The sequence below is a fragment of the Triturus cristatus genome, chromosome 7 (assembly GCF_964204655.1).
Source record: "Triturus cristatus chromosome 7, aTriCri1.1, whole genome shotgun sequence".
In the NCBI taxonomy this organism is placed as follows: Eukaryota; Metazoa; Chordata; class Amphibia; order Caudata; family Salamandridae; genus Triturus; species Triturus cristatus.
This window is the reverse complement of record NC_140590.1, coordinates 46,875,985-46,948,073: the sequence shown is the minus strand read 5'-3', so window position 1 is coordinate 46,948,073 and position 72,089 is coordinate 46,875,985. Positions and strand designations below refer to the sequence as shown.

The 72,089-nt window shown below is 44.3% G+C and overlaps 1 protein-coding gene across 1 annotated transcript; it reads right to left on the bottom strand.

Annotated features, from left to right (window-relative positions):
- Nucleotides 1–34,756: 34,756 nt before the first annotated feature.
- LOC146808774 (zinc finger protein 574-like) lies at nt 34,757–70,348 on the bottom strand. The gene is made up of 2 exons (XM_085615586.1): nt 70,247–70,348; nt 34,757–37,904 (listed from the first exon to the last, which is right to left on the bottom strand). The coding sequence occupies exon 2, from the start codon at nt 37,831–37,833 to the stop codon at nt 34,846–34,848; it is 2,988 nt and encodes a 995-aa protein (XP_085471712.1). The 5' UTR covers nt 37,834–37,904; nt 70,247–70,348; the 3' UTR covers nt 34,757–34,845.
- Between the last annotated feature and the right edge of the window lie 1,741 nt (nt 70,349–72,089).

The following is a 72,089-nucleotide window of genomic DNA, read 5'->3' as shown; positions in this document are numbered from 1 at the left end:
GGAGCCCCTGTTTTTGGATCCCTTGGGTATTCTTGTGTCGGCCAATCTATCATGATTTTGCACTCTGTCCATAGATCTGCTGGTACTATTATGTCAAACAGGTTGTTTAGATCTATCCACAATACTTTGGACAATTTTACAAATCTATCCACCTGTCTATACCACTCGACGGGTTTTTCACGTTGTCGAGGGAAGTCATTTGTAAATGACAAAATGTCTTGCCTAGTCCATGGGACATGTACATATCCTCCTCCTGGAATTTCTCTCATAGGGCATTCTGTCACGACCTTCTCTTTTTCTCTAACAGGGAAAGCTGAAAAGGTTTTATCTGAAATATCATCTCGTTTTCGATACCATCTACTTTTCCATTTGTCCACACCTCCCCATTTTCTCAACAAAATAATTATTTCCTTAATCTGACTCTTTCGTCCTGTGTTATTCATATTTTCGATGTCCTTTTCAGTGAAATCTACTCGATATGGTTTCTGTAAGGCTTTTACCTTTTCAATATCTATACCCATTTCATTTGCCACTTCTTCTAATCTTTCATGGAGACTTTTGCTCTCCACGTTATGCTTTTACACAGAAATACCAACTCCTCATCTTGATAGGTTTTTAACTTCTCCATAGGGATAGTTCCTACTATTACCTCTTCCAGTACCATTCATAGTTTGGCCACATCTATTGACTGAGATTCTTTGTCTTTCTTCTGCAAACTTCTCAACCATTCACTTGATTCCTCTGTTGATGGCCCTACTGACTTCTCTACACTTCCTTGTCCAAAATCCTTTTGTGTTTCTAAAATTGACTCCACTGTTATACGCCTTTCTGCACAAATCTGGCCTACAAACGGATTATTTGAAACATTTGGTTCAATCATACTTATTGTCTGTCTCCATGGATTATCATTTTGACTCATTTTTGGTTGTTCAACTTGTTTATTGCTTTTATAAGGGACCGTCAAACAATGTTCGCTATCTTTCTGTTTATCAAAAATAGGCATTACTGGACCTATCATTACGGGAACCGTCACAGCTTCCAGATTTTTGGTCAATTCTCTTATTTTCTCTGTTAATTCTAGGGTTGTCTTTGCTAGTTCTGCTGAATTTTCATCGTTTATGGACTTCTTTTCTACCTCTCTAATGGAATTGTTTTTTCCCAAATCTTGGAACTCTGGTTCCGATTTTATGATTCGTACTGTTTCTTTCATTGGGGCACTTGGGGTTAATATTTCTGGTTCTGGCCGATATGGGGGTGGATTTTTATAGAACATGCCATCAAGAACATCATCCTCTGATTCATTCACTCCATACCCTCTCGATTCCACATTATGTCTCTTTTCTACGCATTTTCTTCCTTCATTCTCTCCTGCAGCTCTTACGGGAAACAAACCTGTGGCATCTTGGGTGTTAGTGTTATGTTTCTCTAGCACCTGATTATCACTTGCCTATGGTGAGGTTGTAGGAATGCTCATTCTGTTGCCTAGGTTAGAGAATGTCATGTGGGTAGAAGATTCTAACTACTGTGGCAGTTGGGAAGACAAACTGTGAGAGTATCAGAGGTGGATGTAGGATTGGATGGGTCCCAATGTATTCCATGAATAAACCTGTTTTCATCTGAAGAACTTCTCTCTCCTAATGATTTACTTCGGCAGTGAGAAGAATCTCACAAAACCCTCAGTCATACTCGCATTCCGCCACCTTCTCATTCGATCATCATGATTCTCATGTCCGTACGACCTACCAAACATGTACCTATACCTTCCGCCACTTCTCTGTCTTTCTCGGTCGTGCATCTCATCTTCCCATTCTGTCAATGCTTCAAATTGTGTCGGTCTAGGTCTTGGTTCTAAATTCATTATTTTCTCTCTTAAATTTCTCAAAACTGCCAAATTAAATGAACCATGTTCTGGAAAGGCCAACACTCCATCTTTTTCAGTATACTTGACCCAATTGTCTAACCAAATACAGGTGTGATATCCATATTTTGCAACCATAAAGGATGCGGGGGTTTTCGGTGGAGGAAGTAACTGTCCTTCCCTAGTTACAATTGGTTTATCCTTTTTAAACGACTTTTTAATTCTACCAAACCAGGACTTTTTCTCCTATTCTGGTGGATCGTAATACATTATCCTGTCTTCCGTGTATCGCTAGTCTCTCCTTACAACTGTACCGTTATTCTGTCCAACCGTAGCGCGACTCACACTAACGCACCAATCCGGAGCGTTTACGTCACCTTTGCAATTCTCCAATCCCAGCGCGACTCACCCTAACGCACCAATCTGGAGCATCTACATCACCCTGTGCTTCTCCACTCCTAGTGCGGCGTACACGAACGCACCAATCCGGAGCGTTCTACGTTTCCGACTGACTGGCTAATCCCAGCGTGGTCGTTCTGATGTCAGCAGCCGCTGCCGCTGCTCCTGTGTACCCCTCCTTTACAAAATCCACTTGGTAAGTTTTGTTTCAAATTTACAATTCTGTTAGTAACAACACAAAAACACCACCATTGTCCGCTTCGCTAACCAAGGAATAGCAATAGACCTTTCTCACAAGAATTCCGTCTTTCCCGAGAGCAGCGCTTACCTCGGCCCTACTACGGAATTGTTACTTCCGTTAAGAAAGTAGCACATCCCTCTACCTTACCCTTCTAACAAGCATTAGCTAACCGTTTCTCCAGAACTAAGACAAATGGTTTGAGACCCAATGCTCCTGAGAAATAAAACTAGAGTTTCACAACCAACCCGAATGCCTTCACATTCACGCACTTTCATACGAGAAAATGTAGTACATTCACACAGAATCCTGTATTTCCCTAGAACAGCGAACAGTCTGTCCTACTACAGAATTATGACATATGTTAACAAAGTAGCACTTCCCTCTACTTTATCCTTCTAGCAAACTCAGAGAACACCTGTTACCTTTCCAGTGATAAGCGTTATCGGAATGCCATTTGGACTCCTGGTGCCTAAGACCAAAATTTCACAGGTGACCTTCGCTATCATACACACTTCTCTCACACAGAAAATATCTCTAATGGCAACACACGACGATGTCACCGAATCGAACCCAGACAATGCGTCGTGCAACTTCAATCGTTACACGTTCCTCCCTGTGTACATAAAGGGCAACAACAATTCTGTCTTTCCCGAGAGCAGCGCTTACGTCTGCTCTACTACGGAACCGTTACAAACTTCCGACTTCCTACTTCCCAGAAGCCGTGCAAACAACATAGAACTCGATGCGACTCAACATAGAGTGGTAATACATAAACCAATTATCAATAAGGAATTTACAAGCAATAATCACCAAACCAAAACAATAACAACCGTCATCTTGCTACCAGAAAAACGGTTGCAGCGTGGAATGTCAAATCCTCCCTTCATCACAGACCAAATATCGCAATAACACATTAACTTAAATACATTCATTGGTGGGGCCCATAACATCAACACTAACACCTCATTGATCTGCTTTTCCCGGGAGGGATACGTTTCCGTACGCTGACATGAAAGGAATATCTTTTCACCTAAGCCCTTATATGGATTGAATACTTTTATTAACTTCAAACCTCGTGATATTCCCCTCATTTGGCGATGAATCAGTTAGTTGGTTTTATAGTTTGGTAATTCAATTCATTTATTTATACTCTTCTCTTAATCTAATTTCTTCAAATAATCGACACAACACATTTGTCTATTAATCAAACCATCGTTTATCTAATTAAATTCATATTTACCTAATCTGGCTATTAGTCGTCCTCTAAGTCAGTCAAGTCGTGGAAAATCTTTAAATTCATCAAAGTCAGGCCGCCATTCAGTCTCTCAAAGATTCAGAATAACAGCTGTCCAGCAGTGTCACCGTCCTCTCCGTCAGCATAACGTCAGGAAATTCGCAGCAAGACAAATCGAATGACAGGCTTTTTTAACTCCCTATTCTACTGTCTTTTATAATGATTTTAATGTCAAAATGTATCAAGAATGAGTTTTAGACAGTCCTGATTGGTGGATTTGGGCTCACTCGGTGAAGTTCTCACATAGTCCATTACATTAAGTCATCGCACTTGCTGGTTCCGGTTTTAAAGACAGTTCTTTGTCTTGAGGTCCTGGCAACTCTCCCAGTATGACCTTGGTGGGTACATCTTTCCTGGGGTCAGGACGAGGCCATTGTTGCTGGCGGTGGCGCAGGCGCACTTCACCCAAAACCTCGTGAAACGGTAGCAGTCACGTCGTGCGTCTCAGTCGGCCATCTTTACGAAGGCCCAAATGGTCAACTTAAGTAAAACAAACTCAAAAACGTAATTAAACATTGAAATGGCTAATAAAATGTTAAACCCTCACTAATTCCCCTATGTGTAAGTAATTATCTAGCATAATAGCAACATTTAAAGCATTTATATTCACCCAGTGATGTCATCTGGTGCAACTTACAATTACGTCACAAAAGCAACATATATCATGCAATATTCTAATTTTCTACCATTAGAATGCGTACATATATTAGTATACAATTAGTTTAGCCATGCAAAATGCAAATCCCACGTGTAATTCTTTTGTTAATATAATGGGTGAGTTATCACTTCAAACAGATTAATAATATTACCATTAATTGGTTATTCAGATTAATATAAACATGCAGAATGGGGGGGATAACAACATTTAGTCAGAACAAAATTCCCCTCTAGTATCCAAATATCAGCAGGGAAATGAGGGAGATAAAAAATCATCAATCCTTGCGCCCATTCAAAGGATAAAGGGACAACGTACCTTCATTTTTATAGCAAACCCTCACAAGATTAAGAAAGCTATATATTTCGCTTAATTCGATTTTCTCTACAAAATACAAACAAATACTTCCTTTTAGCAAATGATCCATTCAGTTGATATATGTTCTTCTAAGTGTTTAACATGATCTCCTATTGCAGAATCTCTCACACTAGCATCTAGACTGCCACCCGCCCTTTTATGCGATCTTTGAGCCGCCATCTTGTATAGGAACTGTTTCTTTCTCCTGTATCTCTACTGCATTAAAAATCAACATTCATGTTTATTTTTAATCTCACCACTTTTTATCTCCATTCCTTTTTCTTATAATCAAAATGTTTTAGCATTTTAATGTCTTACTGATCAAAACAACGAACACCATCTTGGGCCTATACAGGCATTATACAGAATCACCACACTACAGAAAGCAGATTAACCCTTCTTTGATCATCAAACCTTCTTGGACAGAATATATCTACAATACTGATCCATTTTGCTTCACTTCTCGATAACAATTGATCTCGGCCACTGCAAAGTCAATGAATTGTGAATGTTGGAAGCAGGCATGACTTATTCTTATGCTGCCCACCTGGAGGCAACCACTGAGGCGTGACTCATAAAACGGGGTTAACACTGCAGAGGCAGCACTTAGGGCCACAAGTTCGAGTTTGTCGCTGCGGGAGCGAACCACTATGCTGGTGGCCTGCTCCTGCACTGCCAAACCTGTGGTCGGGCCGCCCACCAGATTGCTAGTTTCCTCGTGTCCGATGACCTGTTTTTGGCACTGTCATGGCGGTGTCCCTGAAAATGGGCACCGCAATGGGAATGCCAAAAACAATTCTTGCAAGGCATGGATTGTAAAGTCCATGCCGTGCACGAACTATGGTGCATGCACACAGGGGGGCACATGTTTGCCCCTGTATGCACCCTAGGTCCAAGAGGCACATGGGGGCCCTGCAGGGCTCTCCGCCCCAGTTTTCATGGAGGAGAAACCACCATGAAAACCATGGCGGAAAAGAAACTCGTAATATGCTTGACGGGACCGCGGCAGTCCTGCCAAGATTATTGCTGCCTCTACACCGCCGCGCCACTGTCAGGGAATAGCAGTTCCCTGGTGGCATCTGCGCTGCAATGGCGGTCCGATTGACTTACTCGTAATGGGGCGGTCAGAGCACCGGTGCAGCAGTGGCTGGACCACCACAGCAGTGCCTCCACGAGTCTGGCAGTCCTTAGGCCGCCTGACTCGCAATCAGGGCCTTAATGTTCTAAACAGAGGAGAAAAAGAGCAGCCAGCAGGTGACTTTCAGGTATCTACTAGGTTTAAAAGAGTGCCTAACTGCTGATGGGCCAACAAGTTATGAGTTCAAATAGGTCCAGCCAGGGTCCCATTTTAGAAAGCCTGCAAGAACAGACAGAAGCCCAACCCCACGCTGAAATAACTGGGTGCTTCAAGATTACATGGGAAGACCAGCATTGTTACAGTGAGCCCACCAGCGGTAGCTCCACCTTCTGTTGTACTGCCTGGCATGGGCCAATACACTAAGAAGTTTTGCCAAACTACAGAAGGCTGGCTAACATTTTGGTAAGTTTGGCGGCCATGACATTCGAACAATAGACAACGTTGTGTTACTCTCCTTGATGTGTGCAACGCAAATAAACAAAAATGAAAAAGGTCAATAAACACATTTACAAGTTTGGAGGGCATGTCAGCACAAACCTGGTACACTTACTAGTACCTTGGATCCCATATGGAAGGATGGGGAATATCACTGGGTTCTCTTGGAGGGAACATGGGGCCCGATTCACAGAACAAACTTAAGACAAAATCCTAAACTTAGTACCATTTTGGTATTCACAGAATGCACTTACTACTTCTGGTATTCACAGAATGAACTTACTACTTTTGCGATTCACAGAATAAACTTACTACTTTTGCTATTCACAGAATGGATTTACGACTACTAACTTTACATCCGCACTCGGGCCGGAAATTCCGGCCCGGAGGCGGAGCTTCCGGCCCAGAGGTGGAGATTTTGGCCATGGCTAAATCTCTGCCACTGGCCGGAATCCCCACCTCTGGGCCGGAAGCTTCGCCTCCGGGCCGGAAGCCCCGCCTCCGGGCCGTAGAAGTAGTAAGTGCATTCTGTGAATACCAAAATGGTACTAAGTTTAGGACTTTGTCTTAAGTTTGTTCTGTGAATCGGGCCCTTATAATCTTGTTGCAATTGCTCACGCGACTAAGTGTTGCGAGGCTGTGTCCCAGAGGGGCTCTCATCTACCAGGGTGGCTAGGACTCTCTTTGGCGTCTTCACCCTCGTTGAATTTCCCCGGATCACGATCTCTGACACAAGGACACATGTCATGTCATTTTACATCATGGCTATGTGCACAATACCTCCCATAAACCAGCAGGTTTTTAGCAAGGCTCAATAGACCTGAAAAAGCATGAAGGCTGCTTGAAGTGGAAGTGTGACATGCTGCTATCGCGCCACTTATTAGTCTAACAGATGTCACAAAAATAAATCCCTGGCCCGTTTAAACTACTCGACAGACACAAAATGCATAGTTCCTTCATTTTAATGAGGGTTGAAAAGGAAACAAGAGGTTGCCCACCCATAATGTGGTTGACAATGCCATGGGCCTCCGTGAAAGATGACCAAATGATTGCAAAGTGAAAAACATCCTTCATGCCTGTAAGGGACTGATGAAGGAGTGGTTTGATCAGAAAACTGTCCTTACTGGTTACCAGGAGACTGAGAAGTTCCTGATCCTCAAGCCAATTGCCATAATTTCAAGAAAAGTGAAGTGACATATACACTATCTGGAAATTGAGGTCAGCTATTTAGCGCATGTTGGTGTCACCAGGAACCTGGCATCAATGGTTCCACGTCACTCTGCTGAAACCTTATTTTGGGACAGAGGAATTGGCAGCACTCCTTGCAGCCACGGGCCAGGTTGAGAAGGAGTAGGAGCTGTTCCTGACACTTATTGTAGCCACTGACCAGGCTGAGGGGTGTGGAGAACTTCCTCATGACCTTCCTGACCTGCAGCACAGAACAGAAAAGGATTGGTTGGTAGAGGGGGGTGATGATCACCTCTAATTCAAAACCCAACTAGCAGGCAGAGGGCAACACACTGCTGGGCCACGTTCCCACCTCCTGGACACTTGGCTTAACACCAGTCTATGTGCACAACATTGGCCAGGGGACAGTCTGCTTGTAAAGACTTAAAGGACTGAGCCTACGGTTATAGCTAGGTGCAGGTAGTCAAAATGCTGATCGAGCCGCCCTAGTCCACAGGCCCGTCCTGTGGTGGTACCAAAGCAAGGGTCAATGGACAGGCGCTTCAGGATGAACTACCAGGACCCCAACAACTGATCCAATTCCTGGAGTTGACAAGCACATTGAATAAGTTGGGCACAGCTAAATATCTTTGATTTAACCAGTCGCTACTGGTCATACCCAAAGAGAAGATTGCATTCCCCACACCTGAATGGCTCTGCCAAATTTAAGGTGCTGCCCTTTGCATTAAGGATTACCATCTGGTCGTATTACAGAGACTGGTGTACCATATGTTGAAAGGTCTAAATGCCTTTTGTGTAGCCTATCGAAACAACACTGCAGTTTAATGTAATACTTTTGGAAAGGACGAGTTACACCTCCAAAGTCACTGTGAAAAGCACCTGTGCTGCAGGCTGCGGACAGTCTTCAGCCATCATGGCCTCAACGGTTGCTTCCGACTAGGGCGTTTGAACCGTCTCGGTGATTCCAAGCAAGATTACTACATAGTGAGAACAACTGTGACTGAAATTAGTACTTTGTTATATTGTGTTGCGACTGAAAAGGAGTACTTTGGTATACTGTGTTGCGACTGAAAAGGAGTATTTGTTATACTGTATTGTTTTAGGAACTTTGGACCCTACTTTCTAGGGACTAGGTTTATGGTCCAAATATACTACAAACCTCTTACGTGGCTAATGGAGATGAATATTGAAAACTAAATGTTGTGAGTGGGTCATCTCCCTCTTAGGGCAGGACTTTACAGCATGGAGCAGAAGGCAGAAACATATCAAGGAATGCAACCAGCTCTTCCCTGAGGTTGTCCCAATCAGATGACCGAAGGTCTCCTGACTAGGTATCCCTCAGACAGTAGATCCAGAAGGGGCATGTTGTTAGGATGAAACGTTCCCTGCATGGCTTGGCAAAGGTATGCCGTTCTGCCACGACACATTTCTCTCTCCCACCCCATATGTTTCATATAGTGTACTAAACAGTCATACGAACTCACTGAAGGACGATTTTGGTTCTGATCACCCAAAAAATACATTTTTTTCTGACAACTACCGTTTCAACCGAACTATGCAGTGAGTGTTGGCAACAGACATGTGAATGTAGTCCAAAGATACAGGCTTTTTCACGTGTATCCAATTAGAGGGCACCAGAATTGTGGCCCTGTGACTTCAGTGGTAAACGACAGTAGCCAAACATCATACTGCACGGTAACATCTGACTGCGCCAGAACGCCATGAAAAGGCATCACACAAAGCCACAGGAAAGACCCCAGGTCTGGCTTAGACTAATTTGGCTCCACTAATATGTTCAAAGGATCCACACAGCTGACTAAAGGATGGACCTCTGCTCCTGGAGCCACAGCACCCATTTCAATAGCAGGAGGGACCGCAGCCATTGGTTCACCATGCATCTGACTTAGAAGTTTTCCTGGTAGATCTTGACTCCTCCACTGACGTACCAGAACCACCAATACAGGTTCACCAAAATATTGACACCCATAGTGGGTTATGACACACAGAACTATTAGGGATCCGTTATCTCAGGAACTGGGAGCGGTCCGGAGCAAAGTCAATCTTTGAGGCCATTGCCCAGTGAACCATTGGCTAAATCTGACTTTCTCAGCTGGTGACCAAACTGGACATTTTTCACAGTCGCAAGTGCCAGGAGACGGAGCCCACTGAGCTGCTTTGAGCCAAAAGGACTCTGGAACTGGTGTATGAGACTGGGCAAGCATCTCCTGCTACTGTATGTATACACCAAATTGGACCAAGCAGTAAGTAGCAGAAAAACGTTGAAGCCGAGTCGATAGAAACTCTTGTAACCGTTCTATTGCGCTGCACTTATTACCCCATAACAATGGAATGGGTACATTTGGTAAGCCACCAGAGTTTCAGCACTATGATCTCTGAAATCTATCCTGTTCTGAATGTGTAATACAGATGTAGTAAAAAAAAAAAAAAAAAAAAAAAAAGGCTTACATCTGGCTAGGCATCAACCTTTGTGGGCTATGTAAGAAATGCTCCACATCCCATGTGCTTTCTGTAGCACTTTATGATTATTGTACCAGAGAGCAAAAACCTTTTAATGCCCTAATTTAAACTTCAACTGCTTGACTACAGCTCCGCTGGAGAGTCAACAAAGCTAATGGAGCCTTAGCTCCTATTTCAAGCAATAGCATCCAGGGTTCTCTGTAGGAGTAGACAAGTTGCAGTATCTACCCCTGGTGCTGCCAAGCACTCATCTGTCCCAGTACCTGGAGAACAACACCAGAAGCATCCTGAGTCCTCCATGGCTGAGGAGAAGCAGCAGTATCTACCAGTGGCGCTGCTGTCCCAGGACCTGGAGAACAATACCAGAAGCATCCAGTGTCCTCTGAGGTGAAGAGAACCAGCAGTATCTACGGCTAGTGCTGCCCAGCACGCATGTGTCCCACGACCTGGAGAATGACATCAAAAGCACCCCGTGTCCTCCAAGGTGAGGAGAAGCAGCAGTATCTACCGCCGGTGTTGCCCAGCACTCACCTGTCCCAGGACCTAGAGAACAACACCATGAGTATCCAGAGTCCTCCATGGGCGAGGAGAAGCAGCAGTATCTTCCCCTGGTGCTGCCCAGGACTTATCTGTTCCAGGACTGGAGAACAACACCAGAGGCATCCCGAGTCCTCAGAGGTGAGGAGAAGCAGCAGTATCTACCATGTGTGCTGCTCAGCATTCATCTGCCCCAGGACCTTGAGAACAATGCCAGACGCCAGCAGTCATCCGTAGATGAGGAGAAGCAGCAGTATCAACCACTAGTGCTGCACAGCACTCATCTGCCCCAGGCCTGGAGAACAACACTAGACACAGGCAGCCACCCATACTCCACTACAGATATATCTCTATAGGAAAAAAGGGACATATTTGCGATTCCTTCTACTTTAAGGACAATGGCACCAAAAAGGAAACAAAAAAACAGTAGGGGGGATAACGGAGCAAAACTGGGGAAGGAAAGAGTGCTCTGGGGAGATTATGGTCTCGGAAGAGAGCCAGGAGAGCCAAGCTAGCCCTAAAGAAGGGCTTGGAGCAGGAACCCAAAAGAGAAAAAGTAAGAAAGCAACTAAAAGGAATCTGCAAAAATCCAATGGAAATATGTCGGCCTCTAAATCTATAAAGGACTTTTTAGGAAAACACTATAAACAGTCAGACCTAGTAATAAAGTCAATGGAAGTAGTGCAACATAATGAGACTGACATGGCAGAACTCCCAGAAGGAATATTGGAGGCATCGCTTTCGATAAATCATTTTCTTTTAAATGAGGAGGACCTAATAATAGCACCACGATTGTCTTCATCCCCTAAATTATTCTCGACGCAAGTACAGGAACAAGAGACCTCAGACCAAGTGGAGAATACTAGCCAAGGATCAAGAGCAGATTGGGGGGACGTACTAAATATATCAAGTCTACCATCAAAAGAAAGAAAAATTCAGACTCAACAGGAAATATCAAGTGCGGAAAGAACAGAGGACCCCGAGAGAAATAGCCGACAGGATCTAGACTTCTCCGCTACTCCTTTCTCTTCAATGATGGATTTATTGTTGATGCTACAGAAAACCCTCCAGGGAATACTAGAAGTTACATTGTTATATAATGAGGTCCAGAAAACGCAAAAGTTATATTTAAAAAAGACTGAGGAGGAACTGCAAGGCATTAGAGGTCAAATGCCACATATGATGAGACCAGTAGCAGACCCTCAGCTTACGGTACAGAGTGAATGTGTAGGCTCCTTAGAAAACTCACACAGTGTATATATATCAAAACGCCCTATGCTGATAAAAAGAAGAGAGGAAAATTTGAGATATAGCTTCTGGAATAATAGAGGTCAGTCTAAGAGAAAGATAGAAAAAAAGAGGAAAACTAAGGTAGAAATAAGGAAAGAAATAAATAAAAAGGAGGAAGAGGCTATCGTAAAATCCCCTTTGAAAAAACTGTTACCAGTGAAGATCCCAAGAGTCGAGAGTAAAATAAAGGATTTTAATAGTCAAGGAAAGGAACTGAGTAGTAAAGGCCCAAGTAAGAGGAAACTAAAAACAAAACCTGATGTAGAAATAAATAATAATACATTTCCAGAAGAATCAAAAGCAGGAAATAAAAATCCAGCAAAGAGGTAAAATAGAAGGAAAAAGTAAACAGGGGATTGGTAAGTGGGAAAATATCGAGCAGGTAGGAATTGAATTCCCTAAGATAGAGGCCGAGGGGGGAAGTAACAAATGGCTGTATTTTGAACCCGACCAACTAGAAAGAAAGGGAAAGAAAACAAGGAAGCTTAAACCCTCAAATAGGACTCAAATCTTATTTTCATTCTCTAAATGCCCAAGTTTGAGGGGAATAGGAACAAAAGACTTGAGACAGGTGGGCTTTATGGAAAACAGAAATGGAAAGGAGATCACAAGAGTTCTATTTTATTCCGGTCTGGTAAAATCGGCAATTGGGAAGGCGGCGAGGGAGATAGAGCAGGAGGGTATTCGCCTAATCCCAGAGAGAGAATTAAAGGGAAATGGCTATTTATGTTGTAACTTTTTAGATTGTCATGCAGGCCTTGGAAAACGACAGGTGAGGTTACTGGAGGAAAAAGAAGAATGGGGAAGTAATCTGAAGGTAGTAGTTAACAACTCAGCAATCGAGAATTCCTGGGGTAATTGAAGTCAAAGAAGTAGCTCCGTAGCCATTCCCTGTGGGATAAGATTGATACGGATGAAGAGGGGGGCCTGAGTGAGGTGGAATAGGATGGAGGGGTGTCGCATAGCCTTAATTTTTTTATCTTGGAAAATAAATGGCCTCGGAGATATAACAAAACAAGAATGTATAATTAAGATAGTAAATAATATGGAAATTATTTGCTTACAAGAAACTTGGCTATGCGACGAGACCCCGATATTTGACAGGTTCCTCCAACTCCACCGACTGGAGATGTGTCTATACCTTGAGAGTATTGCTACCTAACTCATAGATTATAAGAACATGGGATGCAACCATTTCCTCACTAGCCTTATTTGGACCGTTTGTGATACCTGCACATACTGTCCTCTGGATTTCATGCAGTCAAACCAGCAAGTTCTAGTAAACAAACCACCATGATCTATAACAAGGATATGTGGGATAGGAGAACTCAGAACATAAATGACTAACAATAGACCGGTGAAGCACACAGTGAACGTTCCTGAGAAATTTGAAAATTGACGTAACATAACACACCATACCACAGAATAACATCACATCCATTGCTGCAGGACACCAAGCTTCACTCACTGCCATTGAAGTTCACTCCAATACATACCTATACCGATAACAGGCTCTTATATGCTTACACATGCATACCTCGCATGTGTCACGTTTATATTCGTGCAGCATTCTGCATTCCATAGGAATGTTTCCGGTGGAATGTTGGATGTTATTCAGTTGTACTTGTAGTCACCTCTTGGTGAGTGCATTTGCTGTGCCGCTGCAATAAACTTCGTCAAAACTATCCTGGATTTGGGCAATCGTCTTTGTTACACAGGCCCTAAAGAAGACTCCATTCTTAGTACTAGTATGTTTAACCTGTCTTCTCTGCATGTTTTTTGATTTCCTGGATTTGGACATTCTTCTTTGTTACAATGGCAACGAGTTGAGGAAACATCCTGTCAAGCCAGCGGCACAGGAACGGTTGTTTTCTGAATCCACGACTGGAGAACATTTGTTGGACCTTTTTGTCTACATAACTGAAGGTACGTCTGAATGGAAATAAGGAACAGAAGCCTTTGGGCCACGTGTATCTTTAAAGGAGGAACATTTTTATTTCATAAAGGTTGCTAATTCGGAAAACGTGGCTGCTATTTGGAAACTCGTGGAGTTCAAAAGTAAACTCAGTGAGTCACCGGAACCCAGCATCTTTGGAGGTCAAAGGGCTCCATTTACAGAACTCAACATCAGTTGTGACAGAGCCTAGAATTCCACATCTTCGGTAAGCAGCCGGAACTTTCTTTCTACCAACAGAGCAATCTCTTCCTTCCTTGCTACGTTGTGGTGACCAATTTGGATTGGTCGGCACTACCGCGTTGGCGCATATTTTAAAGTAAAGCTAGGTTTTGTGAGGGGTATTGAGAGATATGCTTAATGACTTGGTGAGTGATAGCATTATTGAGGCAATAGAATCAGCAGAATGGGTTTCTCCCATCGTTTTGATGCATAAGGCTGACCAAAAATGTAAGTTATATGTTGATTTGAGGATGTTGAATGCAAACTTGATAATTGATTGTCATCCCCTACCTAATATCAACAAGGTTGTATCGATGTTAGAAGATGCAAAGATCTTTTCGACTTTGGACCTTAGAACTGCTTATCATCAAATCGAGTTAGCTAAGGAGTCCAGACATCTTACAGCATTTATTACTCCTCTAGGGCTATATCTGTTTACTAAAATGCCATTCGGTTTGGCTTCAGCTGCTTCCGTCTTTCAGACAGCGATGTTCCACATTTTCAGGGACATTGATCAGTAACTCAAATGTTTTCAGGACGACATCTTGATATTCTCTAGAAACTAACAGGAACATTTGCATCACCTTATTGAAGTCTGGATTGAAATACCATGGTTTAACACTCAAAGGACACAAGTACAAATTGTTTAAGAACTCTGTGGAGTATCTAGGTCATACTCTATCAGGTTAAGGAGTAGTGCCCAAAAAATCTAATGTCGAAGCTATTGTTAATGCTCCAGCACCCGCTAACAAGGAGCAGTTATTATCACTTGCTGGCATGCTCGAGTACTATAGCAAATTCATTGAAAATGTTGCTACCAAAATGGAGCCATTGAGAGCTTTGTTTAGATACAATGTGGCTTATGAATGGTCAGATAACCAACAGTTGGAATAGTACCATAAAACAGGATATTGTAAAGGCACCCACGTTAAAGCCATTCTGCCTGAAGAAAAAGTGTGTGATTACGGTGAATGCAAGTTTGTATGGGGTCGGGTGTACTATCTCAGACATGAGGTAAAGGTGAGTGTTAAGTTTCATTTGCCTCTGGTACTCTTAATAAAACAGCGTAGATGTGCTGTCATTGAGAGGGAGTTACTTGCGTGCGTGCGTGTGGGCAGTTGAACACTTTAGGAACTATGTTTGGGGCAATAGATTTGTGCGGAGAACTGACTACAAGCCAATAGAGAACATCCTATCGAGGGGGGGTGGGAATTCCACGACGCGTATGGCCAGACTTGATTCCAGACTTCCTGAACACACATACCTTCAGTACTGTACCTAGAAAAAGTAATGTGACTGCTGACTTTTTGTCATGTCTTCCTTGTCAACTAAGTGATGTTAAAAGTGGAGGAGAATTTCATATGATTGCCAGTGTTAAAGACGTCGTATATAGTGAGTTTGAAGGTATTTCTGGAGAATGCTGGAAAGAATGTGAGAGGACGGATGAACTGTGGCAGGAGACGAAGAGGTGTGTTGTAGAAGGTTCGCCAAATAAAGGAGGAGTGAAGTCTGAGATTAAGTCTATGTACAATGTGGCATAGGAACTAAAGACACAAGCCTTACTTCTCAAAGTACACCTAAACAGTTTTTATTATCTTTACCTTGCAGTTTGAACTAGTCTCTATAGTCTAGTGGGCCCTGAAGCACAGACTTACAAGAACTCAAGACTAGCATTACTTGGTGTAATGTATAGATCCTAGTTTACACACATAGGACATTAAGTGAGAGTGACTGAGCGTAAGAGTGAGTGTGAGTGAGAAAGAGGAAAAGGCAGTGCGAGAGAGAGTGAAGGAGTGAGAGAGAGTTTGATTGAGATTAAGAGTGAGTGAGTGAATGTAAGTTTGCATAAGTAACAGTGTGTGTCTGAGTATGTGACACATGTGAGTCTGGAGGTACTTTTTGTCTTAAGAGACACCTATTCCAAATGCTGGTGGATGAGATGCAATTCTTGGCATATAGCACACCCATGGCAAAAACTAGAGATGGCAAACTGGGTGTAATTCTTAGAATAAGGGAAACCCAAAGTAAAATATTAGTGCTGAAATATTGGAAATAATTCTAGGCATAAGGGATACCTGCAGCTAAAGAGTGCACTTGCACATGGGAAGTAATTCTTAGTATAATGGGTACCTGAGGCAAAATGTTGGCGCTGGCACACTAGAGGTAATTTGTGGCATATGCAGCTTACTGATACTGCTTACTAGACATACTTTGTGCCATAAAGGGGCATCCAAGGCAACATGCTGTTAAACTGAAAGTAATTTTTGGTATAAGGGGTACCCCAAGGCAAAATGCTGGCACTGGCAAAGCAAGGATAATTGTTGGCATATGTGAGACATGTGTGGCAAAATGCTGGCACTAACATACTGGAGATATTTTTTATCATTAGGGTGGTCAACCGTGACATATGGGGAGGCAGGCAACCATGAAAAAATGCTTGCCTTAATATATTAATGGTAACATTCAACATATGGATATTAATGGTAACTTTCAACATATGGGTCACTGGTGATATATGGATGAAGACAACTGCAAAAATTTGAAACTGGCATTTTGTGTGTAATTCTTGGCATGACAGGTAGCCCATGACATATGGGACTCATCCAGTGCTGGCAGGTCCTGACATACTAGAGGTAATTTTTGTTAAGTGGGTTACCCATCATAGAGGAATTTAGTCAAATGGAAACCAGCCTATTGTATGTAATTCTATGCATAAGGGGGCACCTGAGGCAAATGTGGGGAATCCATGATAAAATCCTACCATGTGATAATGTGGATAATAATTAGCATAAGTGAGTACTCACTGCAAATTTTGGAACTCATCAATAGCTTTGGGCTTCATTAACTTGAGACACCATGAAAGTACTTCTATATTTCATGAAACCTGTTTCAGAACTCATGGCTTTTGAGGAAATGTATGAGGGTCTTAAAAATAAACCATTTGACCCCATTTTTTTCAAATGTTTCTTGGGAAGAGAAACCTACTTTGAGCACTCTTGGAGAAGTTGGGCCAGCTTGCTTTAATAGCTCGCTGGAATTCAAGGGCATATATTACGCCACGCCATTTTTAAAGATCACCATTGTGATTCCCTATTCCAAGTCCACATTATCTTCAAGGACCCCCTCCCGCACACAGTGCCACATGAGAAGGCAGGGCATTAAGAGGCTGAAAACTGAGAAATGAAAGAAAGAAAAACGGAAGGCAAGCCTTATTGTAAATGATCATAATTGTTCAGTACAAGTCTCCCTCATACAACAGAAACTGCACAGGAAGCAAAGAGAGAGGATGTAGCCTTACGGCTAGAGCGGTCGACCTCGGACTTGGGGAACCGGGTTCGAGTCTCGGCAGCGACACTCAACATCCTGTGATTCTGGGCAAAATCACTTGATCTCCCCGTGCCTAACAAAAATGTATGTGTTCATCTGTAACGAAACTGGTGCTCCTGTAAAGCGCTCTGATACCCGATGCCGAGGGTCAAGTTCTCACTATATAAAACAAAAACAAAAATCTGTTATTTAAATGGGGAAATTGTGGTCCTCCCGTAGGGATCTGTGATACTATTCTCAAGTTGGCAAACAAGGGACACCCAGGTATGTCTGCCATGAAGCAGTAAGTAAGGATTAATTTTTGGAGGTCGGGTATGGACAGGATGATAGATCGGACGGTAAGAGAGTTTGATGTGTGCGCATAAAGTGAAAAAATGTTGAAAGTAAGTGTGCCTCGTTTATAGAATGTTGAGTGACCAGAAATGCCATGGCAAAGACTGGCTTTCGATCTGTCAGGATCATTTAATTTCCTGCCTGTGGATGTAAGCTTTTCTTTGGTATTAGTTGACTATCATTTAAAGTGGCCAGAGGTCAAGTTTGTCTCACAAGATACAACCAGTGCGGTTATTGAGTTCTTAAAGGAAGTTTTCGCTAGAGAGGGTTGTCCTTCTACACTTGTAGCTGATAATGGTGTTCAGTTGACTTCCAGGGAAACGGATGCATTTCTCAAACATTGTGATATTAGGCATGTGACAACTTCTTTACCTGCACCTCATGAAAAGGGCCAAGTGGAAAAATGTAACTGTGTTCTCAAGGGATATGTTGTGGAGGCACATGGTCGTGGTGGATTGGAAAAATGCATTGGGCCCGATTCACAAAAGTAATCTGAGACAAAATCCTAACTTTAGGACTTTTGGTATTCACAAAGGGCATTTAGGAGTAGTAAAGTGAGGATTTTGTCTTAAATTTTGTTCTTAAGACAAAATCCTAACTTAAGTTTAACTTAAGTTTAACTTTGTGAGAAGTTGGCCTGATATATGCTGTCCACTAGTTATAATGGGCACCTTGTATCAGTCCAAACAACCCCTTATGGTGAATTGGTTAAAGACAACCTTTATTGAAAGCTATCCTAGTGGTAGCTATGGAGAACAGCCTTCAGGCTAAGTCTTGAAGGAATGTAAAGCAGCTTGTTTTACCAGTCTATAATCTCTTGAATGACCAAATGAAAGGACAACCACACCAGGTATATATTTAAAATATATGTATTTAAGATAAAACACACCCCTCTAGTCTCTTTAGGAGACTGGAGTTCGAAGTACTTAATTTACAAGTTAGCAATCAACAGTAATAGCACAAATACACGTTTGGGCCCTGGGGCGTACCAAACCATATACCAATAAAGTGGTATAAAAACCATGACTGAATTAGACACAAGGCCTAGAGCCTGTAGAATCGCTGGGACCCCAAGGAACCACCCAAGGTAGTGACACAGGGGACCCATGGGGACCGTGTGCAGTGTGTAAACACAGCCGCGGGTTCCCGTTAGCTTCTATGGGCAATGTCGTGGTTGGAAATTTAAAGATTAGGGACACTTAGAATCGAATCAGGACCAAACCCTTTTGGACTTAAGAAGTTCTAGGGCTAGCACCAACGGGAGCACCGAAGTACTCGAGTTAACTCACCCAGGGAAGCCGGGTGCATAGGTGTCTTTTGGTGACGGGTCGCATCGTCGATTTTAATGGGAGCTGGCGAAGAAGTGCTGCTGCCGTGAAGAGGAGAAGTGTCCGAAGCGATCCAAGCCTGGATCGAGGATGGAAGGAGCCTTAAAGCAGAGGGGACAGAGTCTGGGTCACGATGGACCAAAGCCCACAGATGTCGGATGCTTCAGGTGAGTTGACGGGTGTCTTGACTCTTCAGCCACGAGGTCCAGGAGGTGCCGATGACGACTAGGAGCTGGATTCGAGATGTCCCACGAAGTCTGTCGAGTGCTGCGGTGTTGGCGATCAGATTGGACCCAACAAGCCTTGGCAACTGCAAGTCACTTGGAATCAGAGAAAGGACGTTGGTGCAGAACAGCAAGGTCTGGGGGACTCACCCAGCAAGGGTAAGTCAGGGCACATCTGGAGCAACCAGGAAACCCCAAGCAGAAGAGGAGTTGCCTTCGTGGGGACCTACTAACCAACGGGCTAGCAATCACGAAGGAGCCTCGAGCGGTTGCACTTGAAACTGGCCCACGGGTCACTCGTGGAGTGGAGGCCAGCAATCTTGGGTGCAGGAGGTGCTCAAGGCTGGGGCTACTCGGAGCCCAAAGCACAACTTCGAGGAAGACCAGGAAAATGCTGTTGCTGCAAAAGTGCACGGTGTCCAGGGGTCACGGTTCCACATCACCCACGATAGCCATGGGCCTCAGCTTTGCTGTGGACTCAGGGTAGCCTCGGGGAAGTCTGGAAATCCACCTCTGGTGATCCAAAGACTTCGGCGTCCGGCGGGAGCTTCAGCGATGCAGACCGGTCAGTTGCTTCTTTGGTGCCTGCCAAGCAGGAGAGTCACTCCTTGATCCCAAGGGAGATTTCTTCAGTCTTCTAAGCAAAGTAGAACGTCGAAGGCCCAGGATATATATTGCAGAGTTTCGTCCAAGGTAATCTAAAGTCGCAAGGACTGGGTTCCCATACTTATAAAAAGTTTGGGGGTTGGACATACTCTAGGGACCCACCTATGGGAGGGTTTGGAAAGAGGGGTGGTTACACTCATTTCCTTTGTCCAGTTTTGTGCCAGAGCAGGGGCAGGTAGCCCCTACAACCGGTTTGAACTGGACTATGCACAGGGACACCAAGTGTGTCCCCAGTGCAGGACTTCAAAGCAACAGAGAGTGCTCCCGCCCAGCCCCAATACACATCTACCTGTCTGGGGAGGTGGTTACACCTCCCTGGGACAGGAAACCTATTGTCCAGGCCTACCCTGCCAGAGTTTCGGTCAGCAGCAGGAGGCCAGACCCGTGTCTGTGGCAGAGGCATCCATTTTGGGATGCCAGGGCTTTAGAAAGTCCTACCGGGTTAGACCAGTGTGAACATGTCTCTCCCTCTAGAAGGGTGGAATGCTACCCCTGCCGCCAGAACTGGCAGGGGGGTAGTATTCCAAAGCGTTTGACACTCCAAACACGACATGTTTCCGTGCAGCCATCCCAAAGTTAGCATTTACCGCGAGGTTATAATGCACTTAAGAGTATATGGTCAGGCTGCACCACAAACAGCATCAGAGGAGGTACTCTGAACGCTGCAGAGAGGCTCTGCTCATGCAGGGGCACCCTCTCACATAAAAACCAAGCACTCTGCCCTCAGGATTGTTAAGGCCTGCCATAGGAGTGACTTATAGGTTTATAGGTGTGTGCAATGGTAGTGATATAGGTAGCCTATACCACTGTAGGGGGTTCAAGCACCACCTTACCCAGGCTGCAGTAGCAGAACTGTGGTGTCATTTTGGAGTGCTTCCCGGGGGTGGCATAATACATCCTTCAGCCCCTGGTAGGCCTCTGAGGTACCTATGCCCTAGGTACATAGTATACCATATACTAGGGGCTTATAAGGCACTCCAGAATCCAATTAGAAATGTACCTAATGTACATGGAAACCATTTTAGAGAGGAAGCAGCTAGGCTGGGGTCCTGATTAGCAGGGCCACAGCCAGACTAAGGTCGAAAAACAGTGAAACACCAGCAAAAAGTGGGGGTACCCATGTGAAGCAGATCCTACTCTCCTACAAACTTAAGACCAAAACGTAAGACAAAATCCTAACTTTACTACTCCTAAATGCCCTTTGTGAATACCGAAAGTCGTAAAGTTAAGATTTTGTCTCAGATTACTTTTGTGAATCAGGCCCGCTGAGGGAAAGGTTATGGATGTACCGTATAACTCCGCACACTAGCACAGATAGGACTCCTTTCAAATTATTGAGGAGCAAAAATCCTGCATCCCATTTGTGTCCATGGTGGTTTAAGGAGAGATGGAGTGAAGTTGGACAAGAGTGTGATGTAAAAACTGAAGCAGAAAGAGTTAGGTGGAAGCAGAATAAAACCAAAGAATGATATGATGAAATTGGAAGACTAAACCTCATGGTATTGTTGTTAGTGACTGGGTGAGAGTTCTGAAACTAGACCTTATGAACAAAGGAGTGTCCAAATTTGGGAAGGCCATGAAGGTTCAAAACGTTTTTACAAACTGCGTTATCATGCAAGTTGAAAAAGTATAGAATGCTAGAAAGATTGCCAAATGTACCAAACCAGTGGGTGACAACCAGGGGTGTAATGCAGGGCCCCGCAGTACGGGAGGGTGCCCCTGTCATCACCATCAAAGGGGGGTTCCTCATGTCCCTTGTACGTGTGAAGGCTTCAAAAAGAACAGCTTGTGGAAGCCTGTTTTCCACTGAGCTGAAAGCATAAAAAACCTTGCAGCAATATTGCCGTCTGTACTGTGAGGCCTCTCTGGAGCTGAACAGGGCCATGGACCGGAAGCAGCACTCGAACCTCCCAACAGTTGTAAATCTGGATGCCTCTGCCCTCTTCATTGCTAATTGTGCCTCCTGGGGGACAGCACACAGGTGGAGTCCCTGAAAGCAGCATTGTTGCTGTGCTTTGTTGCCATTTAGGCACTGGATTCTAGAAATCTTTGAAGAGAGTCTACTGGCATGCTGACACATGGCACAGTCCAGTGCCCCGCTCATACGGGCTGTGCAGGGACCTCTGTGAGGCTTTCCCTGGCCTCACGGAGAGGGACAGGTAGAGTCTAATGAAGTTCAGTTCCAGTGAAAGCAGATGCTCCTAGATGACCTGCATATTCAGATTATGACAACTTCTGTAAGTGTTTTCGCTTTCTAATTTAAAAAGACACTTCAATAACAACTTTGCATGATTACTGTATTAAAAGGATAGCCCCTGCTCACATTATGATGCTAACTGCACATAATGTTAGAATAAATATTCTTTAACATATACACCTTAGGTCTTTCCATTAGCCCTGAAACCCACTTAGAACTGTTCACAGTGAAACACGGTCGGACATTCATCTTGAGCATTTGTTTTAAAATTCATAATCCAAAGCACAGATCCAACATTGACTATAAGTATGGAGGGTGCTGCAGTTTAATTATCCAATTTCAAGATTAGCACATGACACCGGGGAATAGTACATGTACACACACACACAGCTGTCAATTGATCCCCCTTGTCTTAAGAATACAGTGCTCGCTTTTTAGCCATCAGAATTAGGCATTGTAGGGGGCGTGGTTTGGACGCCGAGAGAGATGGCGGCTCAGTGATTCTCTCTGCCCGTGCGTGAAACGAATGAGGGCAGAGGAACGGGTCTCACCGCTCCTATCCAGCATCGGATGGCGGAAACAGTGATCGGAAGGTGAGGGGGCCTGAGAGGCGAAGTTTGGAGACTTTTTGCTGCTGGGAAGCGGCTCGGCCGCAGCCTTAAGCGATCCGCCCGATGCCCGTGAGGACTTCGGCAGACTACGGGACCGCGTGACTGGAGGTGTGTCGGCGGCCGGGCGGTTGCCAGAGTGGATCGAGGCCAAGTGCGACGGTTATCGGAACTCAGCCGGTATATGCGCAGGAGCGCATCTGTGGTGAAGCAGAGGAGCTGCGCAGCGCGATGGGCAGTCGTTGATGCATGTCGCATAGACAAAATGGCGGCTACCGCGACATAGAAGGAGAGCCCTGACGCTTCTGCTGCAGAATCTGTGGGGTGCGTGGAGCATATTGAGCTATCTGCATTCCGCGAGGGATGTGTGTCTACTGGATTGTACCTTGATGCTGTGAAACTGTTGAGAGGTGAGGCCGGTTCTACCCCCTTCAGTGATGCCCGTGTAATGATGGTGGTGTTTATGACATCGTGGCAGAGCGTATGGAATGAACGGCTCCCTCCAGGGCGGAACTAAGCCTACAGAGTTGAATCCGATGCTCCGCCGGCGGCGCGCTCTGCTTTATTTATCTGGAGTTCGAGGAGCCTTACATGGGGATGTGGAGCTGTAACTGTCTCAGGCGCTGTCTTGTGGGGGTGATCCTTCTGGACTGCGATCGTGTGGCTCTGAGCCTGCCTGGCTTCCCTGCTACTGTGTGATCTCGCCTGCAATCTTGTGCCTTGCACCATGGTCCCGGTGAGTGGAGGCGCGACCATTCCCTGTTCGTATTCACTGGTCTACATGATGTGATCACGCACCTCTGCGCTTGGTGGGTAACACGAGCGCCATGTTCTGAGATCCTCCAATCACATAGCTAGCGGACGGGAAGGCGCCAGGGGATGAAGCCTTAGTTCCACGCGTGGTGATGTTCTAAGTCAAAGTAGATTTACTTGGCTGCTACCAGTCGGCAGAGGGAACGGCGATCAAGAGGTACTCCATAGGAGTAGGCTGAAGCACTTTGGGACATTTCTGTCTGGCAAAGGTATCTACACGACGGACTACCATGGCTGATAGTAAAGAATCGATGAAAAGCATGAAGAGGCTCAAATCTGATCAATCGAATCCTAGTTCACCCAGTAAGGGAGCGAAAGGTAATCCCGACCCGATGGAACTGATACTTAATAAACTGGATGAAGTTAGGGAGCTAGCTAAGGCAACCAAAGATGAAGTGGCGGCTATCAGGCAGGATAATCGCGAAACCAATGCAAAATTGGTGGAGGCAGAGTCGAGGATCAGCAGGCTTGAGGATCTAGAGGTAAAGTCGTGTGCAGCCATCAACCGCCTATGCATATCATCGGATCAAACTATGCGGAAATTGGCGGAGTTGGAAGACAGGAACAGACGGGGGAACCTACGCATTTTTGGCCTTCCGGAGGGGTCGGAGGATCAGCATGCTAGCTGTGGGGCTTTCCTGGAGTCTTGGTTTACCCAGGCTACTAATCTGTCCTTTCACCATCCACTGGAGTTTGATAGGGCTCATAGAGTGCCAGGCAAGATAAGTAAAAACCAGAAAGGGCCCAGAGTGATTGTGTGCAAGCCATTGCGATATCAACATGTGGATCAGATTCTTGACTTCATGAGGAAAAACAACCATATTTTATGGAAATCGGTCAAGGTATACATCTCACAGGACTACAGTAAAGAGACGGTGGAGGTTAGGAAAGCGTTCTTGGCACTGCGACCAATGCTAAAGAAAAGAGGCTTCCAGTATGGGTTTGCTGGCCCTGCAAAGTACCGTGTGTTGATCCACGGGTCTCCTCATTTCTTCTCCGATCCTTTGAAATTGAAACGCATGCTTGATGGCCCGGACGATCAGGACATGGATACAAGCGCCTCAATGGGGGCAGTAGCGCAGGCCTCAGCCTCAGGTTATAAGTGAACACAGCTCTGTACGAGCTATTGCTACTTGAAGGGGCAGGTTGCCTGGGGCATATTCCCTGCCTCGGGGCTCTCTCTAAAGACAGTTCTATTGGCAGTATGCAGTTGCAGATGCTCAGAGTACTTGGCCACTTGATATGTTTTAGAATTATTACCTTTCGAATAGAGGGGTTTCAGTTTAACGGGCCAAGATTGCTAATGGTCATGTATAATGTTTCACAGGTTTCTTAAGTGGGTTTGTAGCGACTGACGGGGGTGGGCTGTTGTTAAACGGCTGGTCTAGAATGGTTGATGAGGTGCCCGAAGGTTGCGCTGGTGGGGGGGGTGTTGATGCCTAAAGGGTGGTAACAGGCCTTAGTTTAAGGGGGATAGTTCCTCTGTTCCATGGTTCTTATCTCTCAGTAACAGCTATGCACGGGGGGGGTTTCTGACGCATTCTCTTTCCAGTCACCATGTCTAACTCGTTCAGTTGGGGTGGGGAGGGTGGGGGGCTGGGGGTTTTTTGGGTACGGGTATGTGTTCCTTGTTTTTTGCTTTTATTTTTGTTTGTTCCGGCTTGCATGGTCTCCATCTTCTTGCTTCTTGTGGGTGTGGGTGGTGCTGGGCACTACTGCGGCTTTAAGTGCGCTTACACTGTGAAGTATATGCTTGATGTGATGTTGATGCAACCTCCTGATGCTAAATAACTCACTTAGCTTGCCGATGGAAGTATGTAATTTGGTCAGACTGAAGGTACTGTCGTTCAACGTTAAGGGCCTGAACCAGCCTGTGAAGAGACAGAAGATATTAGATTATGTTAAAAGACTGAGGGGTGATATCGTTTTGCTCCAGGAGACGAAGCTTGAAGCAAAGCAGTTTTACCACCTGAGGAATACATTTTATAATGAGGTGGTGGGTGCAGAGGCTGTGAATAAAAAGAATGGTGTCCTGATACTTGTTGCGAGGAAATCTAAGGTGGAGGTTTTATCGTCTGAAGTTAGTGCAGATGGCAGATGGGTCACGGCCAAGATGAGTAAGGATAATACAGAGTTCTATGTTACTAGCGTGTACGCACCCAACACTAGCGACCTGGTCTTTTGGGACAAACTGAATAAACACCTTGAAACTATTCCGGACAATGCGTTGCACATAGTAGCAGGGGATTTCAATCTTCCAATAGATGCAATTTTAGATAGAGATTCACGCTGCATCTTTAAATCAACGAAAGCTCATAAAGCTTTTCTTAGTATGTGTAAGCGTTTCCACTTGGTAGATACATGGAGACTCCAGAATCCCACGGAGAGGGACTATACTTTCTATTCTCCACCACACGACTCATATTCCCGGATTGACTTCCTCCTTATCACACAGAATGGCGTTCCTAGATTAGACTCTACAACCATTGAGCCTCGTGTATTATCGGATCATTCGTGCATTTCATTAACAATTACGAATGTTAAACCATCCTCTCGTCAGACAGCTTGGCGGTTGAATGATGAAATCCTAACTAGTGACAAGCACCGGTCCACAGTCCAGGAGGCGATATCCTCCTACCTTCAGATTAATAAACAAGGGGACACGTCCGATCTCATTAGGTGGGAGGCTCTGAAAAGTACTATAAGGGGAGTGTGTATCAAAATTAGGTCAGAGATGAATAAATCTTATAATGAGAAGTTGGAGGCTTTGGAGATGGACATTAGGAATCTAGAGAGTAAACATCTAAAAGATAGGGATGAGATGTCTCTTGCTGCGTTGGCGAATAAAAAATATGAATATAATAAAATAGTTAGTGAGAGAGCGGGAGTCTGGCTTGACAAGGGCAGGCGATTTAAACTTTGTGAGTCTAATAAGGCAGGTAAGTCCCTCGCCTCATACTTAAAGTTCAAGGTTCAGAAGAACTCTATTAGTGTCATTAAGGATGCATTAGGGCACTCGCACTCAGACCCTGACAAAATAACGGAGGTGTTTAGAGTGTTCTACGAGGACCTCTATGCAAAAAATGAGGCGGTGGAGGAACCTAGAATTAAGGAATACTTAGATGAGTGTGATCTCCCACAGCTTTCGGAGGAGGACCGGGTCAATCTTAATGGTCCAATTAGCTCTTCAGAGATAGAGGCTGCAATTAAACGCTTAAAAGTAGGGAAAGCCCCGGGCCCTGACGGATTCACTGCAAAATTTTATAAAACCTTCCCCTCCCTTTTGGTCGACCCCCTCCTACAGCTCTTTCAAGGTGTTAATAAATCCGGTGAAGTTAGAGGCACTTTGGCTGAGGCCATAATTGCTGTACTTCCTAAAGATGGGAAAGACCCCTCGCTACCGAAAAACTATAGACCGATCTCATTGATTAATATTGATTGCAAACTCCTGGCCATGATACTTTCCGCCCGCCTCCAGGGGGTTCTCCCGAAGCTGATCCATCCATCCCAAGCTGGTTTCCTTAAGAATCGCTTGTCCAGTGACAACACAAGAATTCTGGCGCACGTACTAGAAAAAGCGAAACTTTTAGACACACCGACTGCAGCAATAACACTAGATGCTGAAAAAGCATTCGATAAGGTTGATTGGTCCTTCCTCCGTGCTGTTCTCTGTAAATTCAATTTAGGGGAGTCATTTACTAAACTGGTAATGTCCCTTTACTGCTGCCCTTCGGCGCGTGTTAGGGCTGGTGGATCCTTTTCCTCTCCCTTCTGCTTACAACAAGGCACGAGACAGGGTTGCCCCCTGTCACCCTCACTGTTCCTGTTGGCGATTGAACCGTTCTTATATCATATACGGCATGACCCAAATATAGCGGGTATACCGTTTGGTGATTGCACTGTAAAATTAACGGCTTATGCGGACGATGTGCTGATAATGTCGGAAAGAGCGGATGAAGCGATTCCGGCGCTCATGACTGACATTGAGGAATTTTCCAGAGTCTCTGGATATAAACTCAACAAAGATAAAACGGAGGTCAAACTTTTGAACAGTGTTGGGGACAAGGGGATTATTGGAGAATCTGGGCTTACATGGCAGCCTCGGTGTTTTAAATATCTTGGGCTGGATTTTGATAAGGATCTGATCTCCACGCTGAAAGTAAATGAAGACTTGACCCTGAAAAAGATTTCTACATTACTAGACGGTTGGTCACCAAAATTTCTCTCCTGGTGGGGCAGAGCAGAGACGCTTAAAATGATGTCGACTCCGTTGGTCAACTATCTGGCCAGTATGCTCCCTATGACGTTCTCTAATGCTTTTCTTACTAAGGTGGATCAGGTGTTTGGGAATTTTCTGTGGCAGGGCAAGAAGGCCAGAGTCTCACTGAAGAAATTACAATTAGCAAAAGACAAAGGCGGTCTGGGTCTCCCCTCCTTCAGGTGCTATCAGACAGCGTTTCTGTGCAAACAGGGTGCTCAGTGGCTGTTAAAATCCCCTACATATACACCACTATGGATTAATATTGAAGAGGCACTGGTGGATCACGCGCCTTTGGAGGCCCTCCTTACGATGGACCTGTCACACCTTCCTCATTCTAAATATATCATGCTTAATACTAGAAGGGCCTTACTTAGACTCGACCAAACACATAAAACAAACCTGACATTTGCCAGATCTTCGTTTATGTCCCTGTGGAGGAATGCCCATCTTAAACATAAGGGTAGTAGTATATTCTGGGAGTCATGGTCCAAGAAGGGCATTAATTTGGTGAAGGACTTGTATGATGATGGGGTTCCGCTGCCATTCTCGACCTTACAGCATAGGCATGATCTTACCCCGATGGATTTTTATGATTTCCTAAAACTTAAATCGATTCTGACAGCGAACAGCTTCTCTCCTTATGTCCCTTGGCTAATACAGCATATCCCACGATTAATACATGATGGGCACTTTGTGTCGAAGGTATATAAAATGTTGTTGCCCCTACCCATGAAAAAACACAAAAGAGTGGAAAGTGTATGGGAAGCGGAGCCAAATCTATCAGGCATATCCTTTGACTGGGAGGTGATTCATAAGTTAGCCCTTACACACAAAGTCTCACCCATTTTATTTCAGACGAAAATATATGCTTCTCAACAGGGCCTATTGGACGCCCGACAGGCTTTTCAGATGTAAATTAAGAGATTCCCCTGTGTGCTGGAATTGCCAGTCAGGTACTGGGGATCTTGCGCATATGCTCTTTTCCTGTTCTTCATTAGGGGATTATTGGGGGAGGATATTCGATTGCATTTCTCATGTTTTCAAGATAAAACCTATACAGGAATTTGTTTACGTCATTCTGGGGGCACTGGACCCACAAATAACTACTGACCAAGATCGCCAGCTGATGGATTTAATGTTAACAATGGCATGTAAAGTGATTCTTTGCAAATGGAAAAATGCGTCTGAAGTGAGCTTTAAAATCTGGCAGGAATGGCTATCTTTCCTGAGGGGGTCTAGCAATCCGGCGCTGCAGGCTTCTACCTGGAGCCCTTCAAACAAAAAGCTTTGGAAATCATTGGATGCATCCTCCTTTCACTACGAACCACCTTGAGAGGCATACTGTGGCTGGCCCCTCTGAGTGGGGTTGTTGTAAGGTGAGGCGTGACTGACCCATCGAGTCCCGGGGCGCTGCGCCCACACACGAAGCAATGTAATGGGAATGTACCTGTATTTGTTGATGCGAGCTGGAACGGGGTTTTATTCTTCATTTTATTTGTCTTGTCACTCATTTCTATTTTTTGTATTTGTACGTATGACATGACTATTTGGATCTTTGTACACGGAAGAGTTATTGTATTGTCTCTGTTACCTTAATAAAAATAATTTGAATTTTAAAAAAAGAATTAGGCATTGTAGGGCTTGTAGTGTTTTTTGGTACTTTCTAAGAGTGGGACTGTGGGATTAGAAATCCTTGTTTTCACTTTCCTTTATGGATAGAGTGTGGGTTACAAAAATGTCAAATAACGCTAAAAATCCTCCTCTGGCTGGAGAGGTCATATACATGAACACCACTTTGCATCTGTACACACCAATCCTTCAGTTGCCCATGCTCCACACGTTTCGTTCTGCAGGTGTGCAATAGCGGATATCAATCACCTGTTTTCGTGAGAGAGGCTTCCATGGCCAGAGCTGGGCTGGGATACCTCAATATCTCTAATTTGCTCTTGGTTTACAGCCCCTTGGGTAGGCCTTTACCAATGTGTACAATTGTGCCAGGCTGCTGTCCACGCTGCCTCTGTTATGGGAGGACTTGCACTGATGCTTTGCTTCCCGTGCTACATCTAATATTAAGTGCAGCTGTTGTTTATGCCATCGTGTTTTGAGGGGAAGGATTTTACCTGCTCATGAATCCCATGATGCATCTTCTTTGTGATGGGTGGTTCTCCTGCTCCTTGCTTCCCGTGTTGCATCAATTTTGTGACAGAGGCCTGTCCTCCTCCTTCCATCCCTGGTTGTACTTTTCTTTGTTTGTGAGGAAGGCTTGCATTGCTCCTTTCCTTTTGTACTGCATCTATTTTGTAGTGGAGGCTTATAATGCGCTCTTTTTTTCAAATTTATTTTTTTAGTTTTATAATCCGAACTTGACCCTCGGCATCGGGCATCAGAGCGCTTTACATGAGCACCAGTTTCGTTACAGATGAACACATACATTTTTGTTAGGCACGGGGAGATTAAGTGATTTTGCCCAGAATCACAGGATGTTGAGTGTCGTTGCCGAGACTCGAAACGGTTCCCCAGGTCCGAGGTCGACCACTCTAGCCGTAAGGCTACATCCTCTCTCTTTGCTTCCTGTGCAGTTTCTGTTGTATGAGGGAGACTTGTACTGAACAATTATGATCATTTACAATAAGGCTTGCCTTCCGTTTTTCTTTCTTTCATTTCTCAGTTTTCAGCCTCTTAATGCCCTGCCTTCTCGTGTGGCACTGTGTGCGGGAGGGGGTCCTTGAAGATAACGTGGACTTGGAATAGGGAATCACAATGGAGATCTTTAAAAATGGCGTGGCGTAATATATGCCCTTGAATTCCAGCGAGCTATTAAAGCAAGCTGGCCCAACTTCTCCAAGAGTGCTCAAAGTAGGTTTCTCTTCCCAAGAAACGTTTGAAAAAAATGGGGTCTAATGGTTTATTTTTAAGACCCTCATAAATTTCCTCAAAAGCCATGAGTTCTGAAACAGGTTTCATGAAATATAGAAGTACTTTCATGATGTCTCAAGTTAATGAAGCCCTAAGCTCCTGATGAGTTGACTCATTTTTTTCCAAAATTTGCAGTGAGTACTCACTTATGCTAATAATAATCCACATTATCACATGGTAGGATTTTATCATCGATTCCCCACATTTCCCTCAGGTGCCCCCGTATGCATAGAATTACATACAATAGGCTGGTTTCCATTTGACTAAATTCCTCTATGATGGGAGAAATTACCTCTAGTATGTCAGGACCTGCGAGCACTGGATGAGTCCCATATGTCATGGGCACCCTGTCATGCCAAGAATTACACACAAAATACCAGTTTCAAATTTTTGCAGTTGTCTTCATCCATATGTCACCAGTGACCCATATGTTGAAAGTTACCATTAATATCCATATGTTGAATGTTACCATTAATATATTAAGAGAAGCATTTTTTCATGGTTGCCTGCCTCCCCGTATGTCATGGTTGACCACCCTAATAACAAAAATGATCTCCAGTATGTTAGTGCCAGCATTTTGCCACAAATGTCTCATATGCCAACAATTACCTTTGGTTTGCCAGTGCCAGCATTTTGCCTTGCGATACCCCTTATACCAAAAATTACTTTCAGTTTAACAGCATGTTGCCTTGGATGCCCCCTTATGGCAAGAAGTATGTCCAGTAAGCAGTATCAGTATGCTGCATATGCCACAAATTACCTCAACATTTTGCCTCAGGTACCCATTATACTAAGAATTACTTCCCATGTGCAAGTGCACTCTTTAGTTGCAGGTGTCCCTTATGCCTAGAATTATTTCCAATATTTTAGCACTAACATTTTAGCACTAACAACTTATTCCAAGAATTACACCCAGTTTGCCATCTCTAGTTTTTGCCATGGGTCTACTATAAGCCAAGAATTGCATCTAATCCACCAGCATTTGGAATAGGCGTCTCTTAAGACAAAAAGTACCTCCAGACTCACATGTGTCACATACTCAGACACACACTGTTACTTATGCAAACTTACATTCACTCACTCGCTCTTAATCTCAATCAAACTCTCTCTCACTCCTTCACTCTCTCGCACTGCCTTTCCCTCTTTCTCACTCACACTCACTCTTACTCTCAGTCACTCTCACTTAATGTCCTATGTGTGTAAACTAGGATCTGTACATTGCACCGAGTAATGCTACTCTTGAGTTCTTGTAAGTCTGTGCTTCAGGGCCCACTAGACTATAGAGACTAGTTCAAACTGCAAGGTAAAGATCATAAAAACAGTTTAGGTGTACTTTGAGAAGCAAGGCAGACATTTTAGAAAGGTAGCCTAGTTTTGAAAACATGGCAATCTCCTCTCATGAAAGAGTCATGTCACACTTTTAGGCAGGGCCTACTGTTGTAGACAGACCTGCTGTGGAGAATACCACAACTTACAGTAGCCCCACTGCTGATCATTGTTTCGTGTCAATCTAATATATTTGTTTCTTATGCAATCGTTTTCCTTCCTCCTCATGTGATTCTCCCTCCTGTAGACCATTGCTTCTTTACAATCATTTTTACTTATTCCACAGCTTGACATCAGGAACTACATTTTTGCTCTGAGCACCCCATGGGAGTGCGTGTGTGTTCATGCTCTATCCCACACATCTCTTCCACCCACGCTCTCCGTGTTACTCCACCTCTCCTTTCCCATTTGCTCTGTAAAAGCACAACAGCAGCTACTCTCCAGTGTTTGACTAAAAGCTTTGTGAAGCTGGTCTAGGTGTAGCCCCTGTATTCTCAACAAGTTGCATTTATTATACTGGGGAGGTGCAGGATGTTGCCCTCCATCTCTGCTAGAGATGTTGCTTCTTCCATAGCCTCATAAATCATCTCACCGGGCTGCTGCATGGCACCAATTGCCCTGAGCATTTGTTCCAGTTCGAAAGTAAATTAAGCTTGGGAAACTTTTTTTCTTTAAAGATGGACACTTCCTGAAACACAGGCACAGACCGCTGTTCTTTTAAGTATCTGCAACTAGTCCTCATTGTTCTTTTTAAGGTGTATCAAGTGCAAAAGACCATATAAATATATTCAGAATTTCCAGTGCGAATAGTATTTGAAAAAGAAACCACATTGTTTATAAAGATTGAAAATATTGAAGTGATCAGTTTTGACATAGCTAAAGGTATGAGTTTGCCTTTCCTCCAGTATTTGAAAAAGTTTTTTTTTGTTTGTAACTATTATTTTTCAAGCAAAGCTTTATAAACAAGAAATGGCAAAGCCAATAGCTTGTCTCTGGCATTCTAAATGAGATCTATTGGCTTTGACAATACTTTTTTAGTGTACATATGGATGGCAGTGGGAAGTTTAGATCCTCTTTGTAGCTATGCCGTGTGTTTGGAGGAAAGCCATTCAAATGTGTTCTTCTGTCATTGCTTACATGATGCAGACACTACGACAATGTGATAGCTTGTATGGCAATGTGAGCTGTCTGAAATGCAAAACAAAATCCCCACTCAGTACTATTAATTTTGTCAGACAGCGGAACCATGGCACTAGGTGTAATACTGCCCAGTGTGATGAATGGGGAAGCTGGGAGGTCTCCTGGGCCCTGCAGCTACTGAGCAACTCGACATTTATAGAGCAGTATTCCTTTACGAGTGGCGCATGAGGTACACTGCACCATGTGGACTTTTGTTCTGTGAAAAAGTATTATGCAGAACTGCAACTGAAAGAAAAAAAGAAAATAGGTATTTTTAATCATAGGGTGATGGTAATGAGGGTGACACTTTGGGCATCAATCATTATTTAATGGACTTCACTTATATCTGCACATCCCCCACAAAATAACTAATTGAAGACCCTTTTCTAAAGAGCTGCATTGTGCAATAAAATGATAGGCGGAATGCTTGAATTAATCTCACCCACTAGTAATAACTCTGGTTGCATTGCAGTTCATCATTATTGTGCACACCAGGCGGCCTCAGTTTGGGCCCAGCTGTATGCAAATCAGTCTTGATCCTGCTCCAGTGGCAACAATCCAACCAGAACTGCCAGACCTGTCCCTCTCTGAACCAGAGGACAAGCAAGGGCCGGATTTGCCCTAGTTAGGGCTCATCAGCCAGGTATAGCTTGGTCACCAAAGGAATGTGCACTAACACTCCTGGTAATATATCTGGTGTGGGTTGCAGATTTTGAGGTACTCGAACATAATGGTTGGAAGGTTGATTGTATGAGGGGGGCCTCTTCTCCGTGCCTTGCAGGGGGGGGCCCTATGGTTTTGTTACGCCACTGGTGATAGCAGTGTTAATGTGGATGAAATGAAGCCGAGAGAGAGTTCATGGTGAAGTGGAAGAATGGGAGTTTGGAGGGTGATGTAGGGAAACACGGTGGAACACCTGAAGTTGGTGAAGTCTCGGTGGTGCACGGCATCAAGAGAACAAGTAGTAACTGCGCCAGGCTCCAAGTAAGTATGAGGATTTTATTCAATAAGTATTTTGTTTTCTTGTATTATATTTTTAGGTTGCATTGTACATAGTTGTTGTCTGGTTTGTTTTGATAAAAAGGGAGATGTGTTATATGCTTACACATGCATACCTCGCACGCGTCATGTTTATATTTGTGCAGCATTCTGCATTCCATAGGAATGTTTCCTGTGGAATGTTGGATGCTCTTCAGTTGCATTTGCAGTCACATCTTGGTGAGTGCATTTGCTGTGCCACTGCAATAAACTTCTTCAAAACTATCCTGGATTTGGGCAATCGTCTTTATTACACAGGCCCTAAAGAAGACTCCATTCTTAGTACTAGTATGTTTAACCTGTCTTCTCTGCATGTTTTTTGATATCAGAGGTTTCTTGAAGTAGGAAAACAAAACATACCAGATTACATATTAGGACTCTATTTTGAATTTAAAAAATGCAGTTCTATGAACTATATCAATGTGGCAGAGCACACGCAAACTTGCTCAGAATGGAGAGATGTTTGATCACTCAAAGATAAATGTGCACACAGCCTGGTGTTCTCAAGGCTTTATTTGCAATCAAGATGTAACCAACTTCTTGCTTCTTCGGCCAATACCTTTTACAGTTCTTTTCAGTTGCCTCACACAAATGCATTGACCTGGAGATTTTCCACCTTCACATTCTCCACCGCAAGGCTCCCGTCCAGCGTGGCCTGGTAAATCTCAATTGTTTCTGCCAGTGGGATAGGCTCACTGGTTTCAATAATAGCTATGGTCTCTCCAAACTCATTACACATGATAGTCTGCTGTGCCTGCGGTGGAAGCTCCTTGTGTGTCTTCCTGTGACTCCTCAGGTTTGATTGGGTTTTGAAGGCCTTGCCACACTCATGGCAAGTGTGTGGTCGCTCCCCAGTGTGGATGCGCCGGTGCTCCACTAAGTGCATGGACTGAACAAAACGCTTTCCACACTCATCACACTTGTAGGGTCGCTCACCAGTATGTAGACGGCGGTGCTCCCGTAGGTGGGTGGCCTGACGGAATGCCTTACCACACACCAGACAAGGGAAGGGCCTCTCATTGGTGTGGGTACGGTAGTGAAGTTGCAAGCCAGAAGCTGCCACAAACGTCTTAGCACACACCTCACACTGGTGGGGCCGAGCTCCTGAGTGTCTCTGCTCATGGCGCGTTAAGCCACTTTGGCTAGAAAAAGACTTGCTGCATTGTTGGCACTTGAAAGGGCGCTGACCAGCATGCACTAGTTTGTGCAAAGTCAGGTTGGCTTGAGAGTTCATCCGCTTTCCACAAATGGAGCATTCATAGTGCATCTTCTGGCTGCAATGATGCTCCTCCAGCTTGGACAGATGGACAAAGATGGCCCCACAGTGCTTGCAGTGATGGGGCTCCTTGCCCAGGTGGATGAAGCGATGCAACTCCAGCAGCCTCCTGCGCAGAAAAGACTTACCACACTCTTTGCACTTGAAGGGGAGCTCACCTGTATGACTGTACAGGTGAAGGGCCAGCTTGGATGCGCGGGAGAAAGACACCCCACACTCCTTGCAGGTGTAGGGGCTGATTCCATCATGTATAATCCGGTGTTGCTGCAAGTTCGAGGACTGAGTGAAGGTCTTATTGCAGATATCACATTTGTACGGCCGCTCACCTGTATGGATCAGGTTGTGTCGCATCAGATTGGCCAGCGAGGTAAAAGTCTTGCCACACTCTGTACACTGGAAGGGCCTCTCCCCTGTGTGAATGCGCATGTGGTTTTTTACATGCACCAGCTTTTTGAACTTTTTCCCACAGAGCTGGCACTTGTGTGTCCTCTCAAGAATATGTACAACCCTTTTATGACGTACCATGCGGATATGGGTGGAAAACTCCTTCTCACACTGTGGACACTTAAAACACTTCCCAGACTCAGCTTGCTGGAGATGTTCATGGGCTACACCGTTCACATGCACATTGGCAAGAGAGGGCTTCTTCAAGATAACAGGTGTCCCCTTCACCTGAGTGGAAGATTCAAGGACTTTAGCAGCTCTGCTGTCAGCCTCAGCTTTGGTCATGTTTCCATGATCTCGGACAGGTGGTTCTGGCATGAGCTGTGCCGCTGAAAGACACGATTCCACCTCTAGTGGCTCTACTTGCATTTTTAGTTTCTCTGGTGGGACACCACTCTTGCCCACATGGGTCCTCCGATGGTACAAGAACTTAGTCATGTTGCTGAAAGTCTTACCACACATACAGTGATGCAGGGGATCTGCAGTGTGGGTTTTGCGATGCAGCATGAGCGTCATCTCTGTCCCAAAGCCTAAGCCACAGTCCACACAGAGGTAGAGTGCTTCTCCGCGATGTATCCTCATGTGCTGCTCCAAGGACACAGCCTTCTTGAATACCTTGCTGCAGTTTGGGCACTCATAGGTGCCGTTGACATGTGCCTTCTGGTGTGCCTGCAGACGAGTTGCGGATGTGAACTGGCGATCACAATGTGCGCAGAAGAACTGCTCTGTGGCGTTGAACTTGCAGTGCTGCTTCAGTTCCTCCAATGAAGCAAAGTCATCTTTGCAATGATTACATTTAGAGGGACGCTTTGTTAGTCTACCTTTGTCTCCTGGGGCATCGCAGGGACTGCTTGGAAGTGCCACCCTCTGCTGCGAGCTGCAGACAAGCCCCTGTCCTCCATTCTCACTAGTAATGGTCAGATTCTGTTGTCCTTCGTGAGCTGCTGATGGAAGAGCCCCTAGGAGTCTGACTTCACTCTTGAGGACACCAGCTGCATTACTTTCATGAAGAGAACACTCTCCGCTTTCTTTTTCCATCTCCAGAAAGTGCGTTCCCTGGTGTTCCAAGAACTCCTCTGGTGTCTGGAACAACTGTGTGCATTCAGAGCACTCATATGGGTGCATTGCTACTGGCTCTGGGCCCTGCTCGTACCTTTCCACGACAGGATTGTTCTCTTGCTTAACTTGAGCTGTGGATTGGATGTCCGCTCTCTCCTTCTGATCTTCACTTTGTAATGCCTTCTCTACAGGCACGACCTGGGCCATCTCACTTTGCCTATTTTGCAAGTAGATTTGAGTTGGCACAGTGAGTGATGCTGGTTGCGGTTCGAGCACAGCCTCTAATGTCCCACAAACATCCTTGCTCTCATACATATGGTCACCCACGACCACATTCTGCAAGTTGACAAGCCCGTTGCCCACCTGCAGGATGATGTTCTGTGAAACATCTTTTGTGTGAGCTCTCTGGTGAGCGAGCCACACCTCCGGTGATGTGAAGAGTGCTTTACACTCACAGCATTGATAATGGATCTGGCTGCCAAGAGTACTGTGAGACTCTGTCCGATTGCTGTGCTGGGTGCTCACCCTTGTGTGGGACTCTTGATGCTGCAGCAGGTCATTGGGTGAGAGCACAAACTCCCCACACTCTAGGCATTGGTAGTGGTTCTGTGTGGCCACGCCCTGGAGCTGGTCACTGCCTACACTGGGAGCCGCTGCTTCTGCTTCACTGTAGCTGTCTCCCAAGTGGTCCTGCTGATGCACAAGGACTTCTGCCAGGGTGTTGTAGAGCGTACCACACTCGGAGCACATGTATTGATGCAAAAAAAGGGCGTCCTGCGTCTCCTCTGCCATGACTGCTCTGCTCTTCGCTGCATGCCCTCAAAGGATGGCGACACTCACAAGCAGTCAAACGGCATGGATTCCTGGCAGAGAAAAAGACAAGTCACATTGGTAAAAGGAAATCACTCTCCAAACATGCGAAGGCTGGAAAAACATGTTAAAGACTAAGGGCCTGATTTAGATCTTGGCGGACGGGTTACTCCGTCACAACGGTGACAGAAATCCCGTCCGCCGAAATATAAATCCAATGGGATATAATGGAATTTATATTTCAGCGGACGGGATATTCATCACCGTTATGACCAAGTAACCTGTCCGCCAAGATCTAAATCAGCTCCTAAGACATTCCAGACTTGTTTCCTCAGTGCATGAGCCCTGTGCCAAAGTGGTTTATGCCACACTCCCAAACGTGCCCTCGAATACTCCACAGACATATTGAACTGTTCGGCAGTAACCACTGCCTGCAGTTTAACGAATGATGCAGAGCAGCAAATACCCACTTTATCAAAACCTATGAATGTCTGAGTCCCAAAGCACCCAGACCCTGTTGTAGGGCACACAGAACACTCTGTGCCCATCTCAAAAGAATAGTTATGAAAACTGGTAAGGCTGTAGAGTGTTCTATGTATTTTAGTTAGCTTTATACTCCCAATCTGACAATGTCACACTAAAGACTGCATTTACTTCAAATAATGTTTAAGTACAACCTAACAAAAATAATCAGGAGGAGGGCAGTTGAACGGCTAGACGAGTCACAGAGATACTCTGAAGACAGTCTATGTTAAAAGCAGTTTGGGCCTCCATCCTTCTGCTGTAGGTGTGGTGGGCTGAAGTTTATGCTGTATATGCGGCACAACTTAATGCTAAGAAGTATTGATTACACAAGTATTACATCTTTCCACAAAGTTCTCCTTACATGATAGTCTCGGTTCTCAGTCTGGGAGTAGGATGTTTGCCCACTTTCACCAGCCTCTTCACATCTGGATATCTCCTATGAGTTTCCACATGCCACCAGTATCTTAACCTTGGAGCGTCATCCATGAGGGCCCACTTACTACCAGTCTCTTCACCTCTGGGTATCGCCTACGGATGTCCACCTACCCTGTATCTTCACATCCAGGTATCCATCAATAAGCGCCCATTTACCAGTGGTCTTTTCATGTCCAGGCTTCACCTCTAAGTTTTCATCTCTCACCAGTTTCTTCATCTCAAGGCATCACCTACGAGTGCCCATCTACCACTAGTCTTTTCATGTCCAGGTTCTGCCTTCATGTTGTCACCTACCACCACGATCTTTATCTCTGGGTGTCACCTACAAGTGTCCACTTATCAACAGTATTTTCATGTCCAGGAATTACCTAGGTATATCCACTTACCACTAGTCTCTTCACCTTCGAACATTTCCTAAATTGCCTCCTACTGACAGTCTTTTCAGCTTCACCCCCTGGTGATGCCTATGAATGTCCAGTTACCACCAGTCTCATCACCGTTGGGCTTCGCCTATGCGTGTTCAACTTCCACCAGTCTCATCAAGTCCAGGCGTCGCATATGAGCACCCACGTCTAGGCGTCGTCTATAACTGTCCACCTACCAGTCTCTTCACCTCTGGGCATTACTTAAGAGTGTGCACCTACAACCAGTCTTTTCACACCCCGCTTTATTATACTATCTACTGAAATTTAGGTTAAAACTGGTGGCTACCCATACTCCCCACTGTTAAACAGTTAACTCAGAGTAAATATACCAGGTGTCTCAATCAGCTAATGGCGAGAGTGAAAAGTTTCTGTATGTTGTGAAATATCCATTTTTCAATGGATTGGGATTGGAAGCTAAGATGGCGGACCCTGCTACACCTTCAAGAAGTAACTCTGTCTGTGTGGTCACTCAGGATGCTTGAGGATGTGTCAAAGTGAAGAATGAGGCAAACTAGATCTCGACCTCTAAAGTGAAACCACACAATGGAGAACCCTGGACACCAGTAAGAAAGGGTTGGGCAGTATCGCCCTAGGCACAGGCAACCAAGGACGCTGCCTTGATCACCTCCTAGAGACGCTCACTCACCTTGGTCCTACGAGAGAGCTGATGCAGGGGAGAAGCAAAGAGCATTAGTATGAACTGAGAGAAGGGAAACTAGAAGGGGGGTGCTGAGAAAGGAAAGACTGGACATAATGAGAATGAACCTTCATCCTAACCGAGGACTCTGTGTGTGCCATGGGGTCACTATATTCAAGCAGCTGAAGCAACAACTCCCAAAGAATGCATATCCTAAGATATGTCCCCAAGGTGTAGGATGGGTCCACTCCACAGGGAGGGAAATGAAGTTCCTCCGTCATGGGAATGACCAAGTAGGTGCCCTTAAAAGAATTCTCCCAGTGCCCCTCACAAGATTTCAGAGGGTTCCCCGATGCATGCGTAAAACACCACAACAGCAACCAAACTGTGTGGATGAAGACAAGTGACTACATGGAATACTGTGGATCCGTTGAGGGTGATGAACGTGTACTTTGTGGCTGAAGACACGTGACTTCATGGAATGTTGTGGATTCGTAGAGGGTGATGAACATCTACTTGTGGCTTAAGGTAAATGACAGCATGGAATACTGTGGATTCCTAAAGGCTGAATGGCATAACGTGGATTCAAAGGGCTCACAACCTTCTACTTTGTGGTTGAAGACAAATGACTGTATAGGATATTATGGGTCTGTACAGGGTGATGAACTTCTGCTTTATGGGTGAAGACAAGTTACTTCATGGAGTATTGTGGATCCATAGAGCATGATTAACTTCTACTTTGTGGTTGAAGACAAATGGCTACATGGCATACTGAGGACCCGTAGAGGAGTGATGAACTTCTACATTGTGGCTGAAGATAAGTGACTTCATAGAATACTATGGATGCGCATGGATGAAGAACTTCTACTTTGAAGAAGAAGACATGTGACTGCATGGAATACTGTGGATCCGTAGAGGGTGATGAACTTCTACTTTGTGGCTTAAGATAAGTGACTTCATAGAATACTATGGATGCGTATGGATGAAGAACTTCTGCTTTGTGGTTGAAGACAAATGGCTACATGGCATACTGTGGACCCGTAGAGGAGTGATGAACTTCTACATTGTGGCTGAAGACATGTGACTGTATGGAATACTGTGGATCCGTAGAGGGTGATAAACTTCTACTTTGTGGATGAAGACATGTGACTGCATGGAATACTGTGGATCCGTAGAGGGTGATGAACTTCTACTTTGTGGATGAAGACATGTGACTGCATGGAATACTGTGGATCCGTAGAGGGTGATGAACTTCTCCTTTGTGGTAGAAGATAAGAGACTGCATGAAATACTGTGGATCCCTAAAGGCTTATTAACTTCTACTCTGTGGCTGAAGACATGTGACTGCATGGAATACTGTGGTTCTGTAGAGGGTGATGAACGTCTACTTTGTGGGTGAAGACAAGTGGCTTCATGGAATACTGTGGATCCGTAGAGGGTGATAAACTTCTGCTTTGTGGCTGAAGACAAGTGACTGCATGCAATACTTTAGATTCCTAGAGGCTGAATGGAATATTGTGGATCCATAGAGGGTGATGAACTTCTACTTTGTGGTAGAAGATAAGAGACTGCATGGAATACTGTGGGCCTGTAGAGGGTGATGAACGTCTACTTTGTGGTTGAAGACAAGTGACTGCATGGAATACTGTGGACCCGTAGGGTTGATGAAACTTCACTGTAGGAGGCTGAACAGCTTGTTCCAGTGAAGACAAATGGCACTAGGCTATCAAGAAACCCCGATCTATTATTTAGGAAGAAAGTATTTAGCATAGTTAAGGGCTGGAAAACTCCTTATTGTGGCCTTTTCACTGTTCCTACCTCTGAAAACTTTGCTCAGAAATGGCAGACTTTCGGCTGCCAAATTGAGAAGAATAGAGGTTCTTTTAGCCAACTCCTCTCCTTCTGCAACAACCCTTAAGGAAGAGTAGCTGGCCCTCTTATTTAGTACACTTGTGGCCTTTTCTCCCATCACTCCTCCTTGTACCGGTAATATGAACTATTTGATTAATTCTGGTTCGACCTGAATCAAGTACCATGAAATTCATTAAGCTAGCTTCTGATACCATTACCCCAGTTCTCATTCAGATTACATTTCTGGTTTGACATCCTGGTTGGTCCTTGAAGAATGGAAAAATGAGGATGAAAACCAATCACCAATTCCAGAGATTTAGTCAATTTTAATCCATTTTGAATTCAGAGTCACTCTAAAACTGTCACAATTCTTACAGATCACTGCGGTCTTGAGCACACAGAAGTTGGCTTCCAGCCACAAAGTGGAACAGAGTCCATCTTTGTAATTAAGCTTGACAATCTGCAAATGCATCTGAACAAGCGTGGCACAACTGCACTTGTACTCCTTGAGCTCTCAGGAATATTTTTGTTTCGTCTCACAAACCAACACCAGCTCTCGAAAGTGTGGAGAAGAGGCAATGCTTGTGAACAGCCTTCATCGAGTTGGACTCAAGAGGTTTATACTCCCCCTTTCGTTCCACTATCAGAAATGTTTCTTGAGGAGTTCCTCTTAGCTTCACCCTGTTCAATGCTTAGGTTTCCCGGTTTATGAATCTAATTCAATCTTATTATTTCCTTTTCTTTGCCTGTGACAACCAACTCATCAACAAATGTCTGATTAATGAAGGGGCATACACAAAGGTCAATTTGAAAGAATATCTACTTGTTGTTCCCAAGTGCATGTGCCTTAACTTACTGAAACTAAAACTCCAAGAACACAAAGATTACTGTACTGGGAGGAATTACTATCTTGGTGGACAACTGGAATGATTTCTGCTCCTGTACCCACTATGAAAGTTGGCAAACTAGGCTTTGGACCAGATTTAGATCTTGGTGGAGGGGTTACTCAATCACAACGGTGACGGAAATCCCACCCGCCAAAAAGTAAATCCCTTTATATGCTATGGGATTTATATTTCGGCTGACAGGATCTCCATCATCTTTGTGACGGAATAAACCGTCTGCCAAGATGTAACTCAGGCTCTTTGTCTTTAAGAGTTCTCTATCTCCAAAGCCACAGACTTATAAACGTATATAAATTTGCTTATTTTGCTTGTAGACCCTGCATAAAACACTTCCACTTTCTCCTATCTGCTTAAATAAAATAGATTAGGCCAAAAGGTGAAAGCCTCCGGCCTAGATTATGGTGATTCACTATATCTAGACATCACCAAATATCATACAACCAAACTTAAATTGACACAAAATGCAGAGCTATACTTTATCAAGTTTCGGTCTCAAGTGGCATAGTGGACAATAAACTATGGACTGGAATGCGGCTATTATCAGTGTCTAAGATTAATTCAAGCAATCTACCCATAATCTTTTTGTTTTCACTCAGTGCGACATCCTAAGTGCGACAGGTACGCCCTAATGTGGGTGATGTGCTCATTATGCCATAGGACTCAAGCTGCACTCAATCTGACTAAGCCTAAATAGGCTGAAACAGCTCTGGTGTTGCTTGAATTCTGATTCAGAGGGGACCTTGCCTGGCAGTTCAGGCAAGATTGTTCTTACTGGAACAGGACCAAGGCTGATTCTCACCAGGCTGGCTCCAGCCTAAGGTGGCATGGTGGGCAAAGAAAAGATGGACTGGACAGTGGGCAAGAGTAACTACCAATTGTAAATCTCTGCCAATGCAGGGATATATACCTGGAGGTAAATGTTTTGACGTTCCGAATGGGGCAACTCATTTATTTTGCTGTTGTAAAAATATCATAGATTTTGCTGGGTGACATTGGAGGTCTCGGCTAACATTTCGTGTTGTGACTACACAATGGGGCATCATTTTTAGGTCTCGGCTAGCGAAGGCTGCGCTTGCGCAGTCTCGCTTGCGAGATTTCATGTTTTCTAGTAGTGGGGCTTGAACCCGCACCTCTTCTCCATTGGCTGGCTTCCTAAACGGAGGCCAGCCATTGGAGGAGAGGGGCGTCTGTCCATTTAAGCCCCGTCTTTTTCGGATTCGGGGGTTTGTTTTTTAGTTTCTTTCTCTCCTCTGGAATGTAAACATTCCAGCCAATGGGAAGAGGAGAGAAAGAAAAACACGCCCCGAATCCGAAAATGACGCTGCGTTTCTCCGAGGCATTTCTGCTTGACCTCGGAGAAAGATGGTGGTGTTCATGGCGTCATCCCCGTCCACACGGCCCGGCTGGTGCTCGTCCCCTCCCCCTGCTCTCGGCTCCAGGTCATGCCGAACGTGGTTCAAAGTGGGGGTTAGTTTAGCTTTCCAGCTGCTCCTCTTTCTGTGGGTATTCGCACAGTACCTGTGTTCACGTACAATGTGCTGTGTGTGTTTATGAGCCCTGCATATGTGCTTCCCGTGTGTAGTAAGCAGCACAGTAGAAATGCAGGCAGTATATGTGTGCATGTGTACAGTATGCGTTTGTATCTATGCAGTATGGGTACTGGGTGCGTTTCTTCTGTGCACAGTATTTTTGTCTGTGCCCACTACTTGTTGACTATGTGTCCGTGTCCTCAGCGTGTGTGCGTGTCAGAGCAGTGCATACTATGCACTGATAGCAGAGCGCCTTCTTCTTGTGCGATAAGGCCGGCTGGAGTGAAAAGGCAGCATCCCTGAGGCACCGCCTCTGCTGAGGGCATCTGCGCATGCGCTGTGCGCCAGAAGAGCCGTCATGATAGGATTATCAATCGAAGACAGCGTGCGCCCGTACGTCCTCTCTGTGCGCTCCACCCTTGCGTAACACGAAGGTCTTGAGGTCAGACTCCCAGCGTCGTGCAGCGGTGTTACATAGATGAATGTTTGATGTCAGAAAAGAGGGTCGATAGTTGGCTAACGTAGGAAGTCCCCGTGGGTGATCATAGTTATTTGGGTCTGGTTTAGTGTCAGGGGCCTAGAAACACCTCATGTGCAACACAAATAGTACAGAGGAGTTATACTGCAAGTACTCAGTCAAGTACACTAGTTTGAAATTTCACAATAAACGATTTGGCAGACGGTTCTGTTTTTCCTCTCAAAAAAGCCCATTATTTCCAAACTTTTACTAATATTTACTCATCAAGGCACTGCACAGTGTGGGCCCCATTCACGAAGGTACTTAACTGTAGTAAACTCAGGGGAGGAATCTCCACTCTGAGAACTGCAATGTGGACATTCCACCCCGAGTGCAGCGACTCCGAACTAATAACTTTTCTACACATAAGATCATTTGTGAATCAGGACCATAGATTTGAGAGATCAGCCGACGCGTGTTTCGCTTGGAACAGAAAAAGGCCTTTGACATTTTTCAAGATGCAGCGGCATGTAAGTAATTCAGTTTTGAAGCTGAAGTCCAGTTAGGACTGATGAACTGCACCACACAAGGTCCTCACGTGAGCAAACATATCTTCTGAAGTGATCATGCACCTCTCGGCTTGGCTGCCATACTAGCAACACTTCTTAGAAGGGTTGCTATGCGTTTTATGGGATAGGTCTGCTCTATTTTAACAGTTTGTTTCACAGGGTGTTGGCAATCTGAGCAGAGAGGCCAAGGAATGCAGAGACGTTTTAAGGCATGGACAAAGTGGGCTCTGGCCCAGGGCCCCAGCCTTGCAAGGGGCCCCCTGATAAAGCCAGATATGTTCTGCAGAGTCTTGCGCTGATGACCTTGAATGATTTTTTAAACAGATTGTTGTAAATAGCGTCCTGGCAGTCATTAATAATGGTTGTTTTGAGGAGCATTGCGCAGAGTATCAGTGACAACCCACTTAAACAGGTAACTAACCACTGAATCGGAAGTCTGATCCTTGCGCTCCCCTCACCACATTGTGCGATCTTGGGCGAATCACGGATATGCCCCTATAGCTGGTTTCACATGTCTGCCAAAAAGTGGAGGCTCTTAAGAGGCCAATCATTTGTTTCATTATGGCGTATAAATTGATTTGAAATCTGCACAAATATTAGTCCTAGCTTACCCCCCCTCCTCCCCCTGTTAGCATCAAGCTTACATTTGTTCTTAATACATAAGGGGGGGTGAGGGTAAAGGTGGGGTGATGGTAACTTATCCTGCCCTCTAAGCGCTGCCCTGGCTTGCAGCCACCGGCTGGCCAGTCCATCCCTGGTAGTGCATTTTGTGATGGTATTGCTTAATTAGTTTGTCATTTTTACATGTTAAAACTGCATGGACAAAGGTTTTACACCATTAGTACCAGTTTAACACGCGAGTACAGCCATAAGCAACAAAGAGACCAGTTAACATTTGAACAGGAGGTGAAGTGGGTGCCACTTCTGCTTTGGCTCCCAAGATCAATGTGTATGTGTCTAGATCTATGTGTGTGTGTGGCTCTCTGTGTGTGTGTGTGTGTGTGTGTGTGTGTGTGTGTGTGTGTGTGTGTGTGTGTGTGTGTGTATGTGGCTCTGTGTATGTATGTGTGGCTCTGTGTGTGGCTGTGTGTGGCTTTGTGTGTGTGTGTGTCTCTGTGTGTGTGTGTGTGTCTCTGTGTGTGTGTGGGTGGCTCTGTGTGTGTGTGTGTGTGTGTGTGGCTCTGTGTGTGTGTGTGTGGGTGGCTCTATGTGTGTGTGTGTGTGTGTGTGTGTGGCTCTGTGTGTGTGTGTGGGTGGCTCGGTGTGTTTGTGTGGGGGTGGCTGTGTGTGTCGCTTTTTTGTAGGTGGCTATATGCGTGGTAGCTGTCTGTGTGTGGGTAACTGTGTGTGTGTGTGTGTGTGTAGGTGGCTCTGTGGGTGGCTCTATTTTGTGTGGGTTGCTCTATGTGAGTGGCTCTGTGTGTGTGGGTGGCTCTGTGTATTTTGGTGGTTTTGTGTGTGTGGCTCTGTGTGTGGGGGCAAATACAATAGGTCTCGCATTTGAGAGTGATTACGCTATTGACATTGTAAATAACAATGCTGTTTCTTTAAATGTTTTAAAAACAAAAACATAAACAAAAATAATGTCATGAGCAATGCCAATAGCTCTAACTTTAACAATGCCGAGACCATTGCATTGTAAATGCTTGTTAACGGGAGACATGTGGAAACACAGAACAGTAGCACATGTATCATTACCATTTGGATCTCTCTGTATTTTTGCTTCAAAATATAAGCCAGTGTGCAAGAAAGAAGACATTTTGCAAAATGCCCTCTGAATCACATGACAGCGTGGGTAGCCCCAAATTCAGAGGTGTACAAATACCCACTGTTACTAAAGTACCTTGTGCATATTAAAAAATAAAGCTTTCCTTCATGACCATGTTGCATTCATTTTTATTTTACCATATGAACTGTTGAATGGTTGGGACGCAATGAAAAACCATAAGCTGCAGCTTAGTTGTTGGCTTTGGGTATTACTTATTTTTGGACCAACTGCAAACCTTATATATACCCCCACAACACAAAGACGCAATAGTATATTGCTTTCGTAAACCCGTTATCGTGTCTAAAATCAGATGAAAGTTATCCCCAATTGCTACTAATTTTCATAATTATTTTAATTTAAAAAATTAGTTTATTTGGGATAACATTGAGGTATCTACAAAAATGACCCCTTGCTGAATTCAGAATGTTGTCTGTTTTTCGGAAATATATAGCTTTCCGATATAACCCATTAGGCCTCAAACCTGCTTCCACCACAAACTGCAAGTAAGTTGAAACCATGAAAATTAGGGGGAAGGAATACATCTAGAAGAATGAAAAACGGTGGTATTTTTTTATTGCTTGTTCCTTAAAACCAGGGAAGATGGTGATCCTAGCACAGCAAACCTTTTGTTGATGCCATTTTTTTACAACAAAAAAATATGTTCTCTTGCACAGCATTTTTACTCCATTTCTTCTTAAAAACATTAGCCACATTTTGGTAATTATCTCAGTTCCTTCCAGGGGAATCACAAACCCTGAATACTTTTAGAAGTCATAGGATGTTGGGAAAAAAGGACAAATATATGGCGTGGATACTTTTAAGTGGAAAATAGTTAACGTTAAAATGCGAACTACCTCAAACATCAATAAAAGTGCCTAGCACTGGGAGGGTGGGGGGAGAAGACTTAGAAGTCAGGGAGTTACACACCTTTTACTAAATGATTCTTCAGAGGTATGATATCTATTTTATTATTTTTATTTCTAAAGCGCAACACTTATCTTAAAGTGGATTTCACGGCGGTGAGTAGGTACCTCAATTAACTACTGAGAGAATACATCGAAAAAGGGGCCTCATATCATCCATTAGCAGGAAAATGCCAGGTTTTCAATCCATTTCTAAATTTGGTATTATCTTCAAAAGCAAGGAATTCCACTGAGCAGCGGCGAAGTACAAGAAAGATTGGCCACCCGATCTAACTTTCCTCATGCGCTTGGTTTTCGCTAGGGCCATATTACAGGATCTTAAGTCACAAGAGAGTTCATAAACTCCTCCCTGGCCTGAGGAATATCGGGGCCTTCATTGTGAAGAGCTTCTTGAGCGAAGCATGAGAGTTTGAAAGTAGCTCGCTTATGCATAGGCAACGAATGCAAAGAGTCTATGCACGCTGAAGCAGAGCCAAACCTGTCCGTCTTACATATTAGCTTGGCTCCTGCGTTTTGGGTAACATGCAATCTAGTAAAAAGATAGTCAGCCATGCCTACAAATAATGCATTTTCGTAGTCCATTCTACTTGTTACGAGAGCCTGAACTATGTTTTTTCACCAGGCTGTAGGTATCCTTTTGAACATTCTTCTCAGCAACTTAAGAATGCCAAAGCATTTACCACGTGTAACCTCGACATACTCTTGCATGGAAAGTTGGTAATCAATAATGACCCCAAGGTTTTTTGCCGATTTCTTGGGCAATGGTATCTCCCCTAATGTCTCAGGCCAGCAGGAGGCATCCCAAATCAGATTTCTCTGCATTGAGTTTTAAGCAGTGTTTCGTCAACCATCCTGCGTCTTTGGTGAGGCAACCCCGTAAGTTGCAACGGGTCTCATTGCGATCCTCCCTAAGTGACATCATTAACTGGGTATCATCTGCGTAAGACGTAACCACAAAGCCTAGCTCCTAATGATTTTTGCCAATGGAGCTATATAAACATAAAAAATAGTGGGGCTCAATGAGGAGCCTTGGGGGACCCCACAATGAGAAATAAAAGAAGGGTATCTGTAGGCAGTAAATTGCACTTTGTGGGTTGTATTCAATAAAGAGCAGCTATTCCACCCGAGGGCGTGAGAATGTAAACCAATCTAGTGCAGCCTGCCTATCAGCAGTTTATGAGCAAATGAGTCAAAAGCTGCCGACAGGTCTAAAGTTACATAACAGTTTGACAAAACATTCACCACCCCTCCCCCTCCCCCCCCAAAAAAAGTTGCAATTTTTTGTGTACATTTTATCTTGAAAGCACAATCACCATCAATCTTGCTTATAGGCTTCTGCATTTATTTGCATCCAATCAGGGCGTATTCTTACAGCATTATAGGTAGCCTCTAACTGTTACATTTTGCAAATGTGTTCATACGTGTATATACTGGAACCACTGTCAGTGATGCAAACTGAGCTCACAGCATTTCCTTAGAATTCTCAATCTAACAGTAAATGTTTTGCATTAAATTAACTTTATACAAAAGTTCAAACAAGCTATTGATATGCATTTTGCTTTAGTTGCAGACTGTCAGAATCCTGTTCAGAGGGCCACGGTTTAAGCAGGGGATACGGGGCCCAACCATGAGGAGGGATTAGGCCTTTTACTGCGGACGTCCTGGGGTCCGACCTACTATGGTGTCTGGTAACTGGGCCAAGTACCCTTCAGCACTGGACTCTCAGGAGTGGCGCGGGTCAAGCAGTCCAGGACTTCTCTGGGAGGAGGTACGTATAGGGTGAAGACAGGTTCACAAATGAAATACACCCAGCCACCTCAGTAAACCACTGTCTAGTCAAATACTTGCTTTTATGTAAAAGGCAGTATTTATCTACAGACACAAAGTATATTATGGAACACCACAAACAATATGCACAGTCTTCTTGTGGCAGGCCCACAAGCGTAACCCGGGTCAGCTTCTCAAGTCTCACCTCCCTAGCTAAGGACCATTGTGATTTTCCAGTTACAGGCTGTTAAATAAAACATGCACATATAGTTGCAAAAAGGAAGAACAGGGAGACTCAAGCGATAAGCGATGTGCCAGGGGCACTCTACATTCAGAACAGTTGTAGAAAAACAACAGTATCAGCGCTGTTTACACTGACTGTGGGTGTAACCCGAAAGAAATCGTGCACATAAGTGCTTGTGACACACAAGGTGGATGGCGCAAGTGACAAGTGACACAGAGAAGAGCGGCGCAGAGTGAAGAATAGTAAACTCTAACTTACTACGGGTCGAAACGCCGTTGACCTCCCAGCGCAACTTTTGGCGCTATTCTCTGGTTCACAAAATGTTAATCCTTTGTAATTCTTGTAAATATTCGTGAACCTAAAGTACCTTGTAAATATCATCACTATTGTTCACACCGCACCGCTGTTCGCTGTGTCACTTGCGCCGTCCACCTGGTCTGTCATGAGCACTTATGTGCACAAAGCTTTTTTGGGTTACACCCACATTCAGTGTAAACAGCGCTGATACGGTTGTTTTTCCACAACGGTTCTGAATATAGTGACCCTGGCACATCCCTTAACCCTCGAGTCTCCCTGTTCTTCCTTTTTGCAACTATATGTGCAGGTTTTACTTAACAGCCTGTCAAATATTGCCTGTTGAGACGTTATGTTTGTTACATGCAGGCATGTATGAGTCATTGTCTCAAGTGAATTACCATTGTTTAAACAAAGTATGTACTCTGTAAAGTTCAAAATGGCGCCGTTGCAATCTCAATAAAAGAATGTCAGATGTCATGCCACCACATCATAGTACCTCAGAGAATACCTGATGCAGCTGGTACGTTAAACTGAGTCACGTACCCAGGAAATCGTGCAAATCCGCATCCTGCCTGAGACACAGCCCCATGCGTCTTAACTGAGCAAACAATCGCGCTTCAGGTCGACTCAATGTCCTTCTCTTTAGTACAGTGGTTCTACCTCTATGCTGTGAAATATAACTGAAGGATAGTACTGCTTGTACAAGAGATTTTGTGTCATCGTTCATGACAGCTGCGAGGTGTTCCTGTATTCTCTACTTTTTTACAATGATAGGTGATGAAATACACAACATACTTAGAATTACAGTTTATATTTATAAAGTCACGGATCTGTAGCAAAATATCTACAAATGCTGCATTTACCACAAGTGAAAAAGCCAGGAGTGATACTTATGGCAAATCATCTGTTTGATCCTATATCCCTTCCTGTAAGTCTCAAGCGGCTTACGCTTCGTTTTCTTTTCATTATTGAGTCACAACAAATGCATTCCAATGTCACTCTGAGTCTGTCTAACTCAGGACTTATTGTCATGTTGGAAGTAGTTAGGTTAACCTTATTTCCTAAGACTGTTTGGCAGTTCTCGACTTCAATAGTTCTTTAGTGGGTTTTCGTAAAACGCCAGCCAGCGCTTGGGCTAGTATGGAGCAGATCTGGAGTCCATGTCAGTCAGTTCTGTTTGCAAGAGCTCCGCTACAGTGCACTTAAGCTATCATTCTGTGAGGCCTTTCTCATATAGGGTCGGGCCTGGGCTGGGTCTTCGGATGTGCAGCTTGTGGTATGGAAGACTGAGTTATACGTGGCAGGCTGATAGGAAACATTACTCTCAATTGTATCATCTTTAATGTATAAAAATAAGTCGAAAAATGGATGCCTGTCATGGTCAAGCAGAAGTTATTCTTTGGGACCAGTGCATATGGCTAACTCATTGTCAATGTACAAACCCGTTTGTGTGTACCAGCAATCTTTCAAAACAATTCTATACATTATTTTATTTCAAGCATCATCAGAGTGTTTTCATAGCAGATGGTTCATGATTATTTAGAATTGTTTATATTCCTTTCAGGCCATATTCTGTAGGGGTGCCAGTAGGCAAAGAACACATCCATTTCACAGCCATTAGTCTGTTTGGAAGGCCTATGGCAAGAAGCCAGGTTTGGGGCAATTTTATCGGATGACGTTCACAAAGCAGGAGACAGAACTGTCACCCAAACAACCACTCAAGTGCAAACCGCTCTGGGAAGAAGGGCTCGTCTATAGTGGACCCCCAGATCTTTTCCTGGTTGGACTTCAGCTGTGCGATCCAGAGACTGGCCCATCAAATTACCTGCTCTAACTTAACTACTGGTGCACTTATTCAGGTCTGGAAAGCAAGTCGTATGCCTTTTCTGTGGCTTTACTGTGTTCGGTTGAGTGAACGTACCCCGTGTTTCATAACAATGTGTGTAGGTTTAATGTAAACCACCAAACTATTAAAAAATAAAGTTGGGCTGAACTTGGGAGTTGTTTGGACGTGATAATATTGCAAGTGTTTGCTGTGCTATCAGCTGACTAAATCTGAAAGTAGAGATTTGTAAAACATCCAGATAAGCATAGGAACTTATTTAATTATTATAAAGCAGACAACTTTCTCAAACTATAACCTTCTCGAATTTATGCGAGTTTAAACATTTAAGGCTACACTAGGACAGGTTATGGAACATATGAGTGGCCTCTCCTGATTTCACAGCTCGGAGGAGCTCAGCCAAGAACCAGATGCGCCTAAATAAAAATAGTAACTTGTGCTTCATGTATGCCTCCATTACACACTTCTGTTGAATTGTTTCAAAGGGCAAACTGTACAATGCCTTTTTGAATCGGCAAAAGGTCCAATTCACAGACTCAGGCTGTCTGAGACTATAAAGGGTCCTTTTGGTGTGTATAAAACTCAAAACTGCGCTTTCGTAAGCCGTTACTGAATCCTAAGTTTGGTTTGCAACCCATTATTGATTCTGTATTTGGAAGTGTATTGTTTTGTGCATACCATATAAATATCAAACCAGAATGGTATGTATTGATGCTTTGCGACTTAAAACATTAATAATTTACCAACTCTTTGAGAATGTTAAAAAACATGGACCACCGCATACTCTTAAATTATGTTGGTTACTTTTTTTAAGTTTTCTTTTCAGCAAAATGGGACGCATTTTTTTTTTTTATGATTGCTTTATTTAAAAGCAATCACATCCCTGTGATGGCTGGGATTCATAGTGGGTCACCATTTGAGACCTACCTCGCTAACATTCATGAGGTAGGTCGAATTGCGACCCACCAGGAATCAGTATTTTGCAAACCGACCTATTAGTACATAGGTCGATGGCAAAATAGCCCACTGGTCATATAAAAATACTGGACGCAAAATGTGACCGGTATTTTGCGACAAGTGCTTCAGAACATCTGACCCAGGTTTTTTCAATAACAAGTAGGAGGATTTTAGATTGAGATGTCCTCCACATGACCGCGTAGATTAATTATTTCAAAACTAATCCAAACAAGCATTTGCAATGCAATAAGTCTCGCATTTGCTAGAGTTTGAGCTATTGGCATTGTAAATGATAATGCCTTTTATTTATGTTTTAAAAACCAACACATATATAAAAGGCACTGTCATTAACAATGCAAATAGCTCAAGCTCTCACAAATGCGAGACCTATTCCATTGCAAATGCTTGTTCAAGAGTTCTTCCCGTTATCGCTTCAAGAACGTCAAATGTGCACCTTCTATTATAAACACGTTTATTTAAAAGTTATTGTGTCTGAAAAAAAACTCATACGTTTATACAAATTTTTTTTGCAGACATACCAATTTGTCTGTCTTAAAATAAAAAGCGTACCATTTACTATATCCTGCACTTCCTGAAAGCTCTTTGTGGCGCCCTGCAGCTCTCCTTCATCGTTACAGTACCTCAGCCTATTGATTTCAAACACGATGTCCTATGAGAGGCTTGTCGTAGTGTTAGTCCAGTATTAAAGTCCTGTGGATAACCTTTCAGACATAAAAGTATCTGTCAGCTCAGTCGCTGCTACAGAGGCCGTATACAGCTACACGCACCCTCCTTTGGTAAGACTCAGAGCATTTCATTTATTTCAATTACTGCTTCCTCATCCCTTTCCTAATTGCTACCCTATATGTAGACCTTAAATGACGTGTTTCAAGTGTGGTGGATTAAGTGAGAAATGTCCTCTTTTCACACCCCTGCCCACTAACAACAAGTTCCAGCATCTCGCGAGTGCCGTGTGGGGCGGCAAACACCCTTTCTAAAAGTGAAAGCACGCAGGGCGCACTGCTAATTGAATGAAGGGGCCGCCATTGCCTGTGTCCCGGCAGCGCTGTGTGGGGTTGCAGGCACCCTTTCTAAAAATGAAAGTGCGCAGGGCACACTGCTAATTCATTGAAGGGGCCGCCATTGCCTGCGTCCTGGCAGGCATCCTTTCTAAAAATGAAAGCGTGCAGGGAACACTGCTAATTCAATGAAGGGGCTGCCATTGCCTGCGTCCTGGCAGGCACCCTTTCTAAAAATGAAAGCGCACAGGGCACACTGCTAATTCAATGAAGGGGCCGCCATTGCCTGCGTCCTGGCAGGCCCCTTTCTAGAAATGAAAGCGTGCAGGACACACTGCTAATTCATTGAAGGGGCTGCCATTGCCCGTGTCCCGCGAGTGCTGTGTGGGGTGGCAGGCACCCTTTCTAAAAATACCTCTGCATGCCTGCAGTCTCTGGGGTCGTGCGCGCTGAAATAGACGCCGTTAGCGTGCACATCGGCTGTCTGAAAGAGATGCCATGAGTGTGCACATCGGCTGTCTGTAAGAGACACTGTGAGCGTGCCCATCTCCTGTCCTCCTTCGACCACCAAACCGACGACAATAGGTCTCGCCAAGGCGAGCGGCGCATGAGCTGCGTCGCTAGTCGAGACCTAAAAAGGTCAGACAAGACCCACTGTTCCGCCTTCTTCACAACCAGACATAAGGAACGCTTGCTAATAAAATACCTAAATAATGAGTCCATCTATTCATACGGAACTGATGGCTATAACTGTATTGACAGTTGCCTACTTATTGCACATACGCTTATCAGATGGTGCCACAAGGCGCTGAAACTCAGCAACCGAACGCATTCTGGTACTTGTGGTCCTGTTTAGCTTCCAAACCTCCAACTGAACTAACTCAGCTGAAAACAATGATTTGAGAAAGAAAAGCCCAGGACTGGTGCAACATGTCTGTGAAGACATGGGGTCATCGGGTAACCTGACCCCTCCACTTCTGCTCTTGTTGTGCAATTAGCTCTTCAACATGCTGTTGTATCTCCTAGGTCTTAAATAAGGTGTGAGCATTCTGAAGAAAGCCCTCAAAATAACTCCATTCAAGCTATCAAAAAACTATAGCTAAATCCAGAAAAAAAACGTAATTCCTGCCTACAACCTCCCTGTCCACAATTGGTTATTTGATTCAAAGTTGTTCAGATCCAAAGTAACTCTTATTATTAAGCCAAGACCTACTGGACAATCGGTTCTCACTAAAAGGGCACATTAAGAACAAAGTAAAAAATGCTCAGTGGCTACCGTGCACCATTCTTAAACACACCCACAGTCGGAAGAAGACCTGCAACAGGTACTTCAAGCTTTAGTCCCCCAAAGATTGGACTATAGACCTGCTTTACTAACTGTCCAAGCATTCGTTTCTCCACATTCTAGCTAATCAGCCAGTACCATGTTAGCACAAAAAGCGCTATACTCAACTACATTTCCCATGGACATAGGGGAAATGACAGTCCGCTAATCAATGTCTTCCACAGTCTATAATCTACAATGCTCCTTATCCCCTCTTTCTTCACTGCCCAGATGTAAACATCAGTGGTCCTTCTTTTCTTATTCATTTTCTCATTCAATTCCAATAAACATTTTTATATTTAAAAGTTATCTTCCTCAGCACGCTTATTCGCTGCCTAACCTCCAATGCCACGATATTCTCTGATTTGCTGTTAGAGTGGATGGCCCTCACAGATGACCCTCTTCACATGGTAAGTGACCCGTCTCTCAGGGAGCCCAAGAGCATCACAAGAGATCCCCAGGGCTAATGGAGACAGCTAGCAGAGCTAGGGGGTGCTATACGAGGGCCGCGCTGCATGAGCTGTTCTCTTCTACCTCTCGCCGGACTGCGGCTCCAGGTCACATTGGTTTGCACTGCAGAGGCGTGCAGCTATTACAACTGAATTTAGTTTATCAGCCATCTCAAAGCATATGCCTAGCAAAGTATGTGCACTTAAGAGTGTTGAGGGTTCTTGATTTCGGGCAACAGCATACATGAGATTTCTTGCTGCAGAGTATCCCCAACCGTCTCTGGAGGGCACGGCCACCCTCAGTCCTGAAGGAGATGCAAAGATGTCAATGTTTTTGGCAAAAATGTTCAGAAGAACGATTGGCTGTTGCTGGCAGGCTTGCAGGACAAACTCCTGCATATAGTAGGCCCACTCGTTAAGATTCTACACATGGCGAAGGAGATGAAGGCATAGGGAAGCACCATGGCCCTGGTCCTCTTGTATAGTTGGGCCCAAAGAGCGCACTATGACCCTGTCTCTCGTCTCTGGATGAGTCAAAGAGCAATCGGCCTATTTGGGAACGCAGACTCCAGTGCCGTCTTATACCGGTAAACCTGAAGCTGGAGGACTGGCCCATCAGAAGCCAGATAAATATATTAAAAACATTTTTTCGAGGCAGGGACTGGTGGAGGCAAGTTACACATATCAAACCACTATGGTCACAAGTAAGTATGCGCAACAATGGGCGACAAACCAGGCCATTCAGAACATTCTTGACCTACAGAGGGAACGGTAGAGACAGAGGAGGCTGAGACATTTTCATGCCCCAGGAGGTTTATCTGGTAAGATTGATACCCTTTTGGCCTCCTAAGGCTTGGGGGGGGGGGGGTGGCTGGGGGCTTCCTACCCAAGTGGGAATACGGAGAGACCATGGATGCTGCAGATTGTCCTGTGTTTTCATACAGAGTCCGAGGATTACCCAGTGCAAATTGTTAAACCCAACCCTCTCCGGTTTTCGAGGAAGAATCAGCTCTTATAGACACTAAAAGTGCTAAAATCGAATGCAAAATAGCTAGTTACAGCCTTCATTTCACCCAAGAATATTCCTGGGTGATATTTTCCCACTAAACAAAAAGACAAAATGCACATACCAGTCATAGACTGGACATAATTCAACAAATGGCTCACTGATGTTTCAAGATGGAGGGCATCTATCTGTGAGGAAATGTCCTACTCCCAGAGGAATGTATGGTCAGGCTAGACCTCACCGGTGCCTGTCTTCCAGTCCCCATATTAGCTCTACATGGGCAATTCCTTCAATCAGGCTGGAGAGGGCAGATCTACAAGTTCATGGCACTGCTTTTCAGGCTGTCCTCAGTCCCTTGCCGTTTCATTAACTGCCTTCTACCTGTGGTGGAGTTTCTCAGGTTCAGAGGCACCAGGTCAATCATTTAACTGGATGTTATCTTGTTGATGGATCAACGCCCACTTGACCACAACTGTTGCACTCCTACACAAGATGGGTTTTGTGATCAACCAGGCGAAGTCACAACTGACACCTAAACACACCATTAACTTCCTGGGACTTGTCGGGCACAGAATATATGGGGAAGACTATACAGGGATTCAAAGCTGGATTGCTTTGCCATTGAGAACAAAACATTAGCACAGTTCTGTATTGCTGAAAAATGTGGGGCATAATTCCCTTGTATGCACATGAGCATATTTATATCGATTGCTGTTGTTATCTTGTTGAAAGGATTACATTTTACATAAGGATTTAAAATAAAAAGCACTTCCTGGGGTTTGTCATAAACTCAAGCAAAACCACACTCAGTCTGCCTGCAACTAAGGTATCCTCAATAAAGAGCTTAACAAGGCCCATCTGAGACAGACTTTCACTCAGACAGCAAGCCAGCTAGTGTAGGGTTGCTCTCATCTTCCATTCAAGCAATCTTTCAGTGAACAACTGTATTACAGGGACCTTCAGAGGATGAATTCCGCTCCTCTGAGGTACAGGTTCAATTACTCAGAGATGATCACACTGTCACAGGAAGCCAAGGCGGAGATTCAGTGGAGGCTGGATCACATGGAGGCTTGGAATGGGAGAGCAATTTTCAGCTTCCCCATTAACCTGATTATACAATCAGACACCAGCTTTTGGGTTTGGGGGAAACAGGTGTGGTGAGATCTCCATGGAAAGCAGATAGTCAAGAGGCTGAACTGAACCTACATATCAAGTGGCTGGAGCTCTTGATAGGATCATTCGTGATCAGGTCAATGATGAAGAATAGAGAATTTCACTGCATCCTGAAGATGGACAATGTGTCCGTAGACAGGTACATCAATCAACTGGGGGTTGGTAAAAGGGGGTTCCTCGGTCCAAGAGGCTGGCGGAGGATATGAGCTTCTGACACTTCGGCCTAGAATATCAGATTTCAGTAAAGACAGAGTTCCATCCCTATCACCAGAATGTGGCCGCGAACTGAAATTTCAGATTTATCAAGGACACCACTGACTGAATGCTAGACTGCTTGGTTTTCACCGCTCTCATACAAAGACAGGGACTGTGTGAGACAGACCTTTAAATCCAGGTTAGAAAAAAATCTACTTCTGGAATACTCACACTAGTGCAGGATCCTGGAGTCAAAGAAATGGATGCCTTCATGCTGGAATAGGTGGAGATTCAGAGGTACGCCCCCCCCCCTTGCGGGGATAGCCAGCCTCTGCTCAAACAAGGCGCCAGCAGGCCAATGTGATCTTGGTGACTCCAATTTGAAGATCGGAGTTGTGGTTATTGCTGCTGTTGCAGCTATTGTGGGATTATCCAGTGTCCTTGCCTCACATTTGAGGAACCCGAATGAATGTCAGGGGAGGCCACACTCCTTGGTAATGGAAGGTTCCCTCAGGTTGATGGCATGAAAGATTACAGGAGAAGATGGGTGATCCTGGAACTTTTGGGTTTGCTTCTCACCTCATCCAGCATGCCTGGGCAGAGGGAATCATCAAGAGATACCACTTTGCTTGGAGAAGATGGCTTCTTTGGTGTGTGAAAGGAACGTGCATCCAGGGGGAACAAATGGTGTGCAAGTTCTGAATTTCCTCTCTGAACATGGGGAAGCAGGTCTAATCTAGAGGGCAGTGAATATCTTCCAGTCAGCGATTTCTACAGGTCACTTTCCAATGAATGAAGTTTCCTTAAGAGAGAACATCCATGGCTCTGCATGCTCATAAGAGGGGGTAGGGAGGAACGCAGTCATGAACCCAGAAGTCACGTCATTCCTGCCTCTGGGATAGCAACCTAGAGCTAAAACCTTTCCTATCCTGATAATACATTTTTATCTAGACAGGAGCTTTAAGAAAAACTTGTTATTCTCCTATGCTTGGTATCTTGTTGGCAGGTGTTGGGACATAACGGCCCAGGATGTTAATGGCAGAATATTCCCTTCTGAAGGAGTATCATTTACCATTGCAAAAAAGACAATGATCAATTTGTTGCATCTTCCTCTCATGTTGTCGTGTTTCAGGTGATGGTTTATATTCTGGAGCATGAGGAGACTTGGAGGCAGCTGGAGGAAATTAGTAGAGTGGTAGGCGGATGCAACCGTTGTGGATTCAGAATAAATCCAGACTCAGAAATACAACTCATCTGTGTGGTTCTTGATTTAATACGTGTTCAATTTCTTATCAGGCATTTCTGTAGAGCCGCAAGCTCTGTGTGGTGCAATCCATCGAAGCTTACAAGTAGGGCAACCAGATTATGAGAAGCAACAACCGGGACAGGCCAGACATAACAGTAGGACTAGTGACTGGCAACGATCAAAGGACTGGCCAGATTTATACCTTGATCATTGCCAGCCATTAGTCCTACTTTTATGTCTGGCCTGTCCTGGTATGTATGCATGTATATTTACACATTCATCCTGCAAGGCAGAGTTGAAAGGCATGCTTTCCATTTCCATAGGTGCCTACAAAATCTGTAGTAGCTTTTGCGGTTTGTATTTTTCTTGTGGGCATGTGAATGTTGCCTTGTAAACGTGTGCCTGGATAAATGGGCGTAGATTTGCAGGGCTGTGTTTGTATAATATTAGCTATGGCAGGATCTCAAGACCTCCACTGTGAACACCTCTAAACTCTTCCCCACTCTGTCTCACCTCTGCTGGGCACATGCAGCTGACCTCCTGCTGCCTGAGGCAAAAAGGTGGATTGCACTGGTTGCTTCAGAGTTTAGACAGATCCCCCAGTATATTGCTGCACAGATTAGCAAATTTTATGTCACATATATAGAATTTTTTTAGCATTTTGTGGCACTTTATTTTGCAGTAATAGAGCTTTGGGTCAGCAATTCAATGTTTCGCCCTTTCAGAGCCACCCATGTCCCTCGTGGGCAGCGGACCCTTTGTAATTACATTGGTGCCCCCTCAGGGACCTCAGCGTGCCCCGTGGGCCCTGCGTGATTATATTTTTGACCTGTCAAGGCCCCCCACAAGTCCTGTGGGTGCCAAGTCCTGTGTAATTATATTTTTAGCCCTTCAGAGCCATTTGCTGTCAGCCCTGTGTAATTATATTTTCGTGCCCACAGGACTCGCATCATGTTCAGTGGGTTGCGGGCCCTGAACCAATAACCTTTTTGTCTCCTCGGGCATAACCTGTTGGTGCGGGCCCTCTTCTAATTTAATTTCCCCCTCAAGGCCCGCCGCGTCACCCGTGGGTGGCGAGCCCAATTCTCACATTTTGGGGGTCCAAAGCCTACCCCTGCCTCCCCCACCTTCCAACCTCCAACTGCCCCATGGGCAGCAGGACCACATAGGTCCATGCCCCCTTCCATTTCCACACCTTCCGTGCCCTGAAAGCCGGGTGAGACAATGGAAGGGGCGCACAGGCACGCTGGAGGAGTCAGACAATACTGCAAGAGGCCGGGGGAGTAATTTACCTTATCTTCTGTTCTGGTCTCTGAGCAGTCTTCCGTCTGTCCTCCGGTCTGGTGAAGGCTCAGTAAGTCCTATTCTCCAGTGGGCGGCAGGTGGCAGCAAGATGGCATTCCAGAGAACAGCAAGGCAGGAGGTAGGCAGGCGATGAGGAATATATATATATATATATATATATATATATAAACAAACACCTTGCCTGCCTACCTGTTGGAATATATAAACAAACACCTTGCCTGCCTACCTGCCGACTCTCTTTTTGTTCGCCTAGAGGTGATCACTGGGCCAATAAAAGAAGGTCGTATTTTTTTAATTTCCTGGGCACTTTTGTGGCAGATTTTTACAAAAGAACAAATTTAGCCATTTTTTTGCAAATCACTAAATTGTGAAATCCTGCACGGTCTGTTTGGTGGAGCTGCACATGCATTTCAATACTCTTTTGTAGGAAGTGTTGACATTTGTCCCAAAAACTGGGACATGTATTCAAAATTAGGAATAGTTTGGGATTCTGGGACAGTCCCCTGAAATCTGGGATTGCCTGGGGAAAACCAGGACATCTAGTCACCCTAATTATGAGGAAATTACTGGAGATCTCAGTCTAGTAGAGGGAGCACCAGCTGTTGATTTCACTCAAGAAGCCTTTCAAGGCAGTTTCTTTACCATCTATCGCTAGCGGGATACATGAGCTATGCAACAAACCTGGGATTAATGTATCCGGTGTGAGTGCACACTCAGCCAAGAGAGTAAGGACGCCCAAAGCCTTATTTTACGGGGGCTAAAAGATATAATGAATGGTCTTCAGAAATGTTACTTCAATCTGATCACTGTGAAGGGTTTACTAGCAGCTAGCAAGCTTTAAACATGCATAATGCTCGCCTATAATCCTGAAGTAGAATGTAAAATGTCCAACCTATTGAGAAGGATTTCTTCAATTCTATTAGGAATACAGAGCCAAAAATAATCCCATGCATGCCAATAGACTTGATTCAGCAAGAAACACGATTTTTTAAGTGAAAATTTGTTTTCCTTTAGGTGTCTGCCATCTAAAATTGCCTGTTCTTCAACATAAGTCAATGGGGAAAATACATTCATCCGATTTTTTCAAAAATCTACCACTTTCCAGTGAAACTGTAGGCAAGTGTGTTATCGCACCCGGTACTCATTGATTTTAAGGAGATCTAATTCTACCCATGAAGAGCTTCATTGATTAAATACACTGGATTAGAATGTGGCTTGGGGTATAGATGATTTGCATTTGAGCAGTTAAAATGTTTTTTCAGGAACGTATTAAAGGATTTAAATAGGTGATACGGTAAAATATTTACCCTATTTTCACACAGGCATTGGACAGAAGCACGAGTAAAGAGGACAAACATGTGGACAAGGTACTTTGCACAAAGAAAGATGCATCACTTAAATTCGTAGATTGTGGAAGAAAGGGATTGGTAGACTGCTGTTTGATATTTTCCCTGTGTTCAAAGGAAATATAGCTTAATGTTGGGATTGATGTGATAACTTGGTAACTAGATGACTAGCAATAAAGGTTAAGACATCTTTTCGTCCTTAATAGAACCAAAACTATCCTGCTCAGTAGTTAGCAAATTTTAAATGCCTATACTATAGAAAACAAGCATTAAAAATGCAATAGGTCTCGCCTTTGATTAAGTTAAAGCCATTTGCTTTGCTAAACAATACCATTAGCAAAGCAAATGGCTTTAACTTAATCAAAGGCGAGACCTATTGCATTTTCAATGACTGTTACTGTTGCATGGTGCATGCGGCAGGAGGGAGAGAATCCCGCTAGACACAGCACAGGGAGAGGGGGCTGCGCCAGAGACCCGGTGCAGCACACGCTGCTGGGATGTATGTCCTAAGGGGAAAGGGGTGCGCCAGAGCCCCCTGTAGTGCACAGGCTGCTGGGATTGTGTGCGGAGGGAGTGTACACCAGAGACCCCATGCAGCACACAATGCTGGGACAGTCGGGAAGGGGGCGGAGGCAGCAACAAAGACGTGGTGCGCCGTGCATACGCTGCTGGGATTTGGGCTATTCGGAGGTGGGGGTGGGGAGGGAGCGTGGTCGTGTATCTACAACATAGAACCGCTGGAGCACACGCTGCTGGAACTTATGCAGATAGGGAGATAGGGAGAGGGTGAGAGGCGGGTGTACCAGAGGGCCGCCGGAGCACACACTTCTGGACTGTGTGCAGGATATAAGCATGGGTGGGATGCACCGTAAGCCTAAGAGATCACACACTACTAGGATAGTTTGCATTAGGGGGCATTGGAGGTCCCACCTAAGACCTACTGGAACACACACTGCTGGGGTTGTATGACGGGGAGAGAGCATGGCAGAGAGCCGGTGCAACACACAGTGCTGGGAATGTGTGATGGGGAATCTCACCGGGAGGGGGAAAGGGGGTTGTGCGACAGAAAGAACTTGGAACACAGACTGCTGGGGGAGTGAGATGGGAATGTCATTGGGGTGTACACGGACTTAATATATCACACACCGATAGACCTGTATGTGAGGAGGAGCACCTGACGGGGGCACGCTTCGCTGGACAACCGATGGAACACACACTACTAGGACTGTGCAGTGGGGTTTATTAGGAGTGGTTGGTGCTCATCAGATCCATGGTGTGCGGCACGCAATTATGTTTTAAAGACGTGTACTAGGAGCATATGAGCAGGGACGGGATGAATGTAATGCACACAACCCGGACTGTGTTCCAGCGCAGCGGGAATACAGTGCCTGTCCTTCGGCTGGCCAGTGTTACCTGCACTAGAGAGATTGGCTGAAGGATAGGCAGAGAGCAGGGGCACATGGGAGCATGCTAGAAAGGGCGTGCAGATGAAAGAGTGCACAAGGGTTGGATCAGAGTGCACGATAGACTGCAGTGATGAGCGTTCTTGAGAAACTGCACCAGAGCTAGTTCAAGAGGCTGCACAGAAGTGCGCTGGGCTGCACCTGAGAGCCGCTCGTGGATGACCTTTTGAAATCGGTCTGCTCCTTTTCAAGCACACTCGTGCTTGTGCTGGCATCCGCCTTGCAGGAGTGAGCAGTGGCGGCGCGAGAGCCATATGTTTTCCATTAGCACGCGCGTCGCTGATCGCTCCCGCAAGGTGGATGCCAGCACAAGCACGAGTGTGCTTGAAAAGGAGAAGACCGATTTCAAAAGGTCTTTGTAGTGTTTTAGTACTTTAAGATGTTAGAACTTTAATAGTAGAATGTCTTTGCATCATATAGAATGTGTATAAAAAGTGGAATTATAGAATGTACAGGTATTCTGCTGAGGATCCAGGGAAGAGATACCAGCACCCTTTTTACTTTATGCACAGCCAATCTTAATAAAGAAGATTACTTATTTATTCAGACTCAGCTGCATCACTACAATTTTGGCGACGGGCTGGGCACAGTCTCTTCAAGCTTAGAGTTTGTCTGCAACCAAATTGTGCGATGAATGCCATTTCGGGGCGGGACTAAAAAAAAAATACAGAATAACCAAGAAAAGAACATGGAGCACAAGAAAACATCCCGTGAGTAACCTGAAGGTACCAGCGTGTATTTGAGGTGAGCCACGTGGATTTTTTTTTTCCTTATTCTGAGCAGAGAGTTGATCGGTTACCGCGTATGCAAGCCACGTACACAACTGACTTACTTTCAAACCCCGCATTCTTCGCGCTCCGCTTATTCAAACCCCGCAACCTGAGCGTTCTTTCTCCATGGCTGAGAGATGCTTGCTTATGACGACAGCAACGCTCTCGGACTGACGCCACTCACGTTGGGTCAGCGAACGTCAGCGCGCTTTAAGGTCACGCACGACGGCCATTTTGGAAATCGGGTTTCCATAGTAACAGGACTTCAACAAGTGACTTCGCTACGGATTAACGTTTCTTCACTGGATTTGCATTACTAAAGCTACGCAGCGATCTCTGATCCAGCTATTCATGGTATTAACATATATATATTTTTTTCCTTTTCATTCTCACATGCTTTTGGTGCATTTTCATTGCTGTTATTCACTACTTTTCATAAGGGTGCTGGGTCACAGACATCTACAGGTCAATTAACTCTTCAACCAACAAGTGCGCTACATTACCTTTTACAAGAACATCGTTCTATATTTTTTCCTCTACAACTACAGCTTTACGAAGGAGTTATTCAATTTGCATTCTTCTTGTTTTATTTTGCTCGTTTGCTTTTGAATTCTTATTCCGGTCATGCCTGATACCACAGGCAATAGCACAACATCTTGTGAACTTGTTGCTGCTGCAACTTCCATGCACATTAACACTCCGAGAGAATTTTTAGCCGTACCAGGAGAACCACCAGTGGCATGGACAGACTGGAAAGAGTACTTTTTAAATTACATTGCAAACATGGAAGATTCCAGCGGAAACTATTCTCCTGAAAGAAAAAAAAAAAGTACTGATGTATTGTTTAGGCCCTGAAGGTTTAAGGGTCTACAATGAATTACAAAAACATGAAAGGGCTGGGGGGGGGGTATATGGATGTGTTTAAAGCTGCAATCCTTGATTTAGACGACCACTTTTCCCCCTCAGTATGTATAGCTGTTACTAGACACAGCTTCTTTCAGAGAAAACATGATAAACATGAGAGTATTGAAGAATACGTATCAGCGTTAAAAAAAATTGCTAGCAGATGCAAATTTGCCCAGCTACATGACAAATTGATCAGGGATCAGATCGTCATGTATACCAAAAACAAGAACTTACAAGATAAGTTATGGGTTGAAGGTGAAGGTAGTCTCAAGGACATTATTGCCATGGTTAAGAAAGCAGAATTATCTGAACAATGTGCAAAAGCTAGTTTATCTGTTGATAAAAAGGATGTTGCGATGGTAAATAAGATTTCTGAGGAAAAACAAGTCACAAAAATTACAGAGATCCCAAAGTTGATGGGAAGAAAAAAGAAAAATTTGAACTCAGGAGAATAGGAAATTTAATATGTTATAGATGTGTTAGTCGTGTTCATTTGGCTAATTTTGTCAGATGTCCTGCAAGATCCGCAAAATGTCTTGAGTGTGGCATTGTTGGTCATTTTGCGAAAGCTTGCAGAAGAAAGACCAGCAAAAAATCCAAAGGTAAGGTAGCTTGTGTACAAGATTCTGAACAGTACAGTGATTCGATGTCATCTGATGAAGAAGTTCAAAATCAGTTTAACAAAAAGAAAAATGTGGTTTTAAATATTTCTGATAATTTTTCCACTAAACCCATTTGTCAAATGTCTTTAGGAGGTGTTCAGGTTCAGTTGGCTGCCAATTCAGGTTCGCCATACACTATCATCGCCAAACAGGTTTGGGAAGAATTATTAATTTCACGTATTGGTAGTGGGTTGGAACCTAGTGACATTGCCCCTCTGAAAGCTACACCAGTGAAACAATTGATATCTTAGGAATCAGAGTACTTGTTTTTCGATTCAAAGGTAGACATGCAACCGGCAAATTATACATTGCTAAAGAAGGACCTTCAGTCCTAGGATGGAAGGAGCAGAAACATCTCAACATCATTCTTGATCCTAACAGCAAAGAGCAGGTTCTTATTGCATGTGATGGTGAAAGCACAAAAAAATGGGTACTAGAAGAATTTCCTACTGTTTTTTCAGCTCAAATGGGTGGGCTTAAAGGTTTTACGCATAGAATTCTTCTGAAGGACGGTGCCATCCCCAAAATACACAAAGCTCGCAACATATCACTTATCGTTAGAAATGAAGTGAAACTTGAATTGGACAAATTATTGGAGAATAATGTTATTGAAACTGTTTAGGCTGCAGAATGGGTCTCTCCATTGGTCGTGGCTCGTAAGGCCAATGGAAAGGCCCGTTTATGTGTGGATTTGAGGTACTTGAAAAATAACATTCTAATAGATCAGTTTCCTCTTCCCAGAATTGATGAAATGTTGTCTCTCACACGTGATGCTACATTATTTTTAACACTTGATTTATCTGATGCATACCATCAAGTAGTTCTTGACCCTGAAAGCAGGCATCTGACTACGTTTTGTACCCCCTGTGGGTGTTTTAGATTCAAATGCATGCCGTTCGGATTAGCTTCAGCAGCTGCAGTCTTTCAAAGGCTCATGTCTAATTTACTAGGTCATATCCCTGAAGTAGTGTTTTTTCAGGATGACATTTTAATCATGTGAAAAAACAAATCTCATCACGATTCTAAATTAAGGGAGGTTTTGAAAATTTTAGAGATAATGGTTTAGTTGCTGAAGGCAGCAAATGCAAATTTGCAGAAAAAAAAATCACATACCTAGGGCATGAGATTTGTGACACAGGAATTAAACCCAAAGCAAAACTAGTTGAGGCAATTGTTAATTCTCCTGCGCCTAAGTCTAAAGATGAACTCCGGTCTTTCCTGGGGTTAGCGGAATTTTATTCAGTTTTTCAATCAATTCTCACAAAAAAACATATGAAATGCGGCAATTGATAAAACATAAGACCCCGTTTGTGTGGAGTGCCGCGAGTCAGAGGGCTTTTCTAGAAATAAAAAATGCTAACACCAGTGCACCCACTTTACAAGGTTTTGATCCTGTTGCCGAGACCTTTGTGACTACTGATGCCAGTGGCACAGGACTAGGGGGAGTTCTCTCACAATTGACAAAACAAGGTGTAGAAGTTGTAATAGCCTTTGCCTCACGGTCACTATCCCCTTGTGAGGAGAAGTAATCTGTCATAGGACGAGAAACTTTGGCCTGTGTTTGGGCGATGGAGCACTTCAGTAAGTTTATTTGGGGGAAAAAGTTTACCCTCCGTTCCGACCACAAACCTTTAACTAAGCTACTTACTACAGAAGGCCTTTGCAGAGCTTCAGCTAGAATAGCTAAACTTTCTATGAGGCTCCAGGGTTTTATATATGAAGTACAATATTGTTGCTGATTTTTTTTAGCAGATACAATATTGTTGCTGATTTTTTTTAGCAGAATGTCCTTACCACTCAGAGAAGTGGATCAGAGTACTTGGAATGATTTTTGTGTAGCTGGAATTTTTTCTGACTCGTGTGGTTTACAGATGGATGAATGGCAACAAGAGGTTGCCATGGATCAATTACTTAATATGGTGAAGGACAAAATTGCCAATGGATGGTCTAATGAAGACAAATCTGATCCACAAATTAGAGCATTCTGGGAAGTGAGAGAGGAATTAAGTCTGGATGGAGAGTTTGTGTGTCGTGATGAAAGAATCATTCCTCCTTTAGGAATGCGACAGAAAATTATTAAAGTTGGACACAAGGGTCAACCGGGAGTCTCAAGAACTAAGATAAACATCAAAGCATTGTATTGGTGGCCCAAGGTGGATTTGGAGATTGAAAGACTGGTACGTGATTGCGTAAGTTGTGAAGGTGCTGACAAAAGTCAGAAGTCACTTAATCCTCCCATGTCTTCTTTAGGGTGCCCAAAATTACCTTGGGAAGATTTTGCTTTGGACATTATGGGCCCCATAACCTGGCAAGATGGTCTATGTAAATATATTTTGGTCTTAGTTGATCTATTTTCCAGATGGATTGAAGTAAAAGTAGTAGAACACATTAACACTGCTATAGTAATTACATTTCTCGATGAATGCTTTATTAGAGAAGGGTTACCAGCTACGATATTAACTGACAATGGGGTACAATTCAAATCAGATGTTATGAAACAGTTTATGGGTGCCACTGGTATAGTACAAAGATTTACAGCCCTGTATCTTCCCTGGGGCAATTCAGTGGTAGAAAGAGTCAACAGAGTGGTTAAAGGTGCGCTGCAATTGGCTAGCAAAGAGAGGAAGAATTGGGATATGGAACTTGACAAACTAGTATAGTCTTATAGGATCACAGTTCATGATACGTGTGGTGAAAGCCCTTTTGGTCTAATGAGAGGAAGGATTCCCGATTGCAAAATTAAGCCAAACTGGATGGGTAGAAGTAAGAAATATGTATGGGACAGCACCAAGGTCAGAGAATGTATTTCCAATTCACAAAGTAAAAACAAAGCATATTTTGATTCTAAACATGGTACCAAGAGTGTAACTTTAGAAGTTGGGCAATTTGTCAGAATCAAATAAAGTTGGAAAACTGCAGCCTTGTTTTTCTGAACCCAGAAGGATCTCCAAGGTGATGCGTAATATGGTCATGTTAGATGATGGCAGTATTCATCACATGAGCCGCGTTGCAGTTGCACGACTTCAACATTCGAATAATGATAAAATTGTCAAGGAAAGGGAAATGGGTGGTGATTAAGTCCTGGCTGTAGTTCAGAATCGGGTACTACACTTGTGTTTACACCCAATATGCCACATGAGACCCCTGGTTTAGATATAGTGACAAAGCAGAGAGTTACACCTGGCGATTCAATCAATGAAACAATTTCAGAAATAGTGCATGATTCTGCCAATTGTGACTTTCCAACTACCTCAGATAATTCTTACCAGTCTGAACAGACTGGTTGCAAGGATAATATGCCCGTCTTTACGAGGTATGGCAGACGTGTCATTACACCCAAAGTTTTAAATGATTTCATATGTAATTAGTTCACTCAATGAAGATAGTCCTGTAAATAATAGTTTTTCTTTGTTTTGTTTTTTGGTTAGTGATTTGTTTTTTAAATTAAGGAAGAGGATGTGTAGTGTTTTAGTACTTTAAGATGTTAGAACTTTGGTTGTAGAATGTCTTTGCATCATATAGAATGTGTATAGAAAGTGGAATTATAGAATGTACAGGTATTCTGCTGAGGATCCAGGGAAGAGATACCAACACCCTTTTTACTTCATGCACAGCCAATCTTAATAAAAAAGATTACTTATTTATTCAGTCTTAGCTGCATCACTACAGTCATCTCCTAGAGCAAGACCTAAAAAGGACTTTAAATCTTAACATCCACATCACTGCACATGATACTATCATAGATATCTGCCAAGTTTCCCGGGTTGATGCGTGATTAGTTAGGCCAATCCCATGGTTTTTTTCCTTACAATTCTGGGACTTCTAGCAGTATTAAACTCAGTATAAAAACAGGACAAGTTTATGAATTCCAAAGGAAAAAAAACACAGGAAGTGTCTAACTAGGCAGCATGGGTCAAAATCATGTATTGCCTGATTAATTAAAATTGTTGTGAATTTATAAGATCCAAAAATACTACAAGGGAAACGGCAGCAATGGCCCAATAAAGCAGAACGGTTCTGTAATGAAGCTAGGTTCCACAGCTGCTGATCTCTCCAGCATGGCGCCCGAGTTGTCATATTCTTAAAACTTAAGTTAGCGTTCTAGATCAATACTACTCCGTCTCCCCTACAGAGCGCTCCAGCCTGCACCGTGCGTCTTCAGACATAGACGAAGGACCGCTATCAATGCGCTGCAGCTCGCGGCTCTGCCTGCAGGTGGCGCTGCGCCGCTTGCTCTCCCCTCCCCCGCAGAAGGCGCCGCTCTCGTCCCGGCTCTCTCGGGCGCCTGCCCCGCTCCTCGACGTCCGGCCCCTCCCACTGTGGTCTCTCTGGGCCGCCGAGGGACTGGTTAGAGAATACCAACCCCTAGGACCCCCAGCCGCGCGCGCAGAACACTTACCGGCCTCCCTCCGCTCACCGCTGCCTGGATCGGTCCACACCACCTTCCAGGCCCCGATTGGAAGAATGTGAGCGGCCAATGCGCGGGCGGGAGGGACAGACTGGCCATAGACCTAGAAAGAGGACAGTTTCAGCGACGCATGTCGCCATGTTGGAATGGGCTACGCGCCTATCTGTTGATTACCACACAGTGAAGGGCGGGCGTTGTGATTGTCATCATTAAATGCCTCTCTACGGTTCAACATCTGTCCCTGTTGCTTTACCGCACAGGGACCTGTTGAGTCTCGTGTAACTGCACAGCATCTGTATCCTCCCAGCTGCCTGGTGAAAGATGAGCACGAGCTTTGGGAAAGGAAAGGAGAGAGACAGTTTGTCGAGCTCAAGCTCCTTGCAGGCAAACAAATGTCAACATAAGAGGGAGGACTGGGGGTATTTAATTCAGAAAGTGGTGGGGGAACCCCATCTAGGGAAGGTATATACATCCGTTTTACTCACATCACATCCTGATTTTTCTCCTGCCCTGGCTGAGCGAGAACAGCTTGTTCGTGTTTCTTGCCCTGATCTGCGCCCTCAGGGCAGCAGTGGGCATGGCATTCACTACAATGTAAAATTTGCTATTCTAAATCCAGTCCTAGAATATTTGGAGAAAAATCACCTTCCCCAAATATTTCAAGAGGCTTATTTACTATTCTAACTCCAGTACCTGGAATATTTTGAGGAATGTTATAAATTCCCGAAATATTATTAGGATGGGCCGAAAAGTACGAATTTTGAATTAGAGAATACTGCTCAGGTAAATAAAATCTAGGAATAGGGCGAGGACACAGGACTAGGGGCCACTGCACGGCTTGGGTCATTCTCATGACACCTGTGGTGCCCTCTGAGGTAGGCAGAGACGGTTTTAGGAGTTCAATGCGTATTGCAGTGGGTAGGCATTACAATTTGATCATACCCCCTGGGGCACAAGGCTGCTGGCAGGCAGGACTAGAGGTAGATCACGTGAGTCAGGACTTAGTTCTTTACACCCTTGTTTACCTCCCTCAGGAGTTTGGAGGTGGGCAGGAGATTTAGTAGTTTATTTCAAGATCCTTGTTTGCTTTTTTATTGACTGGATGCGTGGGTAATTGGGCTTTCATACTCATGAAATCCTCACACATGAGCCCTGTGCTGTAAGAAGTTGATTGCTAGCTATTTAAACACTGTCCTCGTGAGTTATTTTGTTTATGTGTAACTCTTGAGGAGGGCAGCAAAGCATGTTGGCTTCTGATGCTGTGCTGGAGGTGTTTTTGGTAGCAGACAGGAGCTATTGTTCAGTGGGGCACACACTTGCCTTTGGTCTTGCATACTTCATCAGGACAAGGGTTCAGATTATGCCATGGGAGTTAACAGCAACTATATCTCACCTTAATTTCGGAAGACATTTAATACAAATCTGAGTGTTTTCAAGCTGCCTAAACGCTCTACGAAGAGAAACCATTCAGATTCTTCTTCAAGTTCCTCTCTGTATACTGTCTAAAATGCCTAGAACTGAGGACAGTATTAGAGGAATTGTTTTAGGGGCCTTCTCCGCTGTTAAGGTTCCTCCTGTTAAACATGTTGAAGACCAATGTTCCTCCATTTCCAGTTCTAAAGAGGGGGAGGGTTTGGAGCTAGTGCCTTCTGAATGTAAGACAAAAAACAACACAAAAAGATGATGGACTGAATGTTGAACATTGTCAAACATTTACCCCCAGTCACAGATCTGGGTTTGATCCATTGTTATTTTGCTCGCCATGTCATTTTAGTTTGGACCCAGCCATATGCAAATCATCCATGACCCTGTTCCTCATGTGAACTGTCCATCC

Coding starts and splice junctions, on each gene's coding strand:
- LOC146808774 (XM_085615586.1), bottom strand. CDS start 37,833: ATGGCAGAGGAGACGCAGGACGCCCTTTTTTTGCATCAATACATGTGC.